This window comes from Monodelphis domestica, chromosome 8, assembly GCF_027887165.1.
Source record: "Monodelphis domestica isolate mMonDom1 chromosome 8, mMonDom1.pri, whole genome shotgun sequence".
In the NCBI taxonomy this organism is placed as follows: Eukaryota; Metazoa; Chordata; class Mammalia; order Didelphimorphia; family Didelphidae; genus Monodelphis; species Monodelphis domestica.
Window position 1 is genome coordinate 70,786,051 of NC_077234.1, and position 71,686 is coordinate 70,857,736.

Below are 71,686 nucleotides of genomic sequence, written 5' to 3' on the forward strand. Positions count from 1 at the left end.
TTCTCAAGCTCTCAATTTGTAGCAATGAGAATACATAATGCATATCAGGTATTTACATTCCGAATCATAACTGTAGCAGAATTACAGTTTTGAAGTAGCCACCAAAATAATTTTTTGGTTTGGGGTTACTGCAACATGAGGAACTGTATTGCGGGGTCACAGCATTAGAAAGGTTGAGAACCACTGATTTAGTGTCTGTATCCCCAATCATATCCCCATCGACCCATGTGATCAGGCAGTGGTTTTTCTTCTGTGTTTCTACTCCCACAGTTCTTTCTCTGGATGTGGATAGCTTTTTTTCTCATAAGTCCCTCAGAATTGTCCTGGATCGTTGCATTGCTGCTAGTGGAAAAGTCCATTACATTCGATTGTGCCACAGTGTATGATTAATCATATTTAACTTGACCTATCCAACCTAAAAAGATCTTCTTAATCCTGGTTATTTCATATAAAGTACTAACTTCCCCTTTTCAGCTTTGTGCCATTTGCAAATGGCAAGCATACCATATGTACCTTCATCTAAGTCATTGATAAAAGTGTCTTCAGTCTGTCAATAGGCATTCATTGGGGCAGCTGGGTGGCTCAGTAGATAGAAAACCAAGCCTGGAGACTGGAGGTCCTGGGCTCAATTCTGGCCTTGGACACAAACTATCGGTGTGACCTTAGGCAAGTCACTTAACCCAACTGTCTATAGCTCTTCTGCCTTGGAACTGATACTTAGTATTGATTCTAAGACAGAGGGTAATAGTTTTTAGATAGATAGATAGATAGATAGATAGATAGATAGATAGATAGATAGATAGATAGAAAGATGGATGGAGGATGGATGGTGTATGGGTGGATGGATGGACAGATAGATAGATAGATAGATAGATAGATAGATAGATAGATAGATAGATGAATAAGTAAGCAAGCATTTATTAAGTGGCTGTTATGTGCCAGGCATTGTGCTGAGTGCTAGGGATACAAAAAAAAAAGGGGGTGGGGGAAGGGGGCAGGATAAAAAAAGACAGCCTTTGCTCCGAGAGGAACTCACTGTCTAATGGAGGGGATATTATGCAATCATCCATGTACAAATCAGCTAGAGACAGGATATATTAGCAATAATCAACATGGCAAAGAATTAGCAGAGATAGAGAAAGACTTCTTGCCTGTTGAAAAGGCATTCCATTCAATACTTCTCTCCAGCTTGACCAACCCCAAAACCCTGGGAGAGGACTCTTTCCTCACTGGTGAAGATCCATGCCCTGTACTTGTATGAGGGTGGAGCAGAGCTGGTACCCGTAGAAGAGAAGAGAGATCCAGGCTCTTCAGTCTCTTTGGATTCTGCTTTTACCATACATTGCTGGCAAAAGAGAAGACATGTGGGGCTCCAAGCTCTCTTCAGGACAACAAAAGGGAAAAGTCTCAGGGAAGAAGTCAACTTGGAGAACTTGGGACATGTCCTTTTTCTCAGTTTGCTACTCTGGAGATTTCAGAGAGTTCCCTTTGGCTGAGATCTGGGACTCTCTCCCGGCTGGGCTGAATCACCTCACTCCCAAAGTGAGAGAGCTTTTACATTGTATTTTTTGGTTTTGTTCGGTTGTTTCAGTCATGTCTGTCTCTTCATGACCCCTCGTGGGATGTTCTTGGCCAAGATACTGGAGTTGTTTGCCATTTTCTTCTCCAGCTCATTTTATACATGAGGAAACTGAGGCAAAGTGGATTAAGTGACTTGCCCAGGATCACATAGTTAGTAAGTATCTGAGGCCAGATTAAAAATCAGGAAGATGAGTCTTCCTGACTTCAGGCCCAGAATTCTATGCACTGTGCCACCTACCTGACCTTCACACTTTATTATGTGGTATAAATTCTCTTATGTATACTTTCTTTGTTTTCTGTTTTGGATAAATGGGTTTCTTTGCTCTCTGCTGTGTATGCTCATCATAGAACTGTCATTTTGTGGGAAGGGGATCAAACCTGGAATATAAAGCTTGGCATCCTTTCTTCCCCCAGTAAGAAATAGCAAACTTTAACCTAAAAATTATATCTGCTAGATTAATAATATTTCTTTTTTTTAAACCCTTACTTTCCATCTTAGAATCAATGCTGTGTATTGGTTCCAAGGCAGAAGAGTGGTAAGGGCTAGGTAATGGGGCTAAGTGACTTGCCCAGGGTCACACAACTAGAAAGTATCTGGGGTCAGATTTGAACCCAGGATTTCCTGACTCTGGATCTAGCCCTCTATCCACTACGCCACCTTGCTCCCCCCCACCCCAACTAACAATATTCGAGGGAGAAATAACCTGGTACCCCCTCTCTTTGAGGAGAATTTTATTACAGGTAATTGGTAAAAAAAATTAATTAATTTTGAAAAAAAATCAAAATCTCCAGTTTCCTTTCCTAGCAGGAACTAAGTCTCCCTTGGAGAAGCCTGAGGGAAAGAGATGCTTGAAATGTCTATTCTGCCTCCCTCGGAGCTATCACACACACACACACACACACACACACACACACACACACACACACACACTGCCCTGACACTATACTAGCTACTAGGAAAGAAACAAAGATAAAAACAATACAGTTCTTGCCCTCAAGGTGTTTATAATCTATTAGTTGATCTCTAACATGTATCCAATCCAGTAGGAAGCAAGGAAAAATGTGGTCAGGACTCTGGGGAAAATTTGAGGAGGGAGAAAGAACTTGGAGCCTCAGTTTCTGAAGGATTTAAAGTAGGGAAGTGCTAAGGACAGATCTTCCTAAGATTATTTTGACAGATGATTCATCATTTGTTTATGTGGGTCTCTGGTTTGGGGTTTAGGGTTTTAAAGGATTACTCTCTTACGTGGAAATAGGTATTGAGTGATAATCCATGTATAACCCGGTGGAATTGCTTGTCAACTCCAGGAGGGGGGAGGGAGACAACAAGAATCATGTAACCATCATATATATATAATAAGATTATTTTAGCATTGTATGGTTAAAAAGAGCCTGGATTAGGTTTTCAGGGGCATGGGTTCTCCTTGTTCCATCAGTAACTCACAGTACTTCTCTGGGCCTCAGTTTCCTCCCATGTAAAATGGGGGTAGGAGAAGGAGAGGAGTAAATGATCTCAAAATTCTCTCTCAGTTCTGGCATCATGGAAATCGCTTCTCTAGAAATTCTGAAGCAAGCAACTCACTTTTTCCCATAATCCTGCAGTAAGAGGGAGACCAGCAGGGGACGCTGGACCCTAAGAAAACGCTATCGTTTCGTTTTCCTCAGGCAAAGACAAAACTACATTGTCTAGGAACTAGGAGAACCAAGCCCAGAGGGTGTGAAGGAATGAGGAAGGAAGGGCAGAAGGGGTGGTCCAGATTCTGACCAGGCTGTGGTGGCAGAGAAATGCCCCGAGGGAAGGAAGAAGAGCCACATGGATGAGGAACGTGGGCCAGAATTATGCTCTTAAATGGCCCATTGCATGGATGCATACATCAAGGTAAGCAGCTGCCCTCAGGACTGGTAGGTGGGTAACAACAGGGAAGGGTTCAAGTTTGGTATCTCATTTATATGTTTTATAATTTAATATCGATGTGGAGGGAAAATAATGATGATAATTCAGAGAGTTATAGAGTCCTCGCCACCCTTTTAAGAGATAAGCAGGTTTTATTCTCCCCATTTTGGAGAAAAACTGAAGTCATGCGCTTGTAGTTAGTAATTATTATCATAGTTGATAACACAGTACATTTGCAGAGTTGCTTGGACATTTGCCAGCAGATCTCTGGGTTGAACGGTGAATTTACAGAATACAAGCTCTGTAGCCTTGTGATAGCCACGACGGTGTTTACCCAAGGAAAGCTAGGTAGCTCAGTGGATAGGCTTGGAGTCAGGTAGGACCCAGGTTCAAATCTGGCCTCAGACACTTCCTAGCTCTGTGACCTTGATTGCCTAGCCTTTGCAGTTCTTCTGTATTAGAATTGATACAAAGAAAGGAACTTTTTTTTAAAATATCATTTACCCATCTGTCTTGGTATCTGGAAATCAGTATATAGAGTCCAGATGGAAAGAGTTGGGGGGTGGGGAGTATGATGATTTGTCTTGGGGGGAAAAAAAGAAGAATCATAACTTACTTTCCATAGGACTTTATAATTTTCAGAGCTTACCCCTGTATCTTCTCTAGAACAGATCCTCATCATCTCACACCAAGATGATTTACCAAAAGCCTGCTGGTGGGATCTCCTTTCTCCAAAACCCCCTCCATTTGAATGGCCACCAAAGCAATTCTCCTAAAGTGTAGATTTGATTGTCACTCCCCTACTCAATAATATCCTGTGGCTCCCCATTGCCTTCAGGATCAAATACAAAGTCCTTCTTTCCTAACCCCCTCCTGCCTTTCTAATTTTCTTATACCTTACTCCCAACACTTACTTGTGTAGCCAGAGACACTGGCCTCCTTGCTGCTCCATGAAAAAGACCCTCAGTCTTCTACTCCAGGTCTTCTCTCAGACTGTCCCCCAAGCCTAAAAAGCTCTCCCTCTTCAATCCTTGACTTCTTTCAAGTCCGGGAGAAAACCTCACCTACAGAAAGCCTTTCCCAACCCTCCCCCAGCCCCCATTGCAGTGCCTTGCCTCCATTAATTATTTCCTATTCATCCTGTCTATGGCTTGCTTTCTATATAGTTATTTGCATGTTGTCTCCCCCTTCCTTAGATTGTAAACTTCTTGAGGGCAGGAACTATCTCTTGCATCTCTTCTCCAGTATTTAGCATAGTGCCTGGCATGCCCATAGTAGGTGCTTATTAAATATTTATTGGTTAATTTACTCAACCCTATGAAATGGGTATTATTATCTCCATTTTACAGAGGGAGACACTGAAATCTAGGGTTGTGAAGTTAGAGGGAGATCTCCGCAGTAGTGAAACCCAGGTGTCCTAGCTCCAGCTCAGTACATGTTTTTTTCAATTTTATTTTTTGTTTTTCTGAACTTAATAAACGCCAATAAACATGACCGTGTGTGTGTGTGTGTGTGTGTGTGTGTGTATAAAAAGCAGCAAAAGATGATATTAAATGATGAGTCTCTGTTACATCGTTGCATTTTAAAGTATATAATAACATCTATATTTTGTTGCAAAGCCATCCTGTTTTGTCTTCCTCTGAAATTCCTCTGTTCTCGCCTCTGTTTATTTTGTAAAACTCTGACTTTGTCTTAGAATCAATATTAAGTGTTCTGAGGCAAAAGCATGGTCAGGGCTAGGCAGTTGGATCCCAGGCATTCACAGCTAGGAAGTGTCTAAAGCCAGGACCTCCCATCTCCAGGCCTGGTTCTCTATCTACAGAACCACCTAGCTGCTCCCAGTTGTTTTTTTAAGCCTTTACCTTCTGTCTTAGAATCAAGGTGGTTGAGCTTAAGTGACTTTCCCAGGATTTCACAACTAAGAGGTGTCTGAGGCCACATTTGAACCCAAGACCTCCCATCTCCAGGCCTGGATTTCTTTTTAAAAATTATGTATATACATATACACATTTTTTAACCAAGTACATGTATTAACAAATATCCACACAAGTTTTCCAAAGTTATATGATCAAATTTATCTCCCTCTCTCCCTTCCTGGGGCTGACAGACTATTCAATCTGGGTTATGCATGTATTATCATGGAAAACATATTTCCATATTGTTCATTTATGTGAGTAATCTTATAAAAATCAAAGCCCCAAAACATAAACCCAAATAAACAAGTGATAATAAATCACATGTTTTCTTCTGCATTCTGACTCGAGCCGCTCTTTCTCTGGAGGTGGATAGTATTCTTTGTTTTAAGTACCTCAGAATTGTCCGGGATCATTTTATTGCTGAGAGTAACTAAATCTATCACAGTTGATCACTCCTCAATATTTCAGTTGCTGTGTACAATCTTCTCCTGGTTCTGCTTATTTCACTCTGCATCAGTTCAAGTAGATCTTTCTAGCTTTTTCTGAAATCATCCTGCTCATCATTCCTTATAGCACCATAGAATTCCATAGACCACAATTTGATGGGCATTCCTTAAATGTCTAATTCTTTGCCACCAAGAAAAGCAGCCATAAATATTTTTGTCCTTTCCCTTTTGTAAATCTCTCCAGTTATAGACCTGGAAGTGGTATTACTGAATCCAGGGGCATGCATTGTTTCATAGCCCTTTGGACATAGTTCCAAATTGCCTTCCAGAATGGTTGAATCAGTTCATAGCTCCATTAGTAGTACATTACTAACTCTGCATTTTTAAAAATTGTATTTAATTAGATGATTTAGAATATTTTTCCATGATTATAAGAATCATGTTCTTTCCCTCCCCTCCTCTCAACCCCCTCCCGTAACTGATGTGTAATTCCACTGGGTTTTACATGTGTCATTGATCAAGACCCATTTCCACATTATTAATATTTGCACTAGGGCAATCTTTTAGAGTCTACTTCCCCAGTCATATCCCCATCGACTCATGTGATCGTAACTCTGCATTTTAAAATTTTCCATGGCACTATTTTCTTGCCCTTTATTACTGCCACCAGGTTCCTTGGCTTCCTTGAAGTCTCAACTCTGATCCTTCTACAAGAAGTCCAAGATAGTCACTCCATCTGCAGACACCTGGCTATTTTCACTGGCCCACGTGAACACCCATACCTAGAATTCTTTCCCTCTTCATCTCTATTTTCCAGCCAAAATCCCATTTCCTCCTAGAAGCCTGTCCTAGTCCCCCCCCCCTGTCCTCAGTGTTAGTGCCCTGCCCTATTAGTTATCTCCCATTTATCCTGTATATATCACATTTGCACTTAGCTGTTTTCATGTTACCAGCCCCTCGCTTCCCTTAGATGTGTACACTCCTTGGGAGCAGGGACACTCTTTTGTCTTCTTTTGTATATCCTAGAATCATTCCTGGCCTATAGTAGGGGTTTAACAAATACTTGCTGACTTTTTGATTCTTGGCAGGGCTATCATTGCCCCTTCTTCTGACAGACAGACACACACACACACACACACACACACAGGTAATGCACACATGAGCACACACATACAAATGTAATCAGAGTTAAACAAAATCAATCCACACACTGGCCATGTCTGGAAATGTCATTCTCAGTTCTGCACCTCTGGTCCTTCTCTCCCAGCCAGAGTCTGGGAAGTATGCTTCATCGTGGTCTTCTGGAGCCTGGGTTGGTCAGGGCATTCTTTGTAGGTCTCAAGTCCCAGAGTACACACCATCGCCTCACATTTTCCCCCAGAAAAGGACGGTGGGAAGGGTGGCTTGGAGTAATAATGGGAAAGAAACTCAGAAGGGAGAGCTGGTAGCATGGTCAGCATTCCTCATTAGTACTATGACTCAAGCTCCAGGAATGCCAAAGGGTGGGGGAGGGGGGACGGGCAAAGGAAGGGACAGGGAGGTTAGATACCAGAGCCCAGCTGTAAGCCTGTTGACACCAAGAGCCGTGTGGACTTCACAAGCAAAAGGGATATCTAATAGGACCCTGGAGTGCCCTATCTCCATCATACTCCAAAATGCCTCTCCTGCCTGGGGCCAGGAGAGGGAAAACTAATTGTCACCTCTCCCAAGACCTAATTGACAGCCTAGCAAGGATCTCAAAGCACTCTAGAACATTGCCCTACTAAAAGTATCCTCTCTTTTCCCCTTTAGAGATTTTTATTACCTCCTTTTTGCCTGTAGTAAGGGCTCCTCATCCCCTACTCCCTCCTGCCCTAGAGGATGAGCTATTTTCAGTGCTTGCCAGTGTTCCTCCTATTCCTCTCCAATACTTTTCTCTAGGCTAACCCTGTACCAGTGGAATCCCAGCCAAAGGCCTTCCTGACTCCCCAATCCTTAGTTCCCCCTGACTCAGTCTCCTCATTGACACCCCAAATGGGAATCTTCTCGTGAGGGTTTGGGAGTGGTTGCTAACCAAAGAAAGGAATGTCTCCCACTGGGTCAGTAGATCTCTGGATAGCTCTCATCTGCTCCCACCTATGCCACTTATCACCTCTCTCGTTTCCCATAGCCTCCTATTGTGACTTACTCTGCTCTCGTACCTGCTCTACATTTTCCAAGAGGAAATGCTAAGGGAAGTCTATGGAGTCAGGTATCTTGGGTCCCAGAGACAATCTGGATGTTCTCTCCACCCCCTCTCCAAAGCACCTGTATGCTTTTCTCTGTCTCCAAGGCTGGCAAGTGTCCACAGGGTTGCTGGTCCAAGCAGGCCTGGGGCAGCTGGGCTAGGAGGAACCCCTCCCTCCCATTGGTCTGACACCCAGCCAAAGAGAAACTGATCCTCTGGTGGGGGCAGGGAGCCAGAGAGCTGGGGCCCAGAATAGTCTCTGCCACAGCTTTAGTCAGCACGACACTGGCCGGATGCAGCCTGAGCAGGAACACACCCTGCACTGGGTACAGGGGCCCCAGGGAGGGGACACAGGGAAGACGGGGAGTCTGAAGGGTTGAAGGGTGGGATACAGCTGCAATCCCTCGGGCTCAGGACAGCTGAGGCTTGGGTTATCATCCTCTCCTACCCTTGCCTTCTTTCAGACCTTGTCTTGAAACAACCATGTGGGACATGGTGGAACAACCAGGTGGGTAGGGGCCGTTTGGCTCCATATTCACTTCCCATATCTCTTGCCTCCTCTTCCCTAGCATGAGATCCTTCTATTCCTGTTACTTCATCCCTAGATTCCACTATGTCTTTCCTTCTCTTTCTTCTCCCTTTCACTGTCTCCTCTTTTTCCTCTTTCTTCCATCTTTTTTTCTCTCCTCTTCTTCCTTCTCTTTCTTCCATTATGTCTTTCCTTCATTTTCTCTCCCACTGGTTTTCTCTTTCTTTCCCATCCAAGTTCCATTTCCCCATACAGAACTGAACTACTCAGGGGACAGTCCTTCAAGGCTACTACCTTGCATGAATACTACCCCAGAGAAGAGCTGTGAAGACCGGGGAGCCAAGGCCTCCAGGTGGACAAGGCAAGAGGCTATGGAAGAGAGTGACCCCCCTATCTTGGAGGAAGAAGATAGCCCACAGAGTAAGGAATGGGCAGGCCCATTGTGGAGGAATGGGTGTGGGGAGGGGATAATTGAAGCTCAGAATATCTGATTTCCCATAGATCCCAGACCCTGGACCTGGCCATAATCTCAATGTTTTAATGTCAGCTTCTGGGAGACAACTGGCTCAGTGGGAAACTTTATTGGACTAGAAGTCAGAAGAGCTGAGCTTTAGCCTCAATTCTTCTGCAAAGTTGCTGCATGGCCTTAGGCAAACCTCTCTACATCTCTAAACATCAATTTATTCACCAATTTAGCAACTTAGTTTTCTCATCTATAAAACGAGAATACTAATACCCCACACTTCATGGGATTGTTGAAGGGAAAAATAAGAAAGCTACTGATGAAGTAGAAAGCATTGGCTAAATGTAAAATATTATCATCATCTTACTAGCAGGTGTCCTGGCAAGGCCACAGTCTGTGTCTACCACCTCAGAAGCTGGGTCTCTGGGCCAAGTTGCTGCATTCCCAGGATCCGATTCCATTGACTGGGGGTTAGAAGCCATAGACTTGGATTCTACAACCATGTGTCCAGGGCTCACATCTATACCATCAGGGGCCATTTCTCTGGAGCCTGAGACTCTATCAATAAGGAAGGAAGGGGAGAGTCCAGAGAGAGCAACCCGAAGCCCATCGCCACAGGTCCTGTTGCCCAAGCTGGGTTGGGATGGAGAACTACTTCGCCCGGGGGCCCAGATCTACATGCACTTCATGCAGGAGCATAACTGCTATGATGCCATGGCTACCAGCTCAAAGTTGGTTATCTTTGATACAATGCTGGAGGTGAGGGCCTTTCTGTGCTCCTTAGGGCTCAAAAGCCTCCCTAGAACTGCCCTGTGCCCCCTAGAGTCCTGAATCTACATTGAAAGACCTTCGTGTACTTCCTGGAGCCCCCAAATCACACTCAATCAAAGGCATTCCTAGATCAAACACCCCTCCCATCTTGGCTCATAGATACTCCCCTACGTATCCTCACCAAATCCCCTTGGTTCCTCACTCTGGCTCCCTCCCTCTTCCTCCCTACTATGACATTCTAGGCACTCCCTTTAAACCCCATTTCCTTCTACACATTGTATATAAGCCCCAACTTCCCCATCAGCTATCAGGACATATGGAGAAATCGAGGTAGAGATGAAGTCTGCTAAATGAAAAGCTGGAAATGGGCAAAAGGTCCTTAAATTAAACAAGGGTGTATAATTCACCTACTATGTTCAAGGCACTGAGGATACAAAATGAGATTAGATATAGTCATGCCTCTTAAGAAGCTAATGATCTAATTGGGACAAGGACAAGTGAGCACCCAAATAACTATAGTAGAGAATGAGACCAACACTGTGGGAAGTTGGAGGCTGTGTTGGATGAACTTGAGGAGAGGTCACCTGAAAGTGAAGGGTTACCATGGAGGAGGCCTTGTAGGAATGATGAGACATTAATAGATGGAGTTCATGCCCAAGCATAGAGAACAGAGTAAGCAGAGGCATGGAGACAGGAAGGGGTAAGTCAAGAACCAGGAAGAGAGAGGGCTGCTGAGTGGTTCAGTGGACTGAGAATCTGACCTAGAGATGGGAGATCTTAGGTTCAAATCTGGCCTCAGATACTTCCTAGTTGTGTGACCCTGAGCAAGGAACTTAACCCCTCACTGCCTAGCCCTTACCACTCTTTTGCCTTGGAACCAATACTTAGTATTGATTCTGAGATGGAAGGTAAGGATTAAAAAAAATGAGGAAGAGAATCATCCAGTTTGTCAGGAGCAAAGACTCTACAAAAAGGAACAGATTGAAAACACCACCTGGGTTGAAGGCCTCCAGTGAATGAATGAATGAATGAATGAATGTCACCATCCTTGACCTGGTCAATGGAGCAGTATGACTATAAATGCAGAGTTCAAGATGGCAGTATCTGACCAAGAGATGGCATCATTTCCTTCTCTTTCTTTCCAGATCAAGAAGGCCTTCTTTGCTCTTGTGGCTAATGGGGTGCGGGCAGCCCCATTGTGGGATAGCCAGAAGCAGAGCTTTGTGGGTGAGTGAGACTGAATGTAAAGGGAAAGGTCTTGTGAGGATATGTAGGGGAGCACCTATGGGCCAAGGTGGGGAGACATCTAGAGCACTCAGAGGGACTCTTCAGCAGAGCTCTGAATTGTGTCCTTTAACTACTTGGGAAACATGGACCATTCACTTCTTTCTGGGCCTCAGTTTCCTTATTTGTCAAATGAGGAGGTTGGACTGAGTGATCTCCCAGGTCTCTTCCCACCCTAAATTCTATAATCCTATTATAGTATTCCTAGACTAGAGATCATGGTCAGATCACAGCTCAACAACCTACCTCTCCAACCCTGGGATGAAAGGAGGATAAAATCCTAACCAGTGTATTCTCTCACCAGGCAGAAAAGAAAAGGGGGAGGGGAGAGAAAAAATGAACAAAAGAATAGAAAGGGAGGAGAAAAAGAAAGAGAAGAGAATGGAAAATAGAGGAGAACTCAGGGTAGGTAGTGGGGTGAGGATGAGAAATACTGACCAGTGGTGCCCACACCTATAGGGCATCTTCCAGAGTCTCACATTTGCCACCTTTGCTTCATTTGTTCATTCTTTTGTCAAACAATGCATTAAACACTAGACTAGGCATTGGGTTAGGAGAAAAGGAAGCAGTAAAGATAACCAAGATAAAGCCCCTGCTCTCACAACAGCACCTGGACTGGAGCTAGCCCTTAGGCTAACCAGCCTCATATCCTTTCCCCACTTCCTTAGGCATGCTGACTATCACAGACTTTATCCTGGTACTCCATCGTTACTACAGATCACCCTTGGTGAGTCCTGAAAAGATTGCCTAATTGGAATAAAGGAAAGTGGGAGAGGAAAACTGGGGAGGGGGATTGGGGACCTTGAGTGTGACCCCAAACCTATTCAGAAGAGGCTATCTCTCAATCTCTAGGTTCAGATCTATGAAATTGAGGAGCACACAATCCAAACTTGGAGGGGTGAGTAGAGAACTGGAGGCCCTAAGGGAAGGGCTTTAAGGGAAGGCTCTGCTTGGTGATGAAGTATAGGAAGAGGAATGGGGAGATCTGGGAAATAAGGGAGGGGAGAGGTCTGTGGGAGTCCTCAGAGAGGAGGAAATAGCTCTCTGGATTTGATTCTCCCTTTACTGCAGAGATCTATCTTCAAGGCTCTTTCAAGCCCCTGGTTTCCATCTCACCCAATGATAGGTAGGTCCCCTTCTCCAGCCTAATCTTGGTATGTCGTCTGTGGTCTCATCCCCTTCCTTAAGCCCCTCTTGATTCTGGGTTCATCTCCCTGATCCTAAAAGCAGACTACAAAGTACCCTGACCCTCAGCCCCCACGGATGTGTATGTGTAAGGAGGGTGCATCTAGGGGGAAGGACCTTTTCTGAAAAATCTCCCTTACTTCCCTCACTGGGTGGGGGACGGGGCGGGGTGGGGTGGTGGAATATGTTCAGAAGCAGAGGTACCAATAATATTTGAATTGACTGTTTGGAAGTCTTGCCCAGGAGTCCAGCTCTAAATTAGACCTTCTTTCTTCTGCTCCTCCCAATTCTTCCATCTCACTGACCATGCCTTTCCAGCCTGTTTGAGGCTGTTTATTCCCTGATTAAAAACCGGATCCACCGACTGCCTGTTCTGGATCCTGCCTCAGGAAACGTCCTTCACATCCTCACACACAAGCGGCTGCTAAAGTTCCTCCATATCTTTGTAAGTCCCTTCCCAGAACTGGAAAAGCCCAGAAAGACTCTAGAATGGGGGGGTTGGAGTGGGTGGAGTTCTGACTCACCAGGTATTAGGACACACATTGCCCAATTTGGACTCCTAGGACCCTCAGATGCCCCAACTCTGACTCTAACCCCAGTTATATAGATTTGCATTTGCCCAATATTTCTAGGGTTCTTAATGCAACATCCCTACTTTGAGACCTTGGGAGGCAAAATCAGGGTACAGAGAAGATTTGGGACCACTGTGGCCTCTGGGCTAGGGTTCCTGGGGAAGGAGCTCTGACCTCCTTTCTAATCTTTTGCCCTTCTTTCCCCTCCCTAACCCCAACCCTGCTCCTATACCCAGGGTGCACTGCTGCCCAAGCCCCAGTTTCTCTCTCGATCTATCCAAGACTTGGGCATTGGCACATTCCGAGACTTGGCTGTGGTTCTGGACACGGCCCCAATCCTGTCTGCATTGGACATTTTTGTAGACCGCCGTGTGTCTGCGTTGCCTGTGGTCAATGAATCCGGTACCTTTGCCAAGGGGAAAGGGTGGTACTCAGGACAGGGCTTTGAAAAGAGACTTTGGGGAAGGCGGGCAGATTTCTAGTCTAGGCATCTCAACAAGATTGGAGAGTTATTATAAAATCAGCTTGAATAAGGGTTCTTAACTTTTGTCGCGCCATGGGCTTTTCTGGCAGTCTAGTTAAGCCCAGGTCTCAGAATAATGTTTTTAAATGCATCAAATAAAAATAATTGGATTATAATGGAAACCAATCATTTTGAAATATAGAAATAAAAAAAATTTAAGTTCTTGGGCCTATAATTGGGAAAATAAATAAAATATTTTAAATAATTAATTATTTATAATTATTATATATATGTATATACATATATAATAATTAAATAAAGTTCATGGACCCCAGGCTAAGAAGAGGCATCCCAGTAGACAGTGAGAGTTAAGAGACAAGTGTCCAAGTACATGGGACTTTATCAGACAAGCTACATAAACTTGCTGTGCCTTGAGTTCTCTCACTGCCAAAATGGGGGAGATAATAGCTGTCTTTCCTACTAATGAAATGGTTTTGAGGATCCAAAGAGATTGGGGATCCAATGTCATATTATCTAGATGATTGATGAAAAAAGACTCTGCTTCTAACTAGCTATGTGCCCTTGGGATCTGAGCCTCTGAGACCTTATCAGTAAGACTAAGGATCTAGTGTTGATGATCTCTAAGCTTTTTTCCAGCTTCAAAATCCCATGAGTCTTAGGAAATGCTTTGCTAAGCTAAAAGCTCCCACCAAAGAAATAACTGTTGTTCAGTTGTGTCTGACTCTTCATAACCCCATTTGGGGTTTTCTTGGCAGTGATACTGGAATGGCTTGCCATTTCCTTCTCCAGCTCATTTTACAAATGAGGAAACTGAGGCAAACAGAATTAAGCAACTTGCCCAGGGTCACACAGCTAAAAATTGTCTGAGGTCAGTTTTGTACTCTTGAAAGTGTCTCTATCCACTTCACCACCTAGCTGTCCAAAGAAATAGTTGGTGCTAAGCTTTTATACCAGGTACTCTGAGTTCTTCTGACTCCTTCCTTTCTTCCTCCATTCCAGGACAGGTTGTGGGCCTCTATTCCCGATTTGATGTCATAGTGAGTACCCTGCTATAAAGAGAGGCTTCAGGGGGAAAATGGAGGTGTCTGTTGGGAAGTGGGAGGGGGGAGGTCTGTAGATGGAGTTAATTAGGTGGCAATCTGTAAAAGATGGACTTTCTGTGCAGATGAAGGAAATCCAGAAGGCTAGGAGGGTCAATAATGCCTCTATCCCTCTCTATCCCTTTTCTAGCATCTGGCTGCCCAGAAGACATACAACCACCTGGACATGAGTGTTGCGGAAGCACTGAGGCAACGGTCCCTCTGTCTGGAGGGCATCATTTCCTGCCAGCCTCATGAAAGCCTGGGTGACGTTATTGACCGAATCGCCCGTGAACAGGTAACTATTCCACCGAGTCCTCTCCTTACTATCCCCATTCACACAAAACTACATCTCTTTTAGGGAGACCTTGAACCCTTGAAGTGTCCCACTCTGACCTCAGGATAGGGCCTGGTCACTTTCAGCTGTCACATCACCATATACTCAGTATCCACAATCTTCCCGGTTAGAGGTGCCTCTCCATGTGTGCTTGTCAGATGCCCTATCCCTTAGTGCTTTTATTCATACCCATCTTGCCTTTGCCCATTTCCTAAATGAACTCCCCAAAGATGCTGACTTTCCTTCCACATATAATGATGTGGCCATGGTTGGGTCACAGCAGGCACCACTAACCCTAACCCCTTGTACCCACAGGTTCACCGACTGGTAATGGTGGATGAATCGCAGCATTTGTTGGGTGTCATCTCCCTCTCTGACATCCTCCAAGCCCTAGTGCTTAGCCCTGCTGGCATTGATGCTCTCGGTGCCTGAGAATCCCAGTGTCCTTGTTTCTTATGCAGCACTCCAGATCCCAAACCCCCTCAAACCAGATGGAAAGGAGGAGGGGAACACGCTCCTCTCTCTCTCAATCCAATCCTCTCCTATTCAGGTATGTTCTGCAAAAGAGAGTCTTTGACCCAAAGGAGCTAAAATCTAACAGAAGAGAGACAACATGCAAACAAATATATTTTTAAAAAGCTATGTATGAGGGAGAATAGGAAATAATTAAATAAGACAAAGCTCTAGAAGTGAGAGAGGTTAGGAATAGCTTCCCATAGAAGGTGGGATTTGAGGGGGCAGCTCCATAGTTCAGTGAGAGCCAGGCTTTAACGACAGGAAGTCTTGGATTCAAATCTGACCTCAGATAGTTCCTCGTTATATGACCTTGGACAAATCACTTAACCCTAATTGCCTAACCCTTACCGCTCTTCTACCTTGGAACCAAAGCATGATCTTGATTCTAAGACTGAAGGTAAAGGTTTAAAAAAAAAAAAAGGTGGGCTTTAGTTGTGACTTGAAGGAAGCTAGTTAGTAGTCAGAGTGAAGGAGCGAAGCCACAAATGAAAGTTTCAGGACCTCTGGGAAGGTTCCCTAGTCCATATTCCCTGTAAAAAATCTGGCATCTGCTTCCTGAAATTCCTATAAGACAAAGCCTTCCTTTTAGACAATTGGAGATGAAGCTTGAAATGTATATCCTCTTGGGAAAAGGAACATAAGGACTTAAATCCATCCTTGGGCGAATCAGAGCTACAATTAGATCCTTTCCTGCCTGATAGCTGGTTATAGGATCATAGTTAGGGCTGGATAGGACATGGGGATTATCTCCTCTAACAGTTTTACTTTATAAATTAGAAAACTGAGGCCCCAGGAAACATTGCCCAAGGCCATGCAGAGAATGGGAGAACTGGAATACAAATCCAGGTCTTCTGATTCTAGAACCAAGGTTCTTTCCCCAGAAGTCATCAGGCTGATTTGGGATAGAGAACCCAAGGTTGAGGACAGTGGTGGTCCAGAGACAACTTTATCTCCTTCACAGTTTTGCCTTTTTTTTCCTCCCTCACAGGCTTCTTCATCCCCAGTTCCACTTCCCCAACACAAAGCACTAATCCCATAAACCTCTGGGAAAGGCTGATACCTCACAGGATGATGGAGGTCAGGATGAGCGCTCCCTGACCTGCAGGCACTGGGATCATCGGAGGATATTCTTACCCTCATGCATGCCCCACACCCCCTATCTCCTTCCTTGCATCTGCAACTGCTCCAAGAGTGAAGCCAGCTATAGAGTGTGAGAGCCCATACCCTGAAGTGCTGGGACTTAGGCAGGGACTAAACACCTTCGGTTCCTGGACTGGCTCTCAAGTCTTCCACTGTCATCCCCTAATATCTTTTCCCATGACCTTTCCCACCCTCCTCTTGATTCTTTCCCCTTCCATTTTGGCACTGTAGGAGCTGGTTATCAGTATGGAGCCACAGTTGTAGAATCTCAGACGTATATCCGTAGCTGTCCACCTGACCTGGTTAGACCCAGGGAAATATTTAGAATGCTGATAAGTGATCTTAGACTTCTAATCATTGACTTAGGGATTAGAAAATTTTTACAGACAGCCTCTCTCATCTAAAATATAGAGAGAATTTTGTCAAATTTAAAAGAATAAGAGCCATCCCCCAATTGATAAATGGGCAAAAAGCTATTGACAGTCAATTTTCAGATGAAGAAACAAAGCCACATGTAAGTCTATAAAAATGCTCTCAATCGTTACTGATTAGAGAAATGCAATCCAAAATAATTCTGAGATGTATCTCACATCCATCAGATTGGCTAAAATGACAAAAGTGCAAAAAGGCAAATATTGGAGGGAATGTGGGAAAATGGGGATACTAAGATGCTGTTGGTGGGGCTGTGAACTGATTTTGAAGAGCAATTTGGAATTACACCCACAGAGTTAAAAATTGTATATTAGATCCAACAATATCATTGCTGGGTTTGTTTCCCAAGGAGATCAGGGAAAAGGAAAATAACTCATATGTTCCAAAATATTTATAGTAGTTCTCTTTGTGGTGGCAAAAAAATTGGAAATTGAGGGGATGCTCATCAATTGAGGAATGGCTAAAAAAATTGTGGTATATGATTGTGATGAAATGCTACTGCACCATAAGAAACAATGAGCAGATTTTTTTTATTTGGAAAGTGAAGCAGCTGGGTGGTTCAGTGGATTGAAAGACAGGCCTAGAGATGGGAGGTCCTGGGTTCAAATCTGCCCTCAGACAATTTCTAGCTGTGTGACCCTGGGCAAGTCACTTAACCCCCATTACCTTGTTCTTACTACTCTTCTGCCTTAGAACCAATACTTAGTATTGATTCAAAGGCTGAAGGCAAGGATTTAAACAATAAAATTGGAAAAAACTACATGGGAAATGAATAGTGAAATAAATAGAACCAAGAGAACATTATACACAGCTACAGAATTAATACTGGAGGAACAAATTATGAAGGTTACGTTGAGAGAATGAATTGAAAGGGAAAACATGGAAAAACTTAATCTGTATGAACATGTTAGTCTTTTGGTTGATACCTTCTGTGATGCAATGAAGTAGGGAGGGCCTGGGACACTTCTGAATAAATTCTAGAAATAAATAAAGAGTGTGGGGTATCCAGAAGGAAACACAGACAATCAGGAAAGCTTTGAAAGTTTTGTGTGGGATCTATTATGTAGATGTAAAGAAAAGTAGGCTAACATGTAAGAGACTTCTGACTTCATTTATGTACAATCTTCTTTTTCTTTGTATGTGGAAATGCTTGTTTTATTTGGTTTTGTAAAACTTGGAATTAAAAAATAAAAATAAAATGTTGGGAAAAAAAGAGATTTCGAGAGTATAGATGAAAGGGGCCTTGAAAGACATCTTATCCAACTCTCTCATTTTCCAGCTGAGGAAACAGAAGCCCACAGAATTTACTGTCAATGACTAGCTCAAAGCCACACATATATTGAGTAGCAGAGCTGAGATTTCAAATTCTAGTCTTCTCTATGGTGCCGCTTAAGCCTCCAGGGAAAGAATAATAATTTCTATAGCACCCCAAGGTTTACAAAGGTCTTTTGGCAAAACAAATCTATAGGCTAGCAAGTTCAAATATTATCATCCTCATTTTACTAGAAGAAGAAATTCCCAGGATATTCCTGGCTCCTCCATTCACAACCCCTACCTACATACAGGAATTTCTCCCTGCCACAGTTCCTGGTCATCCCCTCCTGTTCTCTGTGTAGGGAGCAGGGAACTCTTCCATTGGAGATTGGAAATCTCTTCTGCTCATTCCCCAGTTTGTTCCTCATAATTCTCATGATTGGGCTAAAATTATTAAAATCTCTCCTTATGGGAAATTTGCTTCTTGTGTGTGTGTGTGTGTGTGTGTGTGTGTGTGTGTGTGTGTGTGTGTTTGGCAGGAGAGAAAAAAGAGAGCATTGTTCTGAGTAGAAAGGAAAAAGAGGAAGGCAGTACTTCAGAAAGGACGTTCGGGTTCAAGTTCAAGATCTCTGACTAACTTGTTTTATGACCTTAGGTAGATAGTTTGACTACTCTGTCCCTTTGGTTACTTAGAATTTAAGAGCTAGAAGGGGTCTCAGAAGTCATTTAGTCCAACCTTCTCATTTTATGGAACAATGAAAGTATTTGCCCAGGGCCACACACAAGTCAATCACAGGCCAGGACCAAGAACCAAGATCTCATGATCTTATCTATCATACCATAGTTCATTCTTTAGTACCTATTTCATTTTAAATGAATTGGCAAAATGGGTGAAACAGAGCCTTTCCTACCTCCCTTACTATGAGAATTAATCTGTAGAAGTGTTCCCCATTTAGATTTTTGTAAAGATTAAGGTCCTGAAGGACAAAGAGATAAGGAAGTGGAAAGACGGAGCCCTTTCAGGTGTAAACAGTAATAACAGGAAACATATATATGGCCCTTACTACATGCCAGACACTTGGCTAAGCACTTTTCCAATTATTGTCTCATTTGATTATCATACCAATCCTGAGAGGTGGAGGCGATCCTCATTTTACAGATGAGGAAACCAAGGAAGAGGTTAAGTGACTTGCCCAAGGTCACATATCTTAGTATGTATCTGAGGCTACATTTGAACTTAAATCTTCCTGATTCTAGGCCCAGTGCTCTATTTCTTGTACCACCTAGCTATAAATAAAGCATTCTACACCTTGAAAGGCTAGGAGACTTTGAATAGCTTAAATAAATATGAAAAGGTCAGCAAAGGCAATGACTTCCTTCAGAGCACATTTTGCCTCAATGCCTTTGTCTCCCCGACATTCATCTGGCTAGATAAGAGCCCAATAACAACCTGAGAAATAGAACTAACTGATCACCATAAATAAAGGGGTCCTTCACTGAGAGAATCTTGCTCTGAACTAGGAAGAATTTTTCCCCAAAAAAATTCTGCTTCTTACATCTGGCTTATATTCTGGCTGCCTGGAAGGTACAAATCTCAGGATTGAGGAAGTCAAAGTTCGGATTTGTAGTGCTGTACAAGAAACAAGGACACTGGGATTCTCAGGTATTCAGAGCATCAGTGCCAGCAGGGCTAAGCATCAGGGCTTGAAAGATGTCAGAGAGGGAAATAGCACCCAACCATTGCTTCAACTCATCCATCATCACCAGCTGCTGAACCTGTGGGTACAAGGGGCTGGGATTAGTGGCAAGTGGCTGTGGCTCAATCGTGGCCATAATTATGTGGCTACGTAACTATAGCGTGAAAGGAAAGTCAGTATCTCTGGGGAGTTCAACTAGGAAATGGGCAAAGGCAAGATGGGTATAAATAAGAGCACCAACAGATAGGGCATCTGACAAGCACACATGGAGAGGTACTTTGAACTGGGAAAGTCGTAGGTAGCACCTGTTTATGGTTGTAAGTGGCCAGATCCTATCCTGAGGTCAAAGTGGGGCACTTCAAGGGTTCAGGGTCTCCCTGAAAGAGATACAGCTCTGTGCAAATGGGGGTAGTTGTGGGAGGACATTGTAGAGTTCACGAGTAACATCACCAGGCTTTCATGAGGCTGACAGGAAATGATGCCTTCTAAACAGAGGGATCATTGCCTCAGTGATTCCCCAACACTCATATCCAGGTACTTGTAGGTCTTCTGGGCAGTCAGGTGCTAGAAGCTTCTACTAGTCCTGGGCTATGTGTCTCTGAAGAACATGCTAACACTCCATTTAAAAAGAGAACTATAGTACTTCAGCAAAGAGTACAATACCAACTAACCAAGCCAGTCAGAAGCTAGAAGCAGAGAAGACTACAATTGCTTATCAGAAGAAGAAGGAGGAGGAGGAAGAAAGAAGAAGAAGAAGAAGAAGAAGAAGAAGAAGAAGAAGAAGAAGAAGAAGAAGAAGAAGAAGAAGAAGAAGAAGAAGAAGAAGAAGAAGAAGAAGAAGAAGAAGAAGAAGAAGAAGAAGAAGAAGAAGAAGATGAAGAAGAAGAAGATGAAGAAGAAGATGAAGAAGAAGAAGAAGAAGAAGAAGAAGATGAAGAAGAAGAAGATGAAGAAGAAGATGAAGAAGAAGAAGGAGAAGAAGATGAAGAAGAAGAAGAAGAAGAAGAAGAAGAAGAAGAAGAAGAAGAAGAAGAAGAAGAAGAAGAAGAAGAAGAAGAAGAAGAAGAAGAAGAAGAAGAAGAAGAAGAAGAAGAAGAAGAAGAAGAAGAAGAAGAAGAAGAAGAAGAAGAAGAAGAAGAAGAAGAAGAAGAAGAAGAAGAAGAAGAAGAAGAAGAAACAGCAGTACAGGAAGCTCATTGGATAAACCTGCAAAGATAACCAGCCCTATGAAGAGTCAGCTGAACTGTCCAGCAGCTAAGAGAACTGCTTGACCCATGCCAACATGGATATACCCATTCATGCCCTACAAGGAGTTAGTTTAGTCTTTAGGACTTTAGTGCTTCAGGAGCACTAAAGAGTCACTTGGCTTGTGCTTGGCCCTACCAGACAGGGATTTTTTTCCTTAGGGTCCATTATTCAGTTTGAAACTGCTAGCCTGAGATTCCCTTCAGGGTGGATTCTCACAGGAACAAGGAACAAGTACAAGCTTTGGGGTCTCCAACTTACAAGCTAGTCCTAAAACTTGGGGTTCATCAGATCTTACTAGGCTACAAGTATGGGGATTCTAGATTCCACGTTGGCAGTGCCTTTACATGACTAGGGTGCATTACCATTGCACCCTAGGTTTATGCTCACTCTTCACCCCAAAATAGACTATGTAACTGGAGAATAAATCCAAGGCTTGGGGGCAGAGGATGCTTTGCAACTACTGTCTTCACAATGCCATTTGAGTAAATACCTTTTCTAAAAGACAAGTCTACTGTCTGATTATTAATGAGAAGTACTTGGGGGCTCAGGAACTATAGCTCTAGTACTAGGAATAGTAACCTAAATGTTGTCCCTTGAACTTGAAGCAACAAGGGTCACCTCTCTAGCAAGTTAGGGGATTGGATCCAAAGGAAATACTACTAATCTAGGATTATTTCTAACTCTAAAATTGTCTGTTTCAAAGTAAAAGAAGCACTAAATATTTTGCCAGACCAAAAACACCAAATAACATGGGACTGTCCATTGAGCCCAGTCCTTCTGTTCATGCAAAGTGTTGTGGAGGCAATTCCCCATGCAGAAGTTCTATAATTAGTTCCTGTCTGCTAACCATATTGTGAGGAGAAATCCCTTTGGTTGGCCACAGCTGCATAGCCAGACCTAAGGGGCTATTAGATGGCATTACTCAGTCTTATCTTTCTTCCTTTCAGTTGGCACCTTCCTGTTCATGGCATTCTGGTGAGAGAATAAAGGCAATGCTATTAGGGGGAGGCTAACATGTGGATGGTGAATACAGTCCTTGGTTCTTTACCTTGGTGTTTGTTCCTTCATGTTAGGCAAAGAAGATTCCTTTGAAGGTTACAGCTGAGTTTCAAAAGATCAGGAGAGTGAGCTACCTGAGCTTCTTGAGATCCAAGTATCACTTCCATGCTGGGTTTTGAGACCTGCTATGCTATGCTTTGGGCCTGAGGAGGAATCTTGGGATCTTCAGGGCCCAGAGTATGGCAGCCGAGATTAATGCCAATCAGAAGGGATGCCAAATTTGAATGTGAGCGTAGTAAGACCAATACTGAAAAGAAATGGCACTGTCTGAGCCCACTCTTTCCAGAGACTGCGGTGGTATAAGGAATAGAATGTCCCTCCGGTGTTGGGGGGAAGTAAATGGTTGTATTTTTTATCTTTGAAGTCAATATCCAAGTACGAAAGCTAATTGATCTTAATTTGTTACCCAACCTGGGGTTTCTCATGGGTTGTTCCAATAGAAAGAACGCCTGGAATAGGTACTTAAGCTGATAGCAGGCCAGAAGAGATACCCTAACCCTTCAACAGTACTCCTAGAACCCTAAGGGGAAGACGGATCTGGTTCTATTCTGGGAGAGTGAAGCTAAAAAGTACTTGCAACATCTTTGCTAAGGTAATATAATGTTCTTATCATTACCAGGATGATAGAGTGAGTGAGGGAAAGGGAGAAGGGGGAAAATAGAAGGGAGAGAAGGACTGAGACTTGTTATAGGCAGACAGATTCCATAAATCACTGACAGATGGTTTATTAAGCATATTTCCTTCCATGTACCAAGGACATCAAAGAAGGGACATCTGAACAGATAGAAACAAAGTGGTAGATTCCAAGTTTGGTTCTTCCAGATCTTCAGGAGCTGCCTGGAGCTCATCCTGTGTGTTTTAGGGAAGAGTCTAAGGGGACTTCTTTCCCCCATTACAATTAGGACTGGCAAGGCACAGGGTGGGAGCTAAGGACTGGCCTTGCTTCCTGGTAGAGAAATAAATCTGGCTAGTTAAGAGTGAGAGGATGTCTCATGATTTAGAGACACCTCTTGTGGAAATTCAGGTTAACCAACTTGTCAGGCACTAAGACAATTCGTGACAAAGGGTTTACTTTCTGCATCCCAGGAGACAAGGTTACCTCATATTGCTGGATCAGCTGAAGAACAAATGAGAGGAAGTAATTAGTGACTTCAAACTACTTTCCTTTGCCTACTCCCCATCCAGTGGCTTCCCCAAAACCTTCTTTCCTGGGACCTAAAGCACTGTAATCCCTCTAAGACTTGGAGTCTAAGGGATTCACTTCAGAGCTACTTGTCCTATGGCTACTTTCAAAGTAAGTTCATTTTCCATCAACCCTATACCAAATCCCAACTACCTCTAACCTCTAGCTCCCACCTCCCTCCATTAATACCCACTCAGATGCTCTATTGACCATTATTATGGCTCTTCTTTCCATTAGCATCACCACTACTACCCCCATTCCTCCATTGTCTCCTTTTTTTTTTTAAACCTTCCCCTTCTATCTTAGAATTAATTCCAAGGCAAAAAAACAGTAAGGGTTAGATAATGGGGATTAAGTGACTTGCCCAGGATCACACAGCTAGGAAGTGTCAGAGGTCAAATTTGAACCCAGGACCTCCAGTTTCTAGACCTGGGTCTCAATCCACTGAGCCACGTAGCTGCTCCCCCTTCGTTAAAACTCCTCTATTCATCTTTACCTGTCCCTGGCTCCCCCATCAATTAATGGCCCATTATACTGTCTATACTTTCTCTGGATAGAGACCCTATACTGTCTCTGATTCTCCCCTGTATTAATTACTCTCATTCCTCTCTATCCAAAGTGACCCTTTTACCAATTTTCTATCCTTCTTCATTTCTCATTCCCTATTCCATTAACTACATCTCCCACCTCTGTCCCTGATTTCCTTCTCCATTACCCCCTCTCCCATCCCTCTTCTGTCACTGGTTACCCTTTCATTAACTAGTCCTTATCTCTCCCCTGTTTGTAGTTCCTCCCTCCATCAACCCCTTCTTTTGCTCTCCTATATCTCATTTCCTCCTCCATTAGACCAGTATAGTTCTCCTTTATCCTTGATTCTCTTTCCCATCAACCACATTAAGGCTTTTCTAATATTCCCTTCACCAGTTCCCCCCATCCCTTACCCTTGACAGCACCAAATACATCTCAAGCTCAGCAATTCGGCGGCCTAGGCAGGCTCGGACCCCATAGCCAAATGGTATGGAGCCAAAGGCATGGTTGACTCCTACAGGTCCAGTCTGGTTTCTCCGTAGCCATCGCTTTGGCAGAAACTTCTTGGGAGATGGGAAGATGTCTGGGTCATGGGACATTGCATAGTGACACAATACAAACTGGGTCTGCAAAAGAATAGTAAGAAGAGAAAGTATAGTAAAAAGAGGATTGTTTTAGGGCTGTGTTGGCAAACCTATGGCATGCATGCCAGAGAGGGCTGCTCTCTTCCCCATTTCTACCATGCCTAAGGATGTTTTTCACATCACCCATCCCTTTTCCCAGCAGTCCAATGGGAGAACTTCCTCCCTCCCCTGTCTGGGACAAGACAGGGTGGGGGCTCAATGAGGCATGAGGGTTGCAGTTTATAAAAGGTTTGCCATCACTGTCCTAGGAAGTCAGAAGCCCAACTCTATTTCTACCTGTGTAAATTGGGGCAAATCAGATCTCTCTTGACCTAAAATTTCCCAATCAAATGGGGGATAAACTAGATTAAAACAACAACAGCATCAACAATAATAATGATAACATTATGTATAGCACTTCAGGTTTTGAAAAGCTGCTGCATTACCTCACTTGATGTCATAACAACCCTGGGATGTAGGTGCTATTATTTTTCCCATTTTACAGATGAGAAGGTTGAAGCTAATAATGGTTAAATCATTTCCCCAGGGTTACACTGCTAAGAAAATGTCTAAGGTAGGATTTGAACTTTGGTATTTCTGACTCCAAATCCAACACTCTATTCATTGTACCACCTAGTTACCTTTATATGAACTCTGAAGTATTTTTCAGCTCTGAATCTGAAAAATCTAAGGCATCTCAGAGCCAGGTAGAAATCATGGCCACTGTTCTCTTTAATGGCTTCTCCCTTCCCTAATTCTAGCATCCCCATCCCAGGTACCCACTTCCCAATCTTCTCAATCTGACTACCTCCCCAGATTCTCTCGCCCCACTCACATTCTTAGGGAAGAGGAAGTCGCCCACTATGACATCCTTCTCTGAGTTGACTCTTGAGTTTGTGGGGACGGCAGGATAGAGGCTATGGGTATATGAGAGAAGGGAATCAGGGGCATACCTCAGGAGAGATGCTGGTTAATGCTTTCCCTTACCACACCCAGTCCCCTTGTTCTCCCAGAATCACTTCCCCTTCTCTTCCCTCCCACCTCCTTCTTTCCAATCAGGCCCCTGTTTCCCTCTTCTGAGTCCCTACTGCTATACCCATCTTTACCTCCACCCTCAGCTCTTCCACTTTATCCTCTTCATTCTGGTCTTTCTTAGGCCCTACTCCACTAACAAAGCCTAAAAATCATACCGGAGAGTTTCCTTAAGCACTGCTTTGAGCAGGGGCATGTGAGCAAAGTCCTTGTATTGGGGTATCTTCCCAGGAGGCACAACTCCCACCACCTCTTTATACAGGGCTTCCTGGGTCTCTGGATCCTGAGCCAGGTGGTAAAGGGCCCAAGTCATTGTATTGGAAGTCTAAAAGGAAGCAAAGCCAAGAAAGATAATGTGAAAGGTCTGTCTAAGACTAAGCAAGAGTGGACAGATGACAAGACTAGCAACTGGAGGAATGGGTAGGGTCTAATTTTCCTCCCATAGTCCCTGGGAGGTAGTTGGCACAAATATTAGTAACATTCTCAATTTTACAGGTAAGGAAACTGAGGCATAGATGCCAAAGGACTTGTGATGTAGAAGTTGCACAACTAATATATGTCTGAGCCAGCAGTCACATTGAGATTTTCTGACTCCAATACTGGTGAAAGCCTTTACCACCACAAAATGCTGACATTTTGGCTTCTATGCATTAGCATGTGAAATGAAGATACAAGGGGTCAGAGCAGATCACAACTTTAAGATGATGCTTCAGTTATTCAAGTTTATAGTAATAATTGCTATAATTTATTTAGTGCTTCCTATGAGATTTAGAGAGGTAGTTTTCCTATGGTCACCCAGCTAGCATCAGAGGTGGGATTTGAAACTTTGTCTTCCTGAAATCAGGTCTGATTCTCCTTTTATCACTCCTCTGCCTCATAAAAGAAGGTAGAGAGGGCTGAGTACAATATCTACAAACATCTTGAGAATAGCATTAATTGGGTAGTTGTCCACTGACTCAGCACAGGGCTAACCAAGAAGGAATGCACTTAAATTTTAGCAAGAATGAATCTAATTAAAACTGGGAAAGGGAGACAGAGTCAAGATGGCGGCCTAGAAGGAGCAGAAGTTCAGACCTCTGGGGGCAGCTGGGTAGCTCAGTGGATTGAGAGCCAGGCCTAGAAATTGGAGGTCCTAAGTTCAAATCTGGCCTCAGATACTTCCCAGCTGTGTGACCCTGGGCAAGTCACTTGACCCCCATTGCCTAGCCCTTACCACTCTTCTGCCTTGGAGCCAATACATAGTATTGACTCTAAGACTTAAGGTAAGGGTTTAAAAAAAAAAAGAAGAAGTTCAGACCTCTGAATATCCTTCCTTACCGATCACAAACTGAATGCTCCTAGGGGACTGAAAATCAAACCTAACAACAAGACAGAGACAAGGAACCCTCATGCTAGACTCAATTCAAAAGGCACCCCCCCCCAAGCCAGAATCCAAGAACACTCGGGTTTAAGGGGAAGGCAGAAAGAAGGTCCCAGGACCCCTCCCCCTGCCCACGTAGAGCGCTGAGACTCCAGGGGCAGCGGGAACTTCTGGGCGGGCAAAGGTGCTGGTCTGGAGGGTATACCTTGTGGGCAGGGCTGTGCCAATCTCAGAGCATCAAACACAGAGGGCAGAGAAGGAACTAGAGAGGGAACATAGAGCTGGCAGCCTGGCCAGAGCTGTGGAGGTTCTCCATATTTGCTCCAGCCTTACAGGAGGTGTTAGCCTCAGAGCACACCCAGCTCAACCAAGTTGAACTTAATCCCATAAAAAGTCTTCAGAACTCAGGGAAGTCCAGGCTCCACACCCTTCCCTCATTGACTACTGGACTTTAATCCAATCAAAAGCCTCCAGAGGACAGGGAAGCTCAAACCCCCAACAACCCTCCCCCAGAGATTGCACCAAGAGATCCTCTGTCAAAGCTCCAAGAGGGGAGACTGACCCCAAAACCAAAAAAATGAGAGGAGCAAGAGCTCCCCAAATATGGGAAGCAAAGAAGGGGTGGATATGAGCAAACAACAGAAAAAGAAGAAAGAAATTACAATAGATAGCTTCTATACAGCAAATGGAACAGAGAGGGAGGGATCAGCAAACGATAAATCAGAAATCCCAGTGAATTGGATACAGGCTTTGGAACAACTCAAAATGCAATTCAAAACACGATTAAGAGAAGCTGAAGACAACTTTAACAGCAAGATAAGTCATCTGGAAACAGAAAATGGTGTCTTAAAAGCCAAAATTAATCAGCTGGAAAATGAGGCAAAGGAGATGAAAGATGAGGCAAAGAAGATGAAAGAGTGAGGCAAAGGAGATGAAAGATGAGGTAAAGAGGATGAAAGATGACCTCCAAAGAAAATCAGACCATAAAGAGAAGAATGACCAAAAAGCCAGGGATGAAACCCAGTTTTTAAGAACCAGAATACAACAACTAGAATTAAGAGAGCTCACAAGGCAGCAGGACACTATAAAACAAAACCAAAAGCATGAAAAATTGAGGAAAATATGAAGCATCTCATTCACAAAATTTGAGAAGAGACAATTTAAAAATAATTGGTCTACCAGAAGACCAAGACAAAAGAAAAAGCCTGGACACAATACTACAGAAAATTATTCAAGAAAAATGCCCCGATATTCTAGAACAAGTGGGAAAAGTGGAGATTGAAAGAATCCACAGATCACTTAATCCCCAACTGACAACACCCAGGAATGTTATAGCCAAATTCAAGAACTATCAGACCAAAGAAAAGTTATTACAAGCTGCCAAGAAGAAGTCATTCAGATACCATGGAACCACAGTGAGGATAACACAGGATCTGGCTGCATCCACACTGAAGGACCGAAAGACATGGAATATGATATTCTGGAAAGCAAGGGAACTAGGTGTAAACCTCAAAATTTCTTAGACTTATAAATGTTGGAAATTTCACCATTGGGAAATCTCATACTTGAAAAATTTCCTATTGATAGTGGGTCTTGGCTATTGGAATGTGAACTCCATTGGCATGAGAGTTTCCCCCTCCTCCCTTCTTAAGATTACTTTAGGACAGAAACCTTTTGCTGAACAATGGAAAGGACTTTGACCTATGCTTAAGCATAGAACAGGAATTTCTTTGAGTCATGATTGATTTTGGAATTGATACAATGGAGATACTTGGAATCAATCTCCACCCTACTCAGTCCTAACAGTATTGAGGAAGGGCTGCAGCATAGATCAAAATTTAATTATTCCAATCTCTACCCTACTCAGGTTAACAGGATTTAGAAAGGGCTGTAGCAAAGGATCAAAGATTTAATTATTTGAAAATATCACCTTCAACAGACATGTGCAAAGCCAGAGACCTCTGGGCGGTCCTGGGTTAAGAGCCACCATTGGCACAAGGAAAATGATGGACAGTGATTGGTAGATGTGAGAACTGAGGGGAGGCAACTTGGAGGGTTTCCTTAAGGAGAGAGGGGGCTGAGGACTGGGAGGTGGTTGGTGGTTTTGGAGAGTTTGTCAGAGTGGTTGCAGTGTGTTCTGAGAAGCTTGCTCTGAAGGAAGCTGAAGGTGGGGGCCTCTGAGACTGTTTCTCCATTTTGGTCACGTGAGTAATAGGGACTGATCTCCTTTCTTTGCCCCAGCTATCTAAGGGCTTGGGCCTTTTGGCCCAGCCTAAACAGAAGGGGTATTTAAGCCCTATTCCCTTCTCTCCCCTTTCTCTCTCCCTCTATCTCTCTATCTCTAATTCCTTTCTTCCTCCTGTTTGTAATTAAAACTCCATAAAAGGTTGACTGCTGACTTGAGTTTTCATTTAGGAATTACATAGCTGAATTCCTTGGCGACCTTAAATTAATATATATCAGTCTTTTAAAAGTGATTTCCTTGTCACATAGGTCTACAACCAAGAATCAACTACCCAGCAAAACTGACTATATTCTTATAGGGGAAAGTATGGTCATTCAACAAAATAGAAGAATTCCAAGAATTTGCAAAGAAAAGACCAGACCTAAACAGAAAATTTGATGTCCAAGCACAGAACTCAAGGGAATCATCAAAAGATAATTTAAAAAGAGGGGGGAAAGAAAAAAAATTTTAAGAGACTCAATAAGTTAAAATTATATGTATCCCTATAAGAAAAGATGTCATTGGTAACTCTTAAAAACTGTTGTTATCACCTGGGCAACTAGAATAATTACACTTAGAGGGAACAGTGACAAACTGTATAGGATGAAAGGACAAGACATAAATAAGTATATAGATATATGTATGCATAGATACATATACATGTTTATGTATGTATATATATACATATATACAACTAGAGCTAAAAAAGAGGTTAATACTAAATGAAATGGGAAAAGAAACAAATTGGGGTAAATTCATAAGTCACAAAGAAGCTCATGGTGAGGGGGGGGGACATCAATACACTGGAAGGGTAAAGAGGTTGGAGATAGGAAATACTCAACTCTTACGTGCTTTGAAATTGACCCAAAGAGGGAAGAACAATCCAATCCATTGGGGCAGAGAATAGATTTGTGCCCTATATGGGAGTAGAAGGGTAATAAATGGACTGGTGGGGAGGGAAGCAGTACAAGGGAGGGAGAGGGTGGGGGATAATTTTAGAAAGACTACAGGGAAAATAAGGGGGGAATAAGAAGGGAGGGGGTGAAAAGGGAAGTAAAATAAGGGGGGACTAGGGGGACTGATTAAAAACAAACATTGGTGTAGAAGGAAATAGTGAAAGAAGAAAAGGCAGGATCAAGAGTAGAAATCAAAATGCTGGGAAATACACAACTAGTAATTATAACTCTGAATGTGAATGGAATGAAATCACCCATAAAATGCAAGTGAATAGCAGAGTGGATTAGAATCCAAAACCTTACCATATGCTGTCTACAAGAAACACACATGAGGAAGGTAGATACACATAGGGTGAAAGTAAGAGGATGGAGCCAAATCTATTGGGCATCAACTGATAAAAAGAAGGCAGGAGTCACAATCATGATATCTGACAAAGCCAAAGTAAAAATAAATCTAGTTAAAAGAGATAGGGAAGGTAATTATATCCTGATAAAAGGCAGTATAGACAATGAGGAAATATCCGTACTCAACATGTATGCACCAAATGGCATAGCATCCAAATTTCTAAAGGAGAAACTAGAGGAGCTCAAGGATGAAATAGATAGAAAAACTATACTAGTGGGAGACCTGAACTTTCCTCTATCTAAACTAGATAAATCAAACCAAAAAATAAATAAGAAAGAGGTAAGAGAAGTGAATGAAATCTTAGAAAAATTAGAGTTAATAGACATGTGGAGAAAAACAAATAGGGACAAAAAGGAATATCCCTTCTTTTCAGCACCACATGGTACATTCACAAAAAGTGACCATGTATTAGGGCATAAAAAACATTGCAAACAAGTGCAAAAGAGCACAAGTAACAAATGCAACCTTCTCAGATCACAATGCAATGAAAATAATAATTAGTAAGGGTACATGGAGAGGTAAATAAAAAATTAATTGGAAATTAAACAACAGGATTCTCTAAAACCTGTTAGTTAAAGAACAAATCGTAGAAACAATAACTTCATTGAAGAAAATGACAATGATGAGACATCCTTTCAAAACCTATGTGATGCAGCCAAAGCAGTACTCAGAGGGAAATTTATATCCTTGAGTTCATATATTAACATATTAAGAAGGGTAGAGGTCAGTGAAGGGAATTATGCTTCCAACTACATTAACTCAATTTGAGCTAACTTTTTAGGAGCCCATTTTCTTCTCCTGTGAGAATCTCCTATGCTGCTGTTCCCACCTTCCTGGCTGAGCCAAATATAAATTGTCTTAAAGTCATTCAAGTTTACTTGTACTGCTGCCCTCAACTAAGTGGGATGGGGAATGAGAGAATGTAGAAAAGCTACAATCAATGAACTTGTTTATTCCAAGACTTGCTTTATTTTTAATTGTTTTAAAAAAAGGATTTCTTATTGAAAATGTTGCAAAACAAAACCTGTATTAAAATACGCCTTTCCCTTAGATTTCTCCTGGCCAAAATACAAAATTAATAGTTTATGAATAAAGTAGTGCATGTGGTTTAGGGAAGGGAGCAAAAGCATTTCCTGTTTGTGGTTAAGTCACAATACAAAACAACTTTTATGAGAAGCTGCACTTACAGAATAGATTGTAGAACAAAGCCGTGCCTATAATGCTGGAGACTTTTCAAAGGAAAAGATATCAGCTTTCCAACACCAATAATATGGTTTATGTTTATGGATAGTGGCTTAAAAAAATCCATGGTTCTCCCCCGCCCACTCCCCTCTCAAGAGACTAATGATAACCATCCTAGACACCAATATGAGAAAGTAGTTTAAAAAACAAAACAAAAAAAATCAACCCATGTTTTATATGATATTAAAACTGTAGTTCTGCCCCACATGCAGAACCTAAAGTTCTTAACACATTTCTTTGCAATAAAGGAATGAGAAAAATATAAATGGGTGCTTTATGACACCAAGATGCAAGGGAACCTAATGTTTGAGCCAAGAGAACAAAACTGATTTCTACAGAGTTCTACCTATAATAAATTAATCCTTTATATGGTTCCCCAAGCTGCTTGGCCAACGTTTTGTCACTTGAGCAATTATTGAAATGTATGTTTAATTGTTCAACCATATTTACCCACAATTCCAAATACATAATGAATAAGGTCAATTTATTAAATTTCTTTGTAATCTTTGGGACCCATCCAAATCATCCTCAGTTCAGACTGACTCGTTCTTCGTAGGGATAGAAAATGGTTTTATATGTTTAAGCCCTACCCTACAGCTCCCACTGCACACTCAGTTTTACATTTGGGTCAGGGTGAGTAGTCTGGGGTAAAGAATCACCTTTTGATCTCTTGTGTATGAGGAAGATAAGGAATCTTCCAAAGAACACCTGTGAACGGGTCCCACTTGGGGCAACATTTTTGCCCAATTTTTGCATACTGCTTTGGCTAACCCCAGAAGCAGCCTGCAACAGTTGATGTCTATTCTCAAGTGGAAATGACACTAGAATAAATGAAAAGAAGCCAGTAACAAGAACAGATGCTGACTGAATAAAGGAATACACTGTGTGAATTAAAACATTTTTTTTAAATGCACAAAGAGTACAATGAGCAAAAACTGTGAAGGATGATGAAAATGTTACAACACATTCCTCAGCACCAACATTTCATTTCCTAGAACTGCATGTAAACTGTAGAGGAGTTACAAACCCATGAAATAATGATAAATAACCAAAACATGCTTCATTTCAAATGATAGAAACATCCTTCGTGGAGGGAAGAACTATCATTAGTGTTTGTGGAGAGCTGGGGTTCCAGTGAACTTTACTAATGAAACATACACTCAAAGTTATAAAGTATTGCTCAAACTGCTCTTGAAGGACATAAAAAACACAAATGGCAAGTGATACAGGTGGTTTCTTCACCCATTTCTCAGTTGAATAAACTAAACCACCCTGTCACTTTCTCTGTTTCTTCTCCACACTTTGGGAAGAGTGGGTGGAGGGGAGGGAGGGAAATAATGTGATTATTGTAACCAAGGAATAATGTTCTAAATTAACTAAATAAACTTATTCAAATGGAAAAAAACTGTGAAAGAATTTCCCAACTCTTGGGAAAAGTACTCAGGAACAAATAATTAAAGAAGGTAGTGAACACTCCATTACTTGGTGGGAGTCAAGTTGTGATGGGAAGGTGTCTTCAAAAGAGTCTCATAAAACTAGAACTCTAAGGGACCTTAGAAGCTATTAAGGCTTAATATATGTATAACCCAGTGAAATTGCTAGAATATTAATTATGTAACCATGGAAAAATATTTAAAAAATAAAATTCTATTTAAAAAAGAAAGTCATTAAGGTTTTTATTTTGTAGATAAAGAAACTGAGGTCTGAAGAGGACAAGGGATTAGGCCAAGGTCCCACACAATGAGTTAGTCACACAAACTGTAGACAGAACCAAGATGGCAGATTAGAAGCAACAACCCAGTCAAACTCTCCTAATATTCCCTTCCAAACAACTAAAATAACATCTCAAATAGAATTTTGTGGCAGCAAAGGCAACAAATGTCAGAGAAAGACAGTTTTCCAACCTAAAACAACTCAGGCACTCAGTAGAGGAGGTCTGTGACAAACTGGATGGGAGCCAGTACAAAGAGCACATGAAAGCAGTACCAAGTGTATAGGTCTTGGAGGAAATTTCAAAGATCTCTGAAGTGGCTTCAATAGTGTTGAGCAACTTCAGGAGCTCTCAGCTCAGAGACAGTAAGGGGGTCTGACAACTGTCAAAAAAGAGATTACAAGGGTCCCTTTGCTGGCATGGGGTGCAGCTGGTCCTGACTGGCAACTCTACTGCCCATATGTAATTCAGGATTACAGTTCCAGGGAGGAGAGAAGTGCTTGTGGTCAGTCACAAGGGAACAGAGGGCCAAGAAGAGCACTAGAACTTGGGACTTCAGGGATCAGAGGCTCTGCCTGGGTAAAGATCAAAATAAAGACCAGGAGAGCAGTGACCACTTCTGTCCCAGAATAACACTACCTTGGAAATGCTGAAAACTTACAGATCCATCACTCTGCCCAGAACCAGTTCTGAAAACAGCAGTACAAAAAAACCCAGAAGTTTGGCACAGCACCTCACTATCCCCAAATGAGCAGATATCAGCATTTATATAAAGTTCAGGGTCAAGAAATAGTCTAGAAAAATAAGCAAACAAAAAAAAATTTAACTTGACCATATAAAGCTACTATAGAGCCAGGGATGACCAAAACACAATCTCAGAAGACAAAAAGGCTGACAAGAACTCTTGGAAGCCTTAAAGAAAGATCTAAGAGTGGTACAAGAAAAAGTGGCAAAAGAAATGAAAGTGATACATGAAAATTATGAAAAGAAAATTAACTGCTTGGTGAAAAAGGCATAAAAATACTGAAGAAAATAACATCATAAAAAAACAGCATTGGCCTAATGAGAAAAGAGGCACAAAAATTCACTGAAGAAAATTATTTCTTAAAATTTTATCTAAAAATGTGGAGGTGGAAGCTAATGACTCCAGGAGACATCAAGAAACAATAAAACAAATATTTTGAATGGAAGAAAATGTAAAGTATCTCATCAGAAGAGATACTGACCTGAAAAACAAATCAAGCAGAGATCATTTAAAAATTATTGGACTACAATGATCACGAAAAGAGTCTAGTATCATATTTCAAAATTATCAAGGAAAATTGTCCCAATATCCTAGAACCAGAAGGAACAATAAAAAATAAAACAATCTATTGATCACCTCCTGAAAGAAAATCCCAGAAATATCATAGCCCAATCCCAGAGCTCCCATGTCAAGGAGATACTATTGTAAACATCCAAAAAGACATAATTCAATATCATGGAGCCACAGCCAGAAATCATACAAGATTTCTCACATAAAAAGGTACATACAAGATTTCTCACATAAAAATGTACATAAGGAAAAGTGTATACCCATCTATCTCTCTGTCTATCTATCCTTTTCCCAATAGTAAAATAGGCAAGGAAAGAGATAAGAGATATGAGGAGAGAGTAATAAAAGGGAGGGAAGGTTAAAGGAGGCAGCAGTTAGAAGCAAAATAAAATTTTCAGGAAGGCAGTTAATTGGATGAACTCACTCATACAATAGAAGTAGATAGCAGAATGGATTAGAAATCAGAATCCACCAATACTCTGTTTACAAGAGACACACTTGAAATAAAAAGTCACACAGAGCTAAAAGAGCTAAAAGAGCTAATGAAGGAAACTACTTTTTTCTAAAAGGTACCATAGACAATGAAATAATATAAGAAAATTTATGTATACATATATATTTTAAATTTATATCAAGTTTCTCTAAGGACCTCATTTCTCAAATATATGAAGGATTGAGTCAAATTTATAAAACTAATTGCCATTCCCCAATTGATAAATATCAAGGGATATGAACAGGCAGTTTTCAGAAGAAGAAATCAAAGCTATCTATAGGCATATGAAAATATTATCTAAATCACTATTGATAAGAGAAAAGCAAATTAAAATAACTTTGAAGTACTGCCTTGCACCTATCAGAAAAGATAAATGCTGGAGAGGATGAAGGAAAATAGGTACTCTAATGAACTGTTGGTGGAGTTGTGAATTGGTACCATCATTCTAGAATATAATTTAGAACTATGCCCAAAGAACTATAAAATTGTGCATACCCTTTGACCCAGTAATACAATTACTAGTTCTGTATCCCCCCCCAAAAAAGGAAGAGAACCTATCTGTACAAAAATGTTGATAGCAGGTCTTTTTGTGGTAGCAAAGAACTGGAAATGAATGCTCATCAACTGGGAAATGGCTGATCAAGTTGTGGCATATGACTTATGATTATGATGAAGTAGTATTGTATTATAAGAAATGATAAGAGGGAAGCTGGGGAGCACAGTGGATAGAACACAACTCTGGCCTCAGACACTTCCTAGCTGTGTGACCATGGGCAAGTCACTTAACCTTGCTTGCTTGCCTAGCCTTTGCTTCTCTTCTGTTTTAGAACGGATATGAAAATAGTAGGCAAGGGCTTTAAAAAAAGATTTGGGGGGGGGTAGAAAAAATAAAGCAAGACCTCTATATGAACTGATGCAGAGTGAAGTGGGAAAACCTAAGAGATCATTGTGCACAATAACAACAATATTATAATGATGGTCAAACCATGAAACATTTGACTATTCTGATCAATACAATGATTCAAGTACAAAGAACTCATGATGAAAAAATGTTATCCATATCCAGAGAGAGTATTGATGAACTGTCAGTGCAACCTGAAGTATGATTTTCTCACTCTCTATACATATCTTGCTTTTTTATGAAATAGAGCTAGCATGAAAATATATTGTGCATGATTTCACATGCATAATTGATACGATTTTGCTTACTTTATCTATCAGTGGATGGAGGAAGAGAGGGAGGGAGAGAGAAAATTTGGAACTCAAAATTTTTAAAGTAAAGAATGTTAAAAATAAATAAATTAGAATTTACAAAAAAAAAAACTTGTCAAGACATGAACTTGTGGTCCAATATCCTTTTCACTACACAGTACAACTAGTTTAAATGCCACAGTAAACTAGTTTGGGATGGTTTAAGTATTGACCTACCCATAGTTAACAAAAAGGTTGGTCTAAAAGACCTGCCCAAGTTTTCTTCCAATGCTATGATTCTGCATTATACAGGTAACCAAAGTACCTTAAGGGATTATTAGGCAGAGGATAGAAGAGTTTGTCCAATTTGTGATTTAGGCTTCCTACTTTCCCATACAAGCTCCTAGACCCACCGTGTCCACTCCAGCCAAGAGTATTTCAGCCAAACTGCCCACAGCCTCATCGGGAGTGAGCTCTCCAGAGGATAGCAGAAAATGCAGATATCCAGACATACGGATCTTGTCAGAATTCCCATCCTTTAGCTCTGCTGCCATGTCCTTGAGCTTCTCTTCAATCAACTTCTTCCCTGCAAAGATCAATATCATAGGATAATATGAAAGGAGAGGTTTAGGGTGTGCAATGTCCAGGGACCAACACCATGACCTCAAACCAGATCTACTGCAGATGACTTCCCTTCAATCCCTGACTCTCAGGGATCTTGTCCCGATAGAAATCTGTAGGAGAGAGTCAGACCAGTACCTAGGATTCCCCTGCCCACCCTGACACCCTCCCCATAATGGTCAATCTCGCTCTGGCCCAGTCTTAGCCCCATCCAACCTCTGCCTTCTCACCGAAAGTGAAGATGATGTCCCAGTTTTCCAAATAACGATTCCAAAAAGGAAAGAGGGGACGGGTCCATTTGGGCAGGAAAGTAACATAGAGAGAGTTCTTGAACATGAGCCCCACAGACTTGACAAAGGTCTCCATCTCTGGGTGGATGGGTGGCTTCAGGCATCCAATTCTCTTCTCAAATAGGATGTATGTAATAGCTTGTATATGAAAAGAGAAGCCGGAAAGGGTAGTTAAATGGGCACTAGGAACTTCCACAATGGACAGTGGCATTTACCACCCTTCCTCTGGAATTTCAGCCTCCTTCTCCTCACCCTGCCCCTCTACCCCCAAATACCTTCCAAGGCAAAAAAGTAGAAGAAGTTAGCAACATCAGGCACCTGGTCCCCCGAGAGGCTCTTTGCCTTAATATCTTCTAGTTGAACCAGCAGGTCTCCTATCACCTCATTCAGGGAATCTGTATATAGGGCAGCATCAGATGGCTTCAGCATCCGTGAGTTCAGAGCCTGACGAAGCTGGTACCACTCTTCCCCTTCCCTGTGGATGGCACAGGTATGAGGTAAAGGGGTAGAGGTAGAAGGAGTGAGAGGGTCTTAGGGGCCTGTATGGGGATAGAGAATGGAACAAGTATATATGGATTGGAGGTGGAAGATGGGCATGAATAGCATGGGTTTGATTTAAGGGTCAAATAGGGATAGGGCCTGAGGTTTTAGTTACAGAATATTTAAGAGGTAGAAAGGACTTTAAAAAAGACAATCTAATCCAAAGCACCCATTACTCAGATTAGGAAATTGAGGTGATGAGTACTAACATTGCCTTAATATTAAAGAGTAGAGAAAGGGAAGAGAAGGGGCTCATATAAGACATCTTCCCCATGACACACCACCATCCAACCATCCTTTTATCTTCCCTATCCACTCAAGGAGATCAATTGTCTGTGCCTACTGAAGTGCTCTTTTCTCAAAAGGAAGCCACCTGGGGCTTGATACCCAAATTCCTGCCCTATTAGGAAAAGGGAAAGGAGAGAGAGAGAGAAGCAGGTTTTAAATTTTTAAGTTAATTTCTAAAAATTAAAATGCTTTCTGATGTTTTAAAAAAATTCTTATCTAATTATAGCTTTAAACTTTCAATCTCACAGGAAGAGAGATTACTCTTTAGTAATCCATATATTTGAGACACAGAAAACACAGAAAATGTATTGCATGACCACTAAGGTTCCTTCCTATTCTGAGATGTTCTATATAGTCATTGAACCTAATGAGAAAAAATTTCTAAGTAGGTGATAACAGGACATGGACTATATCAGGAGCTCAGTTGTTTGATTTCCCATTTATTAATAAAGATGCATTTACTAAGCTATGCCCAGACAATAATGATGATGATGATGATGATGATGATGATGATGATAATGGGAAAGAGAATGGAATGGATATACGGAATGAGAGTAGAGGATGGGCATGAATAGCATAGGTTTGATTTAATGGACCAATAGGGATAGAGTCTGAAGTCTTAGTTACAGAAACAATAAGAGATGGAAAGGACTAGCAGCTAGTATTTATAGGTTTGTAAAGTACTTTGCAAATTTTATTTCATTCTGTCCTTCAGGGAGGCAGGTGCTGTTATTATTCCCATTTTACAGAGTTTAAGTGACTTAGCCAAGATTACACAGGTAACACATTTCTGAGGCTGGATTCAAATTCAGAGATTCTGGACTCAGCACTTTATCCATTGTGTCATCTTCCTGACCTAATTGGATGGCTTTTTCTGAACTAAATTATACTTCTTCCACACCAGGTTAACTGTAGGACCTGATTGTGGCAATCCAAAGATTATTCTACTGAGTACAAGGTTAAAAATCAGTCTTATTTCTGATGCTGCCAAAACACTGAAGGAGTTCAGCAATAGGACAGAGACATTTTAACATGAAGAGAGGGGTTCCTCGTAATTCAGTAGTCTCATTTCTCAGTATAAGAAGAGCCTCTTTCTTTCAAAATGAGACTTGAAGAGGACAGGGGTGTCCAGTAACCAAAAACAAAACATTTTATTTTACTTGTAACTTCTTAATATTGTTGATCAAATGATGCCTCAAATATCTGATTACTGCCCAATGAAGTGGAAATGCACTCATCTGCTTTCCAATGATTTTAAAAGTATCTTGGGCTTCTGAGTTCTTGTCTAGTTCTAGCCCTGGGTTCTATTTCCACTGGCAATGATGCATAAAATCAACCAAATGGAATTCAGTTCTCTTGGCACAACTCTCAAACTCATCTGAAATGCAGCTGTGAAAGGATCTTCTAAATTTAAACAGTTAAACCTAAACTGATGTCACCCAGAGGCACTGTGGTGTGGAGAGCTCACTAGACCAGAAACCAAAGTGAGTGGGACACAGCTGTGTGTCTTTCTCAGATAAAACCAGTTTTAGCTTTTTAGCCTATACCCCAAAAGAACAAAAGAACAAAAAAAAAAAAGACAAAAGGACATAGATTTGAGATCCCTTATTTACTAGCTATAGGATTGGCTTCTCTGTTTCTGAATTTGTAAAATAGGGATAATAGTGGGTACACCATGCACCTTATTGGATTGTTGTGGGGAAAGTCATGTGAAAGTTTTTGTTGTTCAATCATTTTCCAGTAATTTCCAACTCTTAGTGACCTTGTTTGGGGTTTTCTTGGCAGAGATAGTGGAGTGATTTGCTATGTCCTTCTCCAGCTCATTTTATACATGAGGAAAATAAGGCAAACAGGATTAAGTGACTTGCCCAGGGTCACACAGCTAGTAAGCATCTAAAACTAGATTTGAATTCATGAAGATGAGTCTTCCTGACTCCAAGCCTAATACTCTAACCACTTGGCAACCAAGCTGCAAAGCACTAAATAAATTTCAGTTGTAATTAATAAGACTGAACTTTCTATAATGCTTTTTCCTTTTTTTAATTAAAATTGATGGCTTTTTGACTCATGACCTAAAGTGATCTTATATTTTAACAACCTTAGTCAGATATGTCAAATCAAGATTTCAATGTAACTTGAAAATTTGTTTTCAAACAAAAACTTCCCAGAGGATTCAGCAAGGTACAATGGAAAAATGCTCAATTCCAAGCCAGAGGTTCTGAGTTTGAATTCTGGCTCTGGATGTGACATTGGGCAAATTGTCCTACCTCTCTTAGTTCCTAGATCTATAAAATGAGATTAGAATAGGTGGTTTCTCAGGTCATTTCCAAGTACAGGTCAACAAACTCAAGTTATTTCTGGCTTATAGTTCTCTACTACAGGAAACCTAAACATCCCCATCTTAGCTTTGGTGTCAGACCCAATAGGGTCCAATGTCTTGTCCTACTACAAGAGACTACATGGTGCCACCATCAAATGGTTCAACATCAGAAACTGACATCATTTTATCAGTGAAAATGACATTAGAGAAGAGATCTTGGACTTTGGTCTTTTCCATCTAACTTACAGCTGAAACTTGACAGAGATGTTAGCTCCCCATCTAGAATGAGAGTTCCTTGAGAACAGGGATTCCCTTACTTTTCTATTTATTCCCCAAACTCTTAGCATAGTGCTTTGCACATTGTGAGTACTTCATAAAAGCTTCATTCATTTATTCATCCATTCCCAAGGTACCCATGGTTAGTTGCTGCCCACGAAAGCAAGCAATGACCCAGCCTCTTCCCATTCCTGAGTCCCAGGGCTCACGTGGTGAAGGGCCCATAGGCAAATCCTCGACTGTCACGGTGCTCCTTCCATAGAGCCATGTCATGGCGTAAAGGGTGTTTTCCCTCCTGCCTCAGCAGCTGCTCCATCAATGATGCATTGGCCAGATACACACTGGTATAAGGAAGAAGAGGTAACTTCCATATCGGTCCATATTTGCTCTTTAATACCACCTGCAGGAAACAACCAGAGCTGGGAAACTAGGGGCTTGAATAAAGCAGTACCTGGGTTTGGGAGAGGGAGGTTGAGAATAGAATTGGGGGAGAGGAAAGAAGGAAGGAGGGAGGAAGAAAGGAAGAGAGAGAGGGGAAGGCAGGGAGAAGGGATTGGGAAGGGAGGGAGGGAAGGAGGGAAGGAAGGATTTTTTAAACACCTTCTATATGCCAGACACTGTGCTTTATGCTTTACAAATATCTCATAATACCTGTATAACCCAGTGGAACTGTTGGTCAACTCCAGGAGTGGGGAGGGAAAAGGGGAGGGAGACAACATGAATCATGTAACCTTGGAAAATTTATGTGTAAATTTGTTACTGGAATACAATAAAGATAAAAAAATTTAAATCTCATTTGATCTTCATAACAGCCCTGAGAGGTAGATATTATTATTATCCCTATTTTATAAATGAGTAAACTGAGGCAGGCAGAGGTTAAATGATTTGCCCAGGGTCACACAGTTAGTGAATGTCTAAGGATAAGCTTTAATTCAGATGTCCATGACTCCAGGTCAAGTATTATTTACACTGTGGCACCCCCTAAGGAGGTTCTAAGCAGAATTGATAAATCTAACCTGGTAGCCATCCTGATGTGGCACTTGTGAGAAATGAGTATTTGAAGAGTTCCCAGACTATGCCTGGAGGAGAGGTGGCAGGGGAGCTATTGATTCTGCCAGTCTTTGGTCTAAAGCTCTATAATACAGAACCCAGAACTATTTCCAGAATGTAGGTCTAGAGGATTTCTGGGGTCCTGCAATGATATATTAGAGAGATCACTGTCACTGGAGTCAGGAAACTCAGAATTGAATACTAGATAGGACAATGGCAGTATCACCTTGAGTAAGTTTGCTACTCTTGACTGTGCCTCAATTTCCCCAGCTACAAAACTGGGATAAGAATATATTTGCAAATACAGATGTAACGCTTCTCAAATTTTCACCCAACCCAAAGAGAGTTGGTATCTGTAATATTCTAAACAAGAGAATCAGATCCAAGAATATCTTAAAAGGCTAAAATGTTATTATATCAATTCTAAGAAGATGGAATTTAATAGGCACAAATATAAAGAGACACCTGGATTCAAAAATTAACTTCACAAGTAAGTACAAGATGGAAAATATTTCATGAGACATTAATTTAACTGAAAGAAATTTGTAGTTTTAATGAATAGCCATCTCAATAAGAGTCAATAGTCTGATAGCTGATAAGGAAAAAAAAACAACAACCTCATTGTGTCTATCCTAGGCTTCATTAAGAAGAAATAGCCCAACTACATCCTGCCCTGGTCAGACGAAATATAGAATATTGAGTTTAGTTCTGCAGTCCACATTGGATGATAGACAACATCAAAAGAAGAACACAGAGAAGGGCCTCAGATCATATCAGAGGAGAACAGGTTGAAGGGTAATGTAACAAGCAAATTATTTAATTAATTTAAAATAAAAAAATAAGACTCAGAAGATGGAGTGTTATGGGCTAGTATATCTGAATCAAAAAATACATGGAGGGGAATAAGTGTAAGAAGACTGGGAACACATGAAGAGACTAGGTTATAAAGGTCTTTAAAAGCCAAATGTAGGGACAGTTAGGTGGCTCAGTGGATAGAGAGTCAGTTCTGAAGAGGGGGGAGGTCCTGGGTTCAAATCTACCCTCAGATAATTCCTAGCTGTATGACCCTGGGCAAGTCACTTAACCCCTAATGGCTAAACCTCACTGTTCTTCTGACTTAGAATGGATACTTAATATTGATTCTAAGACAAAAGGTAAGGGTTGGGTTTTTTTAAGCTAAAAATGTAGGATTTTATATTTGATGCTATCGGTAATAGGGAGTCATTGGCATTTATTGAATAGGGAGTCATTGGCATTTATTGAATAGGGCAGTGGCCTGGACAGAACTTCATTTTAAGAAAATCACTTTGGTGGTTGAATGGGAAATGGTCAAAGTAGAGAGAGGGGAAACCAACCAGCAGGCTACCATGCCAGTCCATGCAGGAGGTGATGAGGGCTGTACCAAGATGGTACCAGTGTGAATGGAGAGAAAGTGACATATAGGAGAGACATGATGAAGGTAGACATTACAAGATTGGCCACTTGTGTGGTGAGTGTGAGTAAGGAGTTATGAATGACATATTTAGGATCTGGGTATCTAGAAGAAAGGTAACAACAGTAATAAGAAAGCTGGGAAGAGAGAAGGATTTTGGATGAAAAACAATGGGTTCTATTTTGATCATTTTGAGTTTGAGAGGCCTATGGAACATCCAGTTCAATATGCCTAAAAGGCACTTGGTGATTCAAAATGGAAGAAAACAAACAAAGGCTAGAGAACCATTTGTTGGTATGGAAGCCTATAGCTAAGGCCTCTATGAATTAGTTCTGTAATAACCTCCTTGATCTCCCTTGTCTCACTTGAATCATTGAAGAAGTGAGAATTTTGGGAACTTCTGAACTCTCAGGGAAATCAGAGCTACTAACCAAATCAAAGAAGAGGGTACCCTTGGTTTTCAGAGAAGGCAAATCTTCCTTAAGGGTACCCATGTTATTATTGTTCCCTTTGGTAAGTAATTCAGAATCAGAATTGAAAATTGTACACATAAAAAGCAGAGGTTGTCCATTTTGGTTATATGTATGTCCACATGGTGCCCAAAGGGTGATAAAAGACTGCCCTACCCTTTGATCCAGCCATAGCACTGCTGGGTTTGTATCTCAAAGAGATGATAAGGAAAAAGACTTGTACAAGAATATTCATAGCTGCGCTCTTTGTGGTGGCCAAAAACTGGAAAACGAGGGGATGCCCTTCAATTGGAGAATGGTTGAACAAATTGTGGTATATGTTGGTGATGGAATACTATTGTGCTCAAAGGAATAATAAAGTGGAGGAATTCCATGGGGACTGGAACGACCTCCAGGAAGTGATGCAGAGCGAAAGGAGCAGAACCAGGAGAACATTGTACACAGAGACTGATACACTGTGGTACAATCAAACATAATGGACTTCTCCATTAATGGCAATACAATGTCCCTGAACAATCTGCAGGGATCTAGGAGAAAAAACACTATCCACAAGCAGAGGACAAACTGTGGGAGTAAAAACACTGAGGAAAAGCAACTGCTTGACTACAGCGGTTGAGGGGATATGATTGAGGAGAGACTCTAAATGAACACCCTAATGCAAATACCAACAACAGGGAAATGGGTTCGAATCAAGGACACATGTGATACCCAGTGGAATTGCACGTCAGCTATGGGAGGGGTGGTGGGGAGGGGGGGGAATAAAATCATCTTTGTTTCCAATGAATAATGTTTTTAAATGACCAAATAAAATAATGTTTAAAAGTAAAAAAATATATATGTATATACACATGGGTAGTGAAAATACAGTTCAAAGGAAAGAAGAGATATCTCTGGAATTTCATTCACCTCTCTACAAGGGAAAATGTGCTTCCTGTCTCAAGGGGAGGATATTAGGGTTACAAAACTGGCCCCTCTGCTCTCTCAAAGAGACGATATAAGTCTAGAATTGTATCCATCTACTATCCTAAATCTTAGTTTAGAGGAGATTCTTTTAAGATTCAACTCATTTTTTCCTGGTCATTATCCCATAAGAAGAAAAGGATTGGAGCAGCTAGTGGCTCAGTGGATTGAAAGCCAGGCCTAGAGACAGGAGGTCCTGGGTTCAAATCTGATCTCAGACATTTCCTAATTGTGTGATCTACAGCAAGTCACTTATCCCCAAATGCCCAGTCTTTACCACTCTTCTGTTTGGGAACATACTATTCGGAATTATACTAACTGGAGGTAAGGGTTAAAAAAAAAAGAGGGAAGGGAATGTTCCAAGTTATACTGAAGTATTGATTCCCCACCAAATGCCAGGTACATAAAGAACATCACTACAGTAAATTGCAAATAAACCTTCTTATGCAACATGATCACAATTCGGAAAGTTATGTAAGTTTTTAATATTGGGCAATACACAGAAAGAACAAGCTCTCCCATGGGGAATGAAAGACATCTCTCTTTTTAGGGATTACAGATAGAAAATGCTGCATATACAGTCAGATGTGGCTGCTTTGCCCTTAAGTTGTTTCTGTGGGGTTTTTTGTTTGTTTGTTTGTTTTTATGTAACCCTTACCATCTGTCTTAGAATAAAAACTAAGTACTAGTTCCAAGGTAGAAGAGCTGAAAGAGCTAATTGAGCAACTGGGGTTAGATGACTTACCCAGAGTCACACTGCTAGAAAGTATCTGAGGTCAGATTTGAACCCAGGACCTTGTCTCCAGATCTGGTTCTCTATCCACTGAGCTACCTAGCTGTCCCTAGCATTAGATTTTAACTGTTTTTCTTTGTTCCAAGAGAGCCATTTTTTAAAAAAAGTCTCTGTCTTTCTATGACTCTGTGTATGTGTATGTGCATGTACATGTGCAGGTAATTAAACATTTATCATACATTTATTATGAGCCAGGCACTATGCTAAGCATATATGCCTATTATATGTATATACATAAATATAATTTTAAAAAAGAATTAATATAGTTAAGGACAGTAGAAGAAGCAAAATGACAAATTGGTAAGATCACTGGGAACTGAAGTCAGATGACTGCCCTGGGTTCAAGTTCTGACTCTGCCAATTACATCCTATGTCACCTGGAGTAAATAAATCTCTGTTGACGCCATTTTCCTCATCTACAAAATGATGGTGTCAGATTAGATGTCATCTAAGTTCCATTTCAGGTCTAAGTCTATGATCCTCAAATATTACGAGTATAACCAGCATTGCATTATGAAATAAAAATTTAAACAGTTGTGGAGAGGTCTATTACCCAACGTGCTTTATTTCTTTTATTTCTTTTTTTTTTAAACCTTGCTTTTTGTCATAGTAATAGCTCTAAAATAGAAGGGCAAGTTAGGTACTAGGGGGTTAAGTGATTTGCCCAGGGTTACAGAGCTAGAAAGTATCTGAGGCTACATTTGAACCCAGGACCTCCTGTCTCCAGACCTGATTCTCAATCTACTCACCTAGCTTCCCCCTTAAATGCTCTTTTTTGTTTTAAAGGAAAGAATTTGAATAATAGATAACATTTTTCTCCTTTTCCCTTTCCTTCATATTTATCTTTTCAAGTTTCTCTTGCTCTTTGTGTCTGGATGTCAAACTTTCCACAAAGCTCTGGTCTTTTCTTTACAAATACTTGGAAATCTTGTATTTTGTTGAATGCCCATACTTTCCCCTGGAAGTATATAGTCAGTTTTGATGGATAACTGATTCTTGGTTGAAGACCCAGCTCTCTTGCTTTTCTGAATATCATGTTCCATGCCTTACGGTCATTCAGAGTGGAAATTGCTAGGTCCTGTGTGACCCTGATTGGTGTTCCTTTATATCTAAATTGTCTTTTTCTGGCTTCTTGTAAGATTTTTTTCTTTTGCTTGGAAGCTTTGGAATTTGGCAATTACATTCCTAGGAGTTGTCTTTTGGGGATTTAGTGTAGAGGGTGTTCTGTGAACTCTTTCAATGCATATTTTGTCCCCTTGTTCTAGAATCTCTGGGCAGTTTTCTTTGATGATATCATGTATTATGATATCAAGATTACTGTTTATTTCTGGCTTTTCTGGCAGACCAATGATTCCCAGATTGTCTCTCCTTCCTCTGTTTTCCAGGTCTGTCACCTTGTCAGTGAGATATTTTATGTTATCTTCTAATCCCTTAGTCTTTTGACTTTGCTTTATTAATCCTTGCTCTTTTGCAAGATCATTATCTTCCAGTTGCCTGATTCTGACCTTTAAAGACTAGTTTTCCTTTTCAGTTTGGTCTGACATGTTTTTGGAGGCTTCGAGCTGTTTCTGCATTTGCATATTTTGGTCCCTCAGATTGCTGAGTTCCTTTTGCATTGTTTCCCATTTTTTCTGCCAGAAGGCTTCCATCTTTTTAATAATTTCCAATTTAAATTCTTCAAGAGCTTGTGGAGAATTTCCATTTCTTTTGGAAGGTTTTGGAGCATTTATTTGTGTTTCCTCTTCTATCTCCTCTGTATTTTGTATTTTTGCTCCATAAAATGTGTCCAAAGTCCCCTCCTCCTTCTTGCTTTTCTTGGTGTTTGGAGGCTGTTGTACCTCTGCACTGTTTGCCATCTCTATGTTTTTTTTTCTCCCCTTTCCAGTCAGAAATCTGAGTGAGGAGGACTGGCTCTCAGTATATCTGTCTGATGATCCAAGGCTTTAGCCCCAGGCAAATTGTCAGTTCTCCACAGCTGCGCTGTCTTCCCAGGGAAGCCCAGGGTTTGCCCTCCCCTACCTGCCGGTGTTTCGGGTGTTACTGCTCTCAGTTCCCTCCAGTTGCTTCTCCACTGCCTTACTTCCACACTCTGAGCCTGGCACAGCACTGTCCGCAAGGTGCCCCAGTGCATTTGCCGGCCCAGGGTTCCTGTCCTTTCAGAGGCCCTGCACTCTAGGAGGGGAGGGGTCCTGGCTTCCCTGAGCTCTGAGGGCTCCTGATGGGATTAGGTTCAACTGGGTTGGTCTGGATGTGCCCCGAGGCAAAAACTTCCAGTGAGACTCCGATGGAAGGACCCAGCCATGGGGCTACAGGCTCCCCCCCTCCCCCCGTCTCTCTCAAGCTGCTTCCCTGCCATCTGTGTTGGACGCTCCGGGACTGGCCCAGGTTGCTTTCAAGGTGTTCCCTTCAGAACAGCACCTTTGCTGGCCCTGATGTTCCCACTGCTGCTGAGGGCTCAGTGCTCTGGGTTAGGGGGGGGAGGGGTCCTGGGACCTTCCTTCTGCCTTCTCCTTAGACCCTAGTGTTCTGGGATTCTGGCTTTTGGGGGGCATACCTTTTGATTTGAGTCCAGAAGGAGGGTTCCTTGCCTCTGTCCTGTTGTTAAGTTTGAATTTCAGTCCCCTAGGAGCATTCAGTTTGTAATCAGTAAGGAAGGGTTTTCAGAGGTCTGAACTTTTGCTGCTTCTAAGCCGCCATCTTGACCGGAAGTTGTTTTAAAGGAAAGAAGAGGCCATCAACAAACATGAATAGAGTGGGATCTTGTGAAAAAAGGATATTGAAGGTCAGGGTGAGAGCCCTTTGTTATATGATGTTAAACTGGGTCAGTTTCTGAGATCAGTGGTTCTTCCAGTCCATCCTGGCCACTTTCACTTCAGCACCTCAGTGGGTAAGTGTTGGATATGGCTTCTCCTTCTAACTAGGAAGACCATAACCCAGTGAAGAAATATCAACTTGTGTCCATTCTTTCCTTTTGGTTCTGTTTATTTCATATGATTCTTTCCCTACATCTCTGAGCCCATTATACACCCCATTTCTTATGATGCAGTGCTATTCTATTACCTTCCTATGCCCTAGTTTATTCAGACATTCCCCACCTGATGGGCATCCCATTGGTTTCCAGTCCTTTGCTATAACAAAAAGTACTACTATCCATATTCTTGTATTTTATACTAATCATTTCACTATAAGTATGATTTATTGGCTTTGGGGAAATAGTTCCAAAACCTTTGAACCAATTCATAGCATTAATAACAATAGCAAACATTTATAGGGCACTTAAAGGTTTGCAAAGCATTTTGCAATTATTATCTCATTTGCAATTTTGCAATTAGCTCATTTATTCTCACAATAACCCTAGGAGAAAAGCACTATTAATTATCTTCATAGTACATATGAGGAAACTGCGACAGGAAGAGGTTAGAAGATTTCCCAAGGTCATATGGATAGGAAAGTGTCCACAATTAAGTTTGAATTCAAATCTTCCTGACTCTAGATCCAGTGCCCCACCCATTGCACCAACTAGCTGTATGTCTTCCTCTAGCAATAACTATTTCATTCTTTCATCATTTTTTCCAATCACATGGTGGAAAGATAGAATCTCCCAGTTGTTTTCATTTGAATTTTGATCAATATTAAAGGTAGTAGCATTTTTATTTTATTTATTTATTTTTAAACCCTTACCTTCATCTTAGAATCGATACTGTGTATTGGTTCCAAGGCAGAAGAGTGGTAAGGGCTAGGCAATGGGGATTAAGTGACTTGCCCAGGGTCACACAGCTAGGAAGTGTCTGAGGCCAGATTCAAACCTAGGACCTCTCATCTCTAGGCCTGGCTCTCAATCCACTGAGCCACCCAGCTGACCCATGGCATTTTTACATGATTTATTTCTTCACTGGAGAACTGCCTGTTCATATTTTTTGGCCATTTATCTACTGAATGCATGGCTCTTGTCCTTAAATGTTTGTATCAATACTTTATATAACTTTGATATCATACCTTTATCAAAGAAATTTGTTATAAATATTTATCCTATTGCTTCCTAATTGTGCATATTTTGCTTGTACAGAAGCTTTTTCTTTTCTTCTCCCTCTTTAATTTAAAGATATTTTAGTTTTCCATGCTTTTTTATTATTATGTAATCAAAATTGCCATTTTATCTTTTATGATAATGCCTACACCTTGTTTAGGTGAGAATTCTCCCTTTCGCCCCATTTATGGAAGGAGAACAGGGATCTTCTTTCTCCCTTCATTCTTTTAAGATATCATCTTTTATTCTTAGGTCAAGTATCATTGAGTTTGCTGACATATATAGTATACAATATTGATCCAAACCTAATTTCTGCCAGGAGGTTTTCAAATTTTCCCATAAGTTTTTTCCCCCAAATACAGAATCTTTATTTAAATAGACTATTCCCCCTTTTAGGGGAATTCTGTGCCATGTGTCTATATATGCCAACTAACACATAGGCTTTAGGGATTTGGCCAAGACTTAAACCATGGGACATAAACCATGATATTTTATAATATACAACTTTTATATACAAAATGTCAGCGGAGCTGAGACAATTGCTTCCTAGTTTTTATTTTTCATTTTTACAACATGGTCCAACCAGAAGCAATTAATATCTTTCCAATTCATTAAATACAACAGGGAGACCAGCCCTTAGAACACATTCATACCCATTATACAGAACATACCCAGATATTCTCTGCCCTTGTTACAATCCAACATGGAGGCTTGGTAAGCCTACTATTGGCCATGAGCAACTGAACCAACTGGCACTTCATGAGAACAAAGTCTTCTATTTATTAGCTGGTAAGACTGATAAACCATGAGTTATTGAGCAAGAACTGAGTGTTCTTCCAAATATTCAAGTAAATAAATTGTGTCTAGTTTTCTTCCTTGACATCTTTGGAGTGACAAACACTGTCTTGAACTCTGACATAGCAGAGTGAAGCTGGTTGCTTTTCTTCCCACATCAGGACACTTTGGATTCCTGAGTGCCCCTATTTCTTTTGTATTCATTTTTTCCTGATCTTAAGTGAGTGATGGAAGTGCCCATGAGACTGGTAAAATTGGCAGATCCATTAGAACCATAAAAGATCCCACTGGCAGAATCAATAGCAGTTTTGTCAGAGCGGTAGTGGCCAATGACAGAGGAAAGATCTGCTGAGAGGGTAGAAAGGCAGTTTCTCAAAGATGACGGCAGCTTCAGAGATTGTGAGCCCTCCTGGTAAAGCAAAATGGATTCTAAAAGGCATCAATTCTCCCTTGCAGAGAGGTAAACATAAGGATAACTTCATAAGGAGTCTACAAAGGAAGAAAAAGATTTCCTAGGACCATAGTCAGGAGATAATCTTCTATACATGTACCTCACTACTATGGGTCTTTAAGGGGATGCTTATTCTTCCTCCTACAAATTCTTCATGTATTTGTGTGAGAGTATATCCCAGATTATTGCTGGAATGCTTTATAGCAATTCCTTTAAGTAGCCGAGTACATTGTCCCCAGGAAACCTTGTGTGGAGTAGGCCAGTATGTCCTGGGGTTAGGGAGGATGCTACAGGAACTACTGTGGTTACTATACCTTCTTAGCAAATACTCTCTTCTATGCATTGACAAAGTTCTACTGGATGACTGATGATGAGGAACACACTGGATAAGAGTTCATGAGCAATGGTGCTAGAAACTCTAGCCTCTTGGGGTTTGAGATGCCTATACCATGTCCCAGTAAAGACATCTAGCAAGCAGTTAGAGATGCACTACCACAATTTGGTAGAGAAATTAAGGCTGGAAATATAGATTTGGGAATTATCTGGCCAGAGCTGAACACTGAACCCACAGTAGTCAATGATATCTCCAAGAAAGAAGGTTTAAAGAGAAAGAGAAAATAAGCCAGCACGGACTCTTTGGAGACATCTAAACTTTAAACTTTGGAACAGTTTAGGGGATGGGATATAGATAATAATCCAGTAAAGGAGCCTAGGAAAGAGTGGTCAGAAAGGCAAGAAGAAAACCATGATTGAGCAGTACCATGGAAAACAATGGAAGAGAGAATTTTTAGATAGTACCAAAAGTTACAAAGACAGCAAATAGGATGCAAACCAAAAAATGTCCACCAGATTAAAAAATTAAGAGATTGTGAGCATTTTTAGTGGTAGGGTTGGAAGCCAGAACACAAAAAAACTGAAAGATGAGTCAGTAATCAGGAAGTGAAAGCAATTGGTTTTCTAGCACTTTTGTAGCAAAATAAATTAAAACTATGATATGACTGCTTACAGGTCAATTAAACTTTTTTTTTAAGATTAGGTTATATCTGAGTATTTTTGAGGGAATGGGGAGAGAATTGATATTCTAAAGGTGAGGGGGAAATAGAGAATGATCAATTAATAGGGCAAGCCAATGGAGAAAATGAGAGCCTCCAATCCAAGGCACAGGTAGAGAGGTTGGTCTTGGAAAGGAGACGGCCATTTCCTCAGAGCCAGAAGTAGAAGATGGGTAAAGATGCAGAGACATTTTTAGGAGCTAAAGAAGCTCATGGTGGATGTAGCAATTATTTCAATAATACAGAGAAGCAACAAACTCTTCTGAGAAAGGGAAGCGTGAGAAATATAAAAGGAAGAAAAGAAGGAAGGAAGGAAGGAAGGAAGGAAGGAAGGAAGGAAGGAAGGAAGGAAGGAAGGAAGGAAGGAAGGAAGGAAGGAAGGAAGGAAGGAAGGAAGGAAGGAAGGAAGGAAGGAAGGAAGGAAGGAAGGAAGAGCTCTACCTCCTGGACTTTGTGCATTGGATGTACCTTCTCCCCTTTTGACATCTCCGTTTGATTGGCTGGTTCCTCCCAAAACTGCTATTTTAATGAAGATGTCCAAACCAGCCATGTCTTCAATCCTCTCCAGGCTAAGTTCCTGCCTCCCTGACTTTCTCTACAACACCTATCTGGGTACCTTTATCTTTTTCTTTTTTGCTTTGTTATATGTTGCCTTCCCCCATTAGAATATACTATCTTTGAGAGCAGGAATGTCTTTCTTTCTGTTTACATATGTATTCCAGTACTTAGCACAATGCCTGCTCAACATTTCTCTCCTCAGAGTTTATTTAACTAATATTTGCTCCTCAATTCTCATACTTCCTTCTTCTTTAAAAACAAACAAAAATGCCTTCTCTACTATCTTAGAATTGATACTAAGTATTGTTTCCAAGGCAGAAGAGCAGCAAGGGCTAGGCATTAGTGGTTAAGTGACTTGCCCAGGGTCACACAGCTAAGAAGTAGCTGAAGCCTGGTTTGAACCCAGGACCTCCTGTCTCTAGGCCTGGATTCTTTCCACTATGTCACCTAGAAGTCCCACATACTTCTTTCTCCATACCATCCACCTAGAGAATATTATTTTGTCATCTTCAACTAGTATTCTGTAACAGAGGCAATAGCCTTTAGATAAACTAATGAATCATTAGGTTTCAGACAGGTGCATTAAGACAGAAACAATTTTATACTGCCAAGTACTGTTTTGTAAGGGGTGAAAGAAGCCCAGTTGGGAAATCATCAAGACAGCCCCTTTTAGTTTCATTCCTCTCCCATCAGGAAAATCCATATTCCTCTATAAATCAGGGGTGCTAAATAGTTGTTTCCCCAAGGAACAAAGCCTTCTTGCACTAATGCTATGAATGACCTAATCCCAGCCAACTCAAACATTTGTAATTTATGTTTATTAAATGCTTCAGCCTCTTTAGGTCAACTGATCTTTCAATCGCTCTTTGAGGAGCCAATTTCGATTCTTTGGAGATGGTAGTATCCTGAGTCCCAAGCCTATAGCCTCACCAAAAAAAAAGGATATTTGTGTAGAAGAATGTCATTGTGCTTCCAATTATCTTCAAAAGCCCTGTGTGGCCCCCAAATACAACCCATCCTGGTCTTTTCTTCCTATTAAATTATAGACTTATACATAGGTCAAATATATAGTTAATGATGGGAATAGCATATTTGAACTACAACCAAGATTCAAAGGAGCCCCAAAGGGCAGACTTCATGGCTTAATAATGTGTTGATAGCTTTGATTTGAATCATAAAGAAGCCTGAGATAGCTTCTAGGTGGAGACAGAGAGAGACACAGAAAGACTGAAAAATAGCATTTGACAGTCCTGATCCTTGAGTTCCTTACATTCTAAACTTAAAAATAATAATAATAATAATAAACTCCCTCCTTCTATGGGGAAGCAAGCCACATATTGAGGATAAGAGTGAGGAGGAATGGGATATAGATGGGCCAATTAGGAGGTTATCCTAATTAATAACTAAGATCATGAGGCTTTTTTTCCTCACAATTTACTTTGAAGAAAGCCAACTCTCTCTTACCTGAAATAATGAAAAAATTGATTTGTATACATCTAATCCTGGAGATTAGGGGCGGCTAGGTGATACAGTGGATAAAGCACTGGGCCTGGAGTCAGGAAGATCTGAGTTCAAATCTGGTCTTAGAATTAAGCACTTACTGTGTGACCCTGGGCAAATTATTTAACCTCTATTTTCCTCAGTTCCCTCATTTGTAAAATGGAGGCTCACTGAAGAAGGAAATGGCAAACCACTCCAGTAGCTTTGCCAGGAAAATCCTTTGGATAAGTCCATGAGCTCACAAAGGGTCAGACGTGACTGAAGAGAAATCCAGGAGAGGAAGAAGATCCAGAAGTGCCCGAAGAAGCCCCAAAAGATCAGTGTTAGTGACAGGAGTCATGGAAAAATCCATATTTTGTAAGGCTCACATAGCTAGTATAAATGAGGAGGGGACACCCAGAGTAAGACAACTAGAAACAGCTGTTTCTATGATTACTCATCCCTACTTTCCTGGCATTTTTCCTCTTGGTTACCACTTACTTGTGTGCTAAGTCTTGTAACTAAGCCTGTCACACTTTAAACAGGAGAAGTAAAAGTATAACTTAAAACCAGCAAATGAGTTTGCCTTTCACTTTTCTTATTTTTAAAAATAAGCGCAGACTACACCAGGAAACTGAGAAGGAACTCCAAAGAACAGGAGTAAAAAGACATTATTTATACAAGTAGACAGAGAGAAGTTGGGCTGGTCACATGGCAAGAATGAAGGACAGCAAGTAGATAGCCAGAAAGTTCCCGACACCCTCACAACGGCAGGAAGGCCTCCAGCATACTGGGTAGACAGGTAGTGGCAAACCTGGCAGGAATTTTTAAATTATTATTTTATTATTATTATTATAGTAAGGGTTATACAGAATGAGTTCCTGAATTAAAGATCACAGAATGAGTTAAGAGCTGGGAGAAGAATATTCAGAATCCTGTACTAACGTCCTCATTTGCTCACTGGGACATGGAGGTGACCGGAGTGTGGAAGGTAAGTCACTAAAGCAAAGACTTTGGTAGGTCTTTCCAAACTGGAAAGGATTAGGAGTCAGAAGATCTTAATTGCCCATGTTGGCTCTACCACTTACCTGGGTGATCTTGGACATGTCACTTTCTCCCTATGGGCCTCAGTTTCCTCAGTTATAAAATGTTAGGGTTAGACTAGAAGATCTCTAAGTTTCTTTCCAACTCTGCAGTCTATGACTCAACAGTAAACTGTGTGTCTGATTGTCAGAGGACTAAAGTGGCCAGGCTTGGACAGGCTCATTACCAGAATATAGACTAACAGGTGGTCAATTCTTTTTTTTCTGGCCACAGCAATTCAGGAGATGATCTACTGAGTCATGGAGAGAGCATGTTCTATGATCCAGACAGATGAGGTATTCACCAATGAAGTTAACAATAATGATAATAATACAACAATTAAATTACAAAATCCTCTATGGTGGCTAAGAACCTCAGCTCTTCTTTGAGAAAAGTGAAACCATTCAATGTGACCTAACTCTGTTCCCTTTCTCTTTATCTCAAACCTCTTGCTATCGTCTCTACTCTATCCTCCCTTCTCTCATTTTCCAACAATAAGGTGGCTTTTCTCCTTGCCAAGATCACTCTCTTCCCTGGTGCCTTTGAACTCATCCCTCCTATATTCTTTAGTAGATTGCAACCTCAATCATCTCCCCTTCCTTTCTATAATATTCAACCCCTCCCAGTCTACTGGCTTTTTTTTTCACTGCCTTTGAACATTCCCAATCCCTAAAAAATCACTAGACCCTCCCATCAAACCTGCATATCTCTAGAGTTTTCCCTCTAAAGTATCTCCTCCATCCAGGCCCAATTAGAATATTAAACTCTTTGCAGGTCAGGACTGTGTTGTGTTCATATCCTCAATGCCTAGCTTGGTGCCCTACACATTTACGTACATATACATTCCCATATATACATACATATAGTATTAAATAAAGAAATTTCATTCCTGCTTTTAGATTGTAAATATCTTGAGGGCAAGAAAAATAGCAATTTCCATTTTTGTATCTTCAGTGGAGAACTATATATATATATATTATATATATATATATATATATATATATATATATATATATATATATATTCGTTTTAAACCCTTACCTCTGGGACATCTAAGTGGATAGAGAGCCAAGCCTGGAAATGGAAAGTAAAGTCCTGGGTTCAAATCTAACCTCAGAGACTTCCTAGCTGTGTGACCCTGGGCAAGTCACTTAACCCCAAATGCCTAGCCCTTACTGCTCTTCTGCCTTGAAACCAATATTTAGCTTTGATTCTAAGACAGAAGGTGAGGATTTGGGGAGGGGGGGAGAAAACTTACCTTCTGTCTTAGTAACTGCTATAAGTAACAATGGCAAGGGCTAGGCAATTGGAGTTAAAGGACTTGCCAAGTGTTATAGTGAAAATTTCACCTAAATTTTAATCTTTACACAAGGGTCATACAACTAGAAAGTATCTGAGGCCATATTTGAACCCAGATCCTCCCAACTCCAGACCCAGCATCCTATCTACTGTGCTACCTAGCTGCCCTTTTGATAAATTAAATATTTACTGAAGCAAAGCAGTCCTCCCAACAACCACCCAGAGAGACAGTTGAAGCAGTCAAGTTCAGTAGATAAAGGAACAGACCCAGTGGGGTTGTGCCTTTTTAAAAGGTACAAAGCTAACAGTGGCAGGTTGTGAAATTAGGATTTTAAATTTACTAAATCCTAACCTTGCTATTTTGTTGCTGTGTTTGTAGAAAACTGGTGTTCTTGCCAAAGTCTAGAACTGGCTCTCTGAGCCAGTTGTTACATTTTCCACATGAGCATTTCCCCTTCAGAAATCAGCAAATGCTACATCCTGAAATTCTGTGAGAAATTGCTTTGTTAGCTCAGAGATCTTACACTCTATCCCATACAAAGATTTCCAACTATGCAGCTGCTTGAGGACAATCTCTCAGTAGGACTAATCGGCAATTCAGAATCTACTCTCCTGTTTGCCCCATACTCCAGGCATTCATTACACCTCTCACATTTCTGGGAGTTAAATGGAGCAGAAGGAGATTTAAGGGGCTTGGGTTGCTCAGGGCTCAGGACATTATTTCTGCAGGGAGAGAGTGAGCAAATGGCTTTTCACTCAGTGGCTCAGGTGCCAAGAGCCTTGTCATTATTGAAAAATAAGAACTGTACAGAGGCAAGTTGGGGGAAGTATAACAGAGCAGACCCACAATGGGGGTAGACACCAGGAGGGAAGGCAAAATATGAGAAGACACAATCGTGATCCCTGTTTCCCCAAGCTTGGAGGCCCAGGACCATTTCTAATTCCACTTGTTTTTGTGTGCATGTGTGTTTTTTTAATCCTTGGCTTTGGGGCTGGAGGAAAGAATTTTGTACTAACAGTGCCCCTTTAGATAAAGGTAGGGGTGTATTGTACTGTATTAGAAATGATATTTCCCTTAGTATCTCTCTAGTCAAGCCACAGTATCTTATTTATTACAACTAGAAATATCTGCTCAATATCTATTTATTACAATACCCAAGTCTCTGAGCAAGTGCTACAAACCAAGGTTTGATTTATTATTTTATTGTTTGTCTAGAGTTAATAAAGTGATAGAGAAAATGTTAATATGTTAAATGTGTCATGTACATTTTTTTTTGGAGAACTGATTGTTTAACATTACTTAGCATACCACTGTTATAGGAATATAAAAATGTAAATAAGTGAAGGGGAGGAACGGGGAAAATCTTCCAGCTGGCACCTGGGTGTTGTTCTAAGTAGTACAATGTCCTCAAATACCCCAGATTTAATCTATTACCAATTCCTGCCAATTCTTCTGAAGTATTTTTCCAAACTGTTTTTTTCTTCTTAGGTCCCACTTTCATCAACCCTAATCCAGGCTTTTATCTCCCAAGGCTTTGGATCAGCCCTCTTAGCTTAGCCTTCCTCTTTCTGGCCTCTCTTTCCCCTCTATGATTCATATTAGACACCACTATTCTAATAACAATTCCTACTTACATAGCACTGTCCTTACAACAAAGAAAAGTGTAAGTATCTTCTTCTGTCATTTTACACATGAGGGCACTGGGGCCATGTACAGTAATTTGCTCAAGATCAGAAGATTCTTCTGAATCCATGTTCAGGCCTTCCTTCCTTCCTTCCTTCCTTCCTTCCTTCCTTCCTTCCTTCCTTCTTCCCTCTCTCTTTCTTCCTTTCTTCCTTTCTTTCTTCCCTTTCTTCCTTCTTCCCTTCCTCCCTCCCTCTATTTCTTTCTTTTCCTTCTTCCTCCCTCCCTCCCTCCCTCCCTCTCTCTCTCTCTCTCTCTCTCTCTCTCTCTCTCTCTCTCTCTCTCTCTCTCTCTCTCTCTCTCTCTCTCTCTCTCTTTCCTTCCTTCTTTCCTTCCTTCCTTCCTTCCTTCCTTCCTTCCTTCCTTCCTTCCTTCCTTCCTTCCTTCCTTCCTTCCTTCCTTCCTTTGCTTTCTGTCTTAGTAACAACTCTAAATTAGAAGGGCAAAGGTCAGGCAAATGAGGGAAAGTGAATTGCCCAGAGTCACACAGCTAGGCTATGTCCAAGATCATATTTGAACCCAGGTGCTTTTGACTCCAGGTCTGGTGCTCTATCCACTGAACCACCTAAATTCCCCAATCTATATTGGTAACATAATAATAATTTATTACTTTGATTATAGCTCTTTGTATGTGTATTATCTCTCACTGTGATAAGCTGGATGAGGGAAGTCTCCTCCACTTATCTAAATATATATATATATATATATGTCTCCCATGGCTAAACACTGAACTTTGTACATAGCAAATGATTGTTGAAATGCCAGATAGACTCAAATCCAAAGGTCTCATGATAAAGCATCATAAGCAGCACCAGAAAGATGGTGGACTCTAAAGATCCTTGGAAGCTTCTTTTCTTTGCTTTTGTTGGACAAGGCTAATGTGAGAATTTGGTTTAACTGACTATATATTTGTAAAGAGTTTCATTTTTCTTGCCTTCTTTCTGGATAGGGAAAGGAGAAGTAGGAGGGAGAGAATTCCAAATGGAAAAGAAAGAAAACTTAAATTCTTTTAAATGACAGGTTGAGTTTTTCAGTTTCTCTTTAAGGCTAGTCTCTTTAAGGGATCAGTATCTCATCCTTGGCTCAACTCCATGGTAGTATAAACTCAAAAAATACCTGATATTTGATTAATAATTAAAGTGCCATGTTGTCTGTCTTCTGTCGCTTTTCACTCCTATAGAACATCTGTCAGTTGCTTTTCAGTCATTTTCAGTTGTGTCTACTCTTCATGACAGCATTTGGGGTTTTCTTAAAAGACATTGAAGTAGTTTGCCATTTCCTTCTCCAGCTCAATTTATAGATGAGGAAACTGAGGCAAACAGGGTTAAGTGACTTGCCCAGGGTCACATAACTAGAAAGTATCTGAGGCTAGATTTGAACTCAGGTCTTCCAGACTCCAGACCCAATGCTCTATCCACTTCACTACCTAGCTGCCCATTCATGCATAGGTGTACATGTGTGATTGTGTGTATTTGTAAGCATTTGTATGTGTCTGTATGTATAAGATGTATATGCGTGTGAAGATAACCTTCCAGAAAGCTATTTTCCTTTATATGTCTATAAGCATATGAAATGCAGTCACACATGCATGTGCTGACACTTGAAGTATGTAGCCTGGAGGCATATGGATATATACATGGATGCATGAAAACAAATCTTTCTGTGAGTTTATGCCTAGGATGAGACTGGCCGGCGGTTTGGTCCCAGAACTGAATCATATTTATTGCAGTCTCCGACGTTCATTTTCACTTTCGACCCTTCTCCTCCTCACTTATCTTTCCGTCTCAGAAGCTTTCTCTTCCTCCTTTCTCTCCCTTTAGTAATTCTCCCCGTTGAGCACTGGGAAGTCATCTTGGAGCACAGACTCTTGGGTTAGCGGCCCTGGGTTCTAACTCTACTTGCTCAATTCCTGGGCGACCTTGGGGCTCAGTTTCCTCAAAGACTCTGAGACCCCTTCCAGCCCAAGAGTCCCAGGAGCCCTCCAGGGCCCTCTAGGCGCTGTGCTCCCCTGCATCCCTTTCTCACTCCAAGCCGCCCCCTCCTGCAAAGCGAAGGGCAGCCCAGGAGCGCGTGCCCACCCTCTTCCCCGAGTACCTGCAGCTCGTGCAAGTGCAAGACGTAGCCTTGCACAAACAGTCGGAAAAGAGAGTGCAGCTGCCCAGGCCCTGGAAGCTCGTCCAGACTGCGCAGCTGCCGGGCCTCAGGCCCCGCGGTAGAGGATACGGCTCCAGGAGCCTCAGCCAGCTCCGGAGGGAGAGCCGTGGGGTCCACAGCCTTGGCCCTCGCCCCGAGAGGACAACGCGGCGGGACCATTCGCAGAGGCACCAACAGCTGCGCCAAGCGACCCCGCATCACCAGAGACCCAAGATTCTGCATGTCGGACAGTGGCCTCCAGTTGTAAGAACCTGGACCAGACTCCCAGGCGGAGCCGAGGAGACCAGGGCGAGGGGCGGAGTCCCGGGGAAAAAAAAGACACATTGTTTTGGTTCCCAGATACCCGAGATGCCTCCTCTTCCCATCCAAAACCTCGTACACCGAGTCTTCCCTAACTCCCCGCCTCCGGGTCTTCCCTACGGCTTTAGATGGAGCCTGGCACCGAGAGAAACGAAGACCTCTCCTCACTTTGGAGGCGCATCGGGATATGCTACTTGTTGTCTACCCCTGGGGGATGAGGAGAGTGTCTTGTTGAGGAAGTGCCTAAGGAGCCTCTCTCGGGGATCTGGGAGGTGGAGCAAGAAAGGGGCAGAGGGGCCCGTGGATGATTTTGTGTGGAGTCAGACTTAGCTCCTTCTAGTCACCGCGGTTCCTCACTCACCCCACCCCACCCCCCTCATCATTTTTCCACACCCAACAGGCCCTCAGGCGTTCTGGAATCTAGGACAGCAAGAAACTCCACCCCCCCGAAGGAAAGATAAAATACTTCCCCTCAGTCTACTTCCTGGCACAGCACCTCCTCATCCTCCCGGCCCTGACACTCCCTACTCTTCCTAGGAATTAGCAGACAAATACTCTGGGGAACCGAATGTAAGGCTGAGTAGAAATCAGAGCTCCATATTGATTGAAATCGAATCAGCCTTGTGTAGTTGACAAATCAGAGGATTTGGATTCAAATCTAAGTTCTGCTTATTACCTTACGTGACGATTCACGTGACTCAGGGTTTTATGCTTCACTTTCCTCATCTAATATAGGGAGGTTAGAGGAGCAATCTGAAACGATATCTAAAAAGCTAATAAATAGTTTGAGTTGGCAAGACCACTAGAGAACAAAGAAAGAAAAGTCCCTATAGGTACAAAAATATTTATAAGGGCTCTGTTCTTGGTGGCAAAAAAAAAAAAGGAACCAAAGGGAATGTCCATCAGTTGGGGAATGGCTGAATAAATTATGGCATGTGGGTGTAATGGAATATTATTGTGCTGTAAGAAATGAAAAGATAGTTTCTAAGAAACCTGGGAAGACTTCTAGAGTGAACTGAGCAGAACCAGGAGAACCATTTATAAGTCAACAATAACATTGTAAAGATAACCAGTTTGGGCAGACTTAAGCATCTCAATGATCAACCATGATTCCTGAGGTCTAATGATGACGTATGCTACCTACCTCCTGCCAGAGAAGTGATGGTCTAATGCAGTGAAAGCTAATCTTTTAGAAACGGAGTGCTGGGCCCACCACCACACCACCACACTCCCAGACCAAGTGCTCTGCCTGCCCCCCCTCCCCAGACCTTGTGCAGTGCCCTGCCCAGCCCTTACCCGAGACCAGGGAGGGAGAAAGTACTCCCATTGGGCTGCTAGGCAGAGGGATAGTTGAAGGGAGGAAGGTCATCAGGAAGTGTAAAGAGGAGGAGGAGAGTGGCCTGATCAGTCCACTCCCCTCCAGCCCTGCTGTAGGTGAGCTGCTCACTTTATGCCACCACCCAACCATGTGCATTGGGCTGCTGGGCAGAGAGGCTGGTGAATGGAGGAATGTCCTCAGCCCTGGTGGAGAGGGGGAGGGGAACAGCTCCACCCAAATCCCTCCGCCTTTCTAGTAAAGAACTCTGGGGGGTTAGGAAAGGATAGCTACATGCTCAGAGAGAGCGCTCTGTGTCCCATTTTGGCACCCATGCCATAAGTTCTCCATCATGGTCTAATGTAAAGCTTGAGGCACATTTTTGGATCTGGCCAACATAAGATTTTATTTTCTTGGATATGCTTACTTTTTCCAAGGATTTTCCTTTTCTATTTTACCCAGTGTGGGGTTAAGGTTGAAAGCGGGAGAGTAAATTATTGACAATGGGGGAAAAAAACAGAGTGGAAGAAGTACACTACATAATCTTTAGGGTCCTTTCTAGCTTTAAAGCTTATGCTGTTATGAAATGACACTTTAGTTTCAAAGGGAGGACTTTATTTGATGAGCACTCTCTGTTCCTAACTGATAGTCTAGTTGCCTATTAACTTGCTTCCAAGGTCACAACTAACAGACTTTTTTTGACAAAACTATTACTATGAACTCAGGAGGTGATGTCTAGAATTTAGGCCTCCCACTGATCTCCCTCTCTTTGGAATTCATTCCTATAGCCTTAGGTATTTAATTTAAAAACTCAGTATACAAGTTTCCTTCCACTTTAGTCCCCACATAAATTACAAGGGACTAACAACTGCCTACGATTGATCTTTCCAGGGGTATCTGGATTCTAATAAAACAAATTGACCTGAATGCCAAGGAATTGTTACAATTGAAATTAAGGTAATCAGACACAAAACTTCAAACAGGATTGGTTTATTAGCAAAATGTAAAGTTGCCCATAAACAGGGTCTTAGCCTCCTTAGCTACCTAAGACCTTGAAGGGAGGGTTGATAGATCTTTTTTTTTTTTTTAAGATGGAACAGCCAAAAATTGCAAAGATAATAGATTAGACTCCCTGGTATTCATCTGCATCCTTCAAGGATAACAGATTTCCAATGTTGCTGGTAGATGGTGGCTTAGGGGAAGTCACCCAGCTGGATTCTCCCAACATTCCCTTCCAAACAACAGTAAAATGAAGCCTTCAAATCAAATCAAATTTTGGAGCAACAGCATCAACAAAAATTCAGTTTGTGATATTTTTCCAACCTAAGAAAACCTTAGCAGTAGACAGGAAAAGTCTCTGACACCAGGCCGGAGGCATGGTAGGGACCTATCCAGAGGTTACACACTCAGTGGCAGCAACAAGTGGCCACAGCAGGAACAACTTCAGAAGTTCTCAGGCCAGAAATAGTTTGGAGATCAGTCAACTGGTCAAAAAGAGATAACAGGGGACCCTTTACTGGCACTGGGTACAGCTGGCACTGCATGGCAATTCTATTGCTCATACACAGTTTTAGGGTGGAGAAGAGTTGTGGGGATAAGGGGCTCTGGTCAGAGTACCAAAGTAGAGAAGAGTGCTACCACCAGCAATTGCAAAGAAGCTGGAGCCCTTCAGAACTGAGCACAGATCAGGAGAAGAGTAATCAATCATATCACTCCCTGGATCACATCATCTTGGAAGAACCAAAAACTTGCAAACCTCCCAGAACTCGTTCTGAAAAAAGCAGCCCCCCCCCCACAAAAAAAAGCCTAAAGCTTGAGGCAGTGCCTCCCTGCCCTGAGGTAAACAGAGCCTATCTTAATTATAATGTTGAAAGTCAAAAAACAGGCTGGGAAAATGAGCAAACCAAAATAACAAAAATGAAAATTGACCACAGAAAGCTACTATGGAAGCAGGGAAGATCAAGACATAAACTTAGAAGACAACAATAGTGTAAAAACAGCAACAAGCAAAGCATCAAAGAAAAATTCTAATCTGATCCAACAACAATTCTTAAAAGAATGAAAGAAAGGGAAAAGAGTGGGAGAGGAAAAAATGGGGAAAGAAATGAAAGTGATACATGAAAATTATCTTTTTTTAAGATATTTTATTTTTTGATACAAGAAAATTATGAAAAGAGAATTGCTTAGTAAAAGTGGAACAAAGACAATTAAAGAAAATAATATCTTAAAAAATAAAATTTGGGAGCAGCTAGGAAGCATAATGGATAGATCACCAGATCTGCAGTTGGGAGGACCTGGGTTTGAATCTGACCTTAGCCACATCCTAGCTGTGTGATCCTGGGCAAATCGTTTAACCCCAATTGCCTAGTCTTTACCACTTTTCTCCTTCAGAATAAATGCTTAGTATCAAGTCTTAAACAGAAGGTAAGAGTGTTATTTTGCATTAAAAAAACATTTTCTCAATTACGCGTTATAACAATTTTCAACATGTTTTCCAAAATTATACGATCCAAATTTTATCCTTCTCTCCTTTCCCTCCCCCCTCCAAGTGATGGTAAGTAATTTGATCTGGGTTATACATGTAGTATCAAGCAAAAATACTTTCATATTGGTTATTGTTGTAAGAGAATACTCATTTAAAACCAAAACCCCAAAACAAACACAAATAAACTAAAGTGGAAAATAATATGCTTTGATCTGTATTCCAGTTCCAACAGGTCTTTATCTGGAAGGGGATAACATTCTTTGTCATATGTCATAAGAATCTTTTAAAATTGGTCTAATGGTAAAAGAGGCACAAAAATTCACTGAAGAAAAGAACTTTTTAAAAGACAGCATTAGCCAAATGGAAAAAGAGATACAAAAACTCACTAAATAAAATAATTTTCCAAAAATTAGAATTAGAAGTGATAATTAATGATTCCATGACACATAAAGAAACAACAAAACAAAGTAAAAAAAAAGTGAACTATCTCATCAGAAGAAACAACTAAGCTGGAAAACAGATCAAGGAGAAATAATTTAAGAATGATTGGACTACCTGAAAGCCATGACCAAAGAAAAACAGATTTCAAGAAATTATCAAGTAAAACTTACCCAATATCTTAGATCCAGAGGGTAAAATAGAAATGGAAAGAATCTACCAATAACCTCCTGAAAAAAAATCCCAGAAGCCAGAACCCAAACAATATGTTTCTTACAAGAGACAAACTTGAAGCAGGAAGACAAACAGAATTAAAATAAGGGACTGGAGTAAAAAAGACAGGAGTAGTAATCATGATCTCAAACCAAACCAAACCAAACAAAACAAAACCCCAAAACAGTGGAATTGCTCATTGGCTGTAGGAGAGTGGGGGTGGGAGGAGGGAAGGGAAAGAACATCAATCATATAACCATGGAAAAATCTTCCTAATTAATTAATTAATTAATTTTTTCCAAAAAGACCTAACTAAAAGAAATAATCAAAAGGAAACTACATTTTGCTGAAAGGTACTATAAACAATGAAGTAATATCAAAAATCTTAAAGAAAGTTTCTCTGATAAACACCTCATTTCTCAAATTTATACTGAATGTAGAATGGAGTCAAATTTGTAAAAGTCAGAATCATTCCCCAACTTATGAATAGGAAGTTTTCAGAAGAAGAAATCAAAGCTATCTATAGTCATATAAAAAATGCTCAAAATTGCTATTGATTAGAAAAAAGTAAATTAAAATTACTATGAAGTACCACCTCACACCTATCAGAAATGACAGATGCTGAATGGGATGAGGGGGAAATTGGTACACCAATGAACTGGTCCGACCATTCTGGAGAACAATTTGGAACTATGCCCACAAGGTTATGAAACTGTGCAAACCCTTTGACCCAGCAAATGATAGTCTACTGACTTAATAACACTTCAGAGATTTATACCTGAATTGAAAATTCAAGACAAAAATCAAATTATAGTCCCAAAAGAATATATGTCATAAAACAAAATTTCACTAATCATAGCTTAGGGCTAGGATACTATTGTTGTTATCAAGTTGCAATAACCATTAACAATAAGCCCATAGTGGGGCAAAATAGGTGGCTCAGTGAATAGTGTAATAAATGATGCTAGAGAGTTTCTAGTTGTAATAAATGGATAACCTGGGTTTCTATAGTAATAAAAGATATACTTGGAGATAGAGATATACTTCAGAGGGTGCCTATGGATCAATACTTGATGGCTTATTGATCAAGATATTGCCTACCCTCCTCCCTCAAATGCCACCCGTTTTTCCACCCACTCCCTCCTGCTGCCCTTCCCCCTCCCCCCTGTTAGTCAGCCACCTTTCTATGTAACTCAAGGTGAACTGTGAGGTTTAAAGAAGATACTTTTTTTCTTCTTTCTCAAGTAAGGAGGTTTATTGGGGAAGATAGGGCAGGATGGAAGATGAGATAAGAGGGATGGGGTTTTCCTAATCTATACAAGGAATTAGGAGGGTATTGGTAAAATGGCAGTTCAGTCACAACTGTGACACCAGTCTGTCAGGGAGTCACTAGCAGGGACAATTATTTTCTTCTTTCTTCTTTTCCAAACAGCCAGATAATCTCAGCTTGATTAATTCAAGTCCACCACTCTGTCAGAAGTCACAAAGGTCTCTCTCTATCTAGGTTAGAAGCTAAGAGGGGTCCAGTCACAAGCCTCTTAGCCTGGCTCAGAAGCCACCAGGGTCTCTCAGACTCAGGTCAGAAGCTAAGAGGGATCCAGTCAGAAGCCTCTCCACCTAGGCCCAAAAGCAAGTCTCCTTTCCTCCTCTCTCCAAAGCCAAGAGAGAAGTTCAGTTCCACTGTGGGGTTAGCTTCCAACTGCCTTTTCCCGGGAACATTCCAAATGGAATGTTACTTTTTTGATTGACAGATGATGTCCCTTGCTTGCAATGCAGAGTCTCTCTTTTATAATAGAGAGCCAGGGCTTAGAAATAGGAGGTCCTGGATGGAAAATAATGGTTTAGAAAAGAAGAGGAGAAAAATAAGCACACATAGAGCCTTACTAGCTTAAAATCCATCCTAAAACAGAAATGAAGCATTTAGATATTAAGGTAAATCACATTCTGGGGTTTCACACATTCAGTGAATACATCATAGTTGATTCAAGAACCCTAGAAGAATGCTGACTACTGTAAGCTTCCAGACTAACAAATATTCATATTTTAATCTTTGAATCTAAAAGTCTATTGCTACTAAGTTGGTCCAAAGATGTAAATAGAATATATGCTATTTATTAACACAGAAATAGCTTTGTAATTTTCATAAGTGACAGCCAAATAATCTAGGAGTTAACCTTTTACTATGAGCAAGTTTATAATCTCCTCTCTCCACCCACCTTTCCCAGGGAGTGGAAGAGGGATCCCATTTTCTCAGTAAACCAATTCATTACTTTAGAATTTCACATTTAGCAAGTTTTTTCACAAGGATAATAAGATTTTATGATTTTTGCCCAAGCAGATGGTTCCAAGGAACCTGGCAAGTTTACAAATAGTTTTTCCTGAGTTTGTTTTCTTTGTACTTTTTTCTTTTCCCAGAACGTAATGATTATTCTTCCCTTTTAAAAATATGCTCAATTAAATACTTTATGGGTTTTAACATTATAGCAATAGCCTCTCATAACTTAAATAATAATTGCCTAGTATCCAGATTAAAAGTTAAATTTTCTAATAATAAAACTGTATAACTTCTTACTAAGATTTCATATACAATGGTCTCCTAAAATTTACAATACAAAAAAATTTAGGAATACAATAATAAGTTACATAATATTATGAAAGAAAACATATTACCAGTCAGATGACATCAGTTTAGTTGAATGTATTCCCAAATTGTTTTACATAGAAAATCATTCATTTTATCATCTTTAGAATTTTGTACTAATCACATCTAAAACCCAATATACAGTTAATCAGTATGCAGTAAATATTTTTAATTAAAGAAATATTAATAGTAACAACACTTAACACTTACATTTACCATGTATCAAGTACTATGTTAAGCATTTTGTAATCATTATATCATTTTGATTCTTACAACAACCCTGGCAGGTGGTTTATCATTTCCCTGATGAGTCAAGAAACCAAAGTAATTTAATACTTGAATAATAAATTGTGAAAAAAGGAAACTTGAAATATATATATATATATATATACACATACAAAACACATGTCTTCTATGATCTAAGGGAGGGATTGAGACACTTGTAAATAAATTCTATTAATAAATTAACTTTTTAAAAAGTAAAAAAAAAGAAACTGAGGCAACCAGAGATTTAGCAAATTGCTTAAGGTCATACAGCTAACAAATTTCTGAGATCAGATTTTGACTCAGATTTTTCAGAGCTATGATTGTCTTAATGCCAAATAGTAAATGTAGTTTGTATTAGGTTCTAGTTTGCCACAATTATGTAATTTATTTTCAGAACAAAAGTTCACTCAAATCAAATTTAGATTTTTCAATCAGCAATTTAAAACTTCAAAAAAAGTTCTCAAGGGCAATTAGTTGTCAGTACAAATATTTCTTTTCACATCACAGGGGTTAAGGACACAGTGCCCTGGCAATCTGGAAAATCCACATACAATTTTTCGGCCTTCCTTTTGTACCAGAGAAGAAGTCTGAATTTTTCTTTTATTGGGTATTTACAGTATTTTATTGTAAAATTTGGGTTACGTATTTGGCCATGAACTATGAGCTTATATGCTATAAGTCTTTATGTGTCATCTGCTAGCTTTCACATTCTTTTCACCAACTTTAACTTTTAGAAAGAAACTATATACATTTATGATATTAAAAGATAAATTATGTGGCTATACAATACATATACTTTATGCATTTCTGAGTTTCTAAACTTATTCTTTGTCCCATGACATGTCACACGGCATCTATGGCTTCCACAAAAATTTCCCCCCCAAATTCCTATCTAATTTCTTATTCTGCCCCCCAATATATAGAAACCTCCATAAGGAAAGTCAAGATGTGGAAGGGGTATGTGTATTTCAAAATGTAGAGCCTATTGTTATCAATTAGCTCAGCTTCATAGATTTGTAGTGACCGTCCAGTTTCCCATAACTTTTTCTTTATTTCTTTTTAAAGCAACCCCCCAAAACCAAACCAATTCCTTTGTGTTCACGGTCTAACCCCCACTCTCTCCCTGTTCTGGAGCCTTTTCAGTTTTACTCCTGGGCAAGAGAGAGGGAGAAGCTTTAAGTGGCAGCCCCACATTCCTTTACTGCTCATCTCTACATATAACAACATGCCCCATTGAGACTCAGGGAGGATAACACCTAGAAGGGGACAAAATAGACTTGCAATTTTACAGAGGAAGAGGCCAACCAACAGGGAGCAGAAGAAAGTACAGCCCAGCTCTCCTCCAGCAAAGATCTAGTAAATGCACCGGATCAAGCCCTAATTGTGAGATACAAGTGGGGGGAAAGATCATAGCCTTGGGAAACAGAGAGGGCTATACACTTGGGATAGGAATGGCAGTGCACCAGAGCATTTTCAGTTCAGGGACTGAATAACGGGCTGCCTCAGGTGGTATCTCAGAGCAAGAAGAGGTCCCAGCGATTTTGAGGGACTTATGAGAAAGAATGCTAGCCACATCTAGAGAAAGAACTGTGGGAGTAGAAACACAGGAGAAAACATCTGATTTATCACTTAAGTTTATATGGGTCTCTGATTTGGGTTTTGGTTTTAAAAGATCGCTCTTTCAAAAACAAATACTATGGAAATAAGTTTTGAGTGATAATATATGTATAACCCAGTGGAATTGCTTGTCAACTCCAGGATGGGGGAGGGAGACAACAAGAATCGTGTAACCATGGGGGGAGGGGTCAAAAAGAAAGGAAAATTTAAAAGAAAAAAAAAGAGGTCTCAGATCCACCCAGAGGTGCCTCTGTGCAGCCAGCAGAAACAGATGGATGGCAGCTCCAACACTCCCTGCTGGGTTTAGATCCAGTGAAAACAGAGGAATGGGCCAGTCTCTAAGGTTGGTGGTCCAGGGCAAAGAGCAGTCATCAATCTGTGTATTAATCAAGAAGCAAGTCCAGAAGCAAACAGCAGGTACGTGACTCTAGCCTTGACTAAGGTCTCTTTTCCATCCCCTACTCTAGTGAAAACTTACACTGAAATAATCAGGTCATGAAACCAAAATCAAAGGGAAGTCCCTAGTTCTGTCACTATAGAGCTACAGAATTTTCCAGATGGTTAACCGTAGTAACAGAATTCATTGACAGTTGAGTGGAGCTCCCACCAGAAAGGAAATCCATGGCACCCAAACCTAGGTCAAGAACTTGCAGTAATAAGACCATTCTGGGTTAGACTACTTTAGGTACACTGAAAGCTTGCAGATCCTTCACCTAAGCTATCCTTGAGATCTTGGCATAGCCCAACACTCAGTAATCCAAATAAAGCAAAAGGACCCAAAGGACACAAAACGGGACCAAATATAGGGTCTTGTCCTGCACTCCAGAAATGCAAAGAGCTGGCCCCAATACAAAATGTGAAGTCAGGAAGTAAGGCCAGAAAGATGAGTGAAAGAGAAGCTCACCACAAAATTGAGTGGCAGGGACACTCAAGACACAAACTCAGAAGAGAATAATTTCAAAATATCAACAAGCAAAGCAACAAGAGCAGCTTTTGCATAATGTTCTGTTAGAATTCCAGGAACAGATTAAGCAAGAGTTGTTTTGCTTTTCAAAGAATTATCAATGTTTTTACAAATAAAATGAGAACTAGAAGAAACAACTAGAGAGCAGCTAGGTAGATCAGTGGATTGAGAACCAGGCCTAGAGATAGGAGGTCCTGGGTTCAAATGTGGCTCCTTGAAAATTAGAACATCAAATAGAAGCTAATGAATTAATAAAAAAAAAAGAAAATATTTAAAATAAAGTCAAAATGTTGGAAAAAAACACAAAAAAGTAAAAGTTCTTTCATAGAAAAAATAATTGACTTGGACAACAAATAAAGGATATAAAATCTAAGAATCACTGGACTACCTGAAAATATTTTAAAAGAGAGCTTAGATATAACTTTTCAAGAAATCTCAAAAGAAAATCACTCAGACCCCTTAGAACCAGAAGGCAAAGTGAAAGTAGAACCCACAGGTTACTTCCTAAAATAAATTCCAAAATAAAAATTCCCAAGAACATCATAGCCCAAATCCAGAGTTTCTGAGTCATAGAAGAAGAATTTCAAGTAGCCAGGGGAGTAGAATTCAAGGGTCAAGAGGCCAAAGTCAGGGTCACACAAGATTTAGCAGCTACAACTAAAAAGAAGCAGAGAACTTGGAATATGATATTCCAGAAGGCAAAGGATATGTGCTTACAGCTAACAATAACTTGCTCAGTTTAATCCTAAGGGAAAAAAGATTTATCTCTGATGAAACAGAAGACTTACAAAGACCAGAGTTACATAAAAACTTTGAAATGCAAACACAAGAGTCAGGTGAAACAGAAAAGAATAAACCTGAGTAAGCAATCTTAAAGGACTTTAAAAGGATTGTTTATATTCTCATATAGGCAGATGATACATGTGACCTATCAGAAATCTACTATCATCCGGGATTAGAGGAGGGAGTCTATTCAGAAGACTTGGGAGTAGGGTTGTTGTTTTTTTTTTGGGGGGGGGGCGGGTTATGTTTTAATGATCTTTAAAAAAAAAAAAGGAAAAGGCATACACTAGAGGGAAATGAGAGAGGAAGAGTGGGGAAATTATTTCACACAATTTAGGTGTGCAGTTAGAACACTGTACAATGAAAAGGGGGGAGCAGGAACCTCACTTTTTTCTGAATGAATTCAAAGCCAAGTGAAAGGCACTCAAGTGAGTGTGCAGAGCCAAGATGGTGAAGAGATAGGAAGCGGCATGGTGAGTTTCAGTCCACAACTACTCTAAATAGATCTGGAAAATGCACCAGAGCCAAGAGATGGGAGGTCCTGGTTTCAAATCTGATCTCAGATACTTACTACGTGGGTGACCCTGGGCAAGTCACTTAACCACCCTTGTCTATCCCTTGTTCTTCTATTTTGGAGTTGTTACTTGAAGGAAACACAGGCACTGACAAAGGCAATTTTCTTCT

At 40.9% G+C, this 71,686-nt stretch overlaps 2 protein-coding genes across 3 annotated transcripts; one reads left to right on the top strand and one right to left on the bottom strand.

Annotated features, from left to right (window-relative positions):
- The first annotated feature begins 8,310 nt into the window (after nucleotides 1-8,310).
- On the top strand, nucleotides 8,311-18,048 carry PRKAG3 (protein kinase AMP-activated non-catalytic subunit gamma 3). Of its 2 annotated transcripts, XM_007501714.3 has the most exons (14): nucleotides 8,316-8,369; nucleotides 8,508-8,551; nucleotides 8,828-8,992; nucleotides 9,406-9,794; nucleotides 10,952-11,033; nucleotides 11,759-11,817; nucleotides 11,943-11,988; nucleotides 12,162-12,216; nucleotides 12,594-12,720; nucleotides 13,084-13,249; nucleotides 14,331-14,368; nucleotides 14,562-14,708; nucleotides 15,063-15,297; nucleotides 16,252-18,048. In XM_007501714.3, exons 2-13 carry the CDS (start codon nucleotides 8,527-8,529, stop codon nucleotides 15,177-15,179), a joined length of 1,416 nt encoding a protein of 471 aa, XP_007501776.1. In that variant the 5' UTR covers nucleotides 8,316-8,369; nucleotides 8,508-8,526; the 3' UTR covers nucleotides 15,180-15,297; nucleotides 16,252-18,048. The 2 variants fall into 2 exon arrangements, with proteins under 2 accessions (XP_007501773.2, XP_007501776.1); XM_007501711.2 differs by having other exon boundaries at nucleotides 8,311-8,551; nucleotides 9,409-9,794.
- Nucleotides 18,049-22,793: 4,745 nt separating this feature from the next.
- CYP27A1 (sterol 27-hydroxylase) lies at nucleotides 22,794-60,650 on the bottom strand. The gene is made up of 9 exons (XM_056807883.1): nucleotides 59,920-60,650; nucleotides 40,902-41,092; nucleotides 37,544-37,743; nucleotides 37,209-37,406; nucleotides 36,771-36,943; nucleotides 25,618-25,784; nucleotides 25,263-25,344; nucleotides 24,218-24,430; nucleotides 22,794-23,210 (listed from the first exon to the last, which is right to left on the bottom strand). The coding sequence occupies exons 1-9, from the start codon at nucleotides 60,301-60,303 to the stop codon at nucleotides 23,091-23,093; spliced, it is 1,728 nt and encodes a 575-aa protein (XP_056663861.1). The 5' UTR covers nucleotides 60,304-60,650; the 3' UTR covers nucleotides 22,794-23,090.
- Between the last annotated feature and the right edge of the window lie 11,036 nt (nucleotides 60,651-71,686).

What these genes read in the sequence shown, in the direction of transcription:
- PRKAG3 (XM_007501714.3), top strand. Translation starts at nt 8,527, where the DNA reads ATGTGGGACATGGTGGAACAACCAG. An exon ending in TCCATCTCACCCAATGATAG is followed by an intron (nt 12,217 to 12,593) that starts GTAGGTCCCCTT and finishes ATGCCTTTCCAG; the next exon opens with CCTGTTTGAGGCTGTTTATT. An exon ending in ATTCCCGATTTGATGTCATA is followed by an intron (nt 14,369 to 14,561) that starts GTGAGTACCCTG and finishes TCCCTTTTCTAG; the next exon opens with CATCTGGCTGCCCAGAAGAC.
- CYP27A1 (XM_056807883.1), bottom strand. Translation starts at nt 60,303, where the DNA reads ATGTGTCTTTTTTTTCCCCGGGACTCCGCCCCTCGCCCTGGTCTCCTC. An exon ending in GCCTATGGGCCCTTCACCAC is followed by an intron (nt 37,744 to 40,901) that starts GTGAGCCCTGGG and finishes TGCCATCCACAG; the next exon opens with GGAAGGGGAAGAGTGGTACC. An exon ending in GGACATCATCTTCACTTTCG is followed by an intron (nt 36,944 to 37,208) that starts GTGAGAAGGCAG and finishes TGATCTTTGCAG; the next exon opens with GGAAGAAGTTGATTGAAGAG.